This window comes from Drosophila montana, unplaced genomic scaffold (genome assembly GCF_035044405.1).
Source record: "Drosophila montana isolate Dmon_TW-CO22-7 unplaced genomic scaffold, ASM3504440v1 contig_1761_1, whole genome shotgun sequence".
Lineage (NCBI taxonomy): Eukaryota > Metazoa > Arthropoda > Insecta > Diptera > Drosophilidae > Drosophila > Drosophila montana.
This window is the reverse complement of record NW_026996690.1, coordinates 501,687-563,068: the sequence shown is the minus strand read 5'-3', so window position 1 is coordinate 563,068 and position 61,382 is coordinate 501,687. Positions and strand designations below refer to the sequence as shown.

General features: G+C 39.7%; 2 protein-coding genes and 4 non-coding genes across 6 annotated transcripts; all 6 read right to left on the bottom strand.

The window, feature by feature from the left end:
- Positions 1 to 16,089: 16,089 nt before the first annotated feature.
- TRNAK-UUU (transfer RNA lysine (anticodon UUU)) lies at positions 16,090 to 16,162 on the bottom strand. Its single transcript has one exon. It is a non-coding gene; the product is annotated as a tRNA-Lys (tRNA).
- Positions 16,163 to 17,126: 964 nt separating this feature from the next.
- On the bottom strand, positions 17,127 to 17,199 carry TRNAK-UUU (transfer RNA lysine (anticodon UUU)). Its single transcript has one exon. It is a non-coding gene; the product is annotated as a tRNA-Lys (tRNA).
- A 481-nt stretch (positions 17,200 to 17,680) lies between these two features.
- Positions 17,681 to 19,876, bottom strand: LOC135440998 (probable G-protein coupled receptor Mth-like 11). The gene is made up of 7 exons (XM_064700431.1): positions 19,118 to 19,876; positions 18,916 to 19,048; positions 18,645 to 18,851; positions 18,308 to 18,571; positions 18,072 to 18,240; positions 17,888 to 18,015; positions 17,681 to 17,761 (listed from the first exon to the last, which is right to left on the bottom strand). The coding sequence occupies exons 3-7, from the start codon at positions 18,808 to 18,810 to the stop codon at positions 17,727 to 17,729; spliced, it is 762 nt and encodes a 253-aa protein (XP_064556501.1). The 5' UTR covers positions 18,811 to 18,851; positions 18,916 to 19,048; positions 19,118 to 19,876; the 3' UTR covers positions 17,681 to 17,726.
- Positions 19,877 to 22,439: 2,563 nt separating this feature from the next.
- Positions 22,440 to 22,512, bottom strand: TRNAK-UUU (transfer RNA lysine (anticodon UUU)). Its single transcript has one exon. It is a non-coding gene; the product is annotated as a tRNA-Lys (tRNA).
- Positions 22,513 to 22,615: 103 nt separating this feature from the next.
- Positions 22,616 to 56,847, bottom strand: Scr (Sex combs reduced). The gene is made up of 3 exons (XM_064700430.1): positions 56,332 to 56,847; positions 47,119 to 48,119; positions 22,616 to 25,368 (listed from the first exon to the last, which is right to left on the bottom strand). The coding sequence occupies exons 2-3, from the start codon at positions 48,089 to 48,091 to the stop codon at positions 25,061 to 25,063; spliced, it is 1,281 nt and encodes a 426-aa protein (XP_064556500.1). The 5' UTR covers positions 48,092 to 48,119; positions 56,332 to 56,847; the 3' UTR covers positions 22,616 to 25,060.
- On the bottom strand, positions 36,132 to 36,203 carry TRNAM-CAU (transfer RNA methionine (anticodon CAU)). Its single transcript has one exon. It is a non-coding gene; the product is annotated as a tRNA-Met (tRNA).
- Positions 56,848 to 61,382: the final 4,535 nt, after the last annotated feature.

The following is a 61,382-nucleotide window of genomic DNA, read 5'->3' as shown; positions in this document are numbered from 1 at the left end:
TACCTGCATATTGATTGCCTTTTAGTTCAAATTTCATATTACAACTGTTATTTTAGCACCTAGTATTTCCAGATAAAAAGTTTAGGGACTTCAAATGGAAGGCATACCCAGTCTTTTTTTATTTTTAAATTTTTAAAATTCAATGCCCTGAAAAATATCTATAGTTCCTTAGGAGTTGTTCTCAGGAATGGCAAAATATATTTTGAACATTTCGACTTTTTGTATTTCAGTCCCATATTCTTGGCAAATATTTTATCTTCAAGCTGCTTTTTAAGTAATTTAAGCTACAAATAGGCTATACTCAAAATTATTGCTAAGGTACTTTAACTATTTTCTTAATTTCGTAAAATTTTCTTTCCAATTTACAATAAAATATATAATATTTTGAAGAATAAAAAAATTGTTTGAAATTATATAAAAAATGAGTTTTAGTGCAATTTTCTAAAAAATTGTGTTGAGGGTAACTCTATGCATATTTTTTGAAGTTTTTGATACAAATAAAGCTTGGTTTGTGTCGATAAGTTTATACTGCATTCAATTTGAGTTTTAATTAGGATATTAAGAAATAAATTAAGAAGCTTTACACTTTATTAGATCAAAACATTGCTTTATTACAATTTATATTGAACATAAATATTTTAAAAAATGATGTATGACTTCTTTTAGGTTAACCAACTTATATAAATATATAAACAGCTTAAAAAGAAGGTTACTTAAGGTTTTCAAGAACCGCACATTAATTCTATTAAAGATTAGAGAAAGATCCGTCATGTATCGAACTAAGGTAGTTAGCTTTCTTTTTATAGCCCCTTGAGTCGGGCATTTGAAGTAATTAGGGGAAGTTGTAGTTAACCGAGCCCAACCCTCCGTCAAGTGCACTTTGACTTATCAAATGGAATCCATTAAACGAAAACAAATGCTTACTGGCAAGCACGACTCATGAATAAAAGAACAGTAGAAAAGTAATTATCATTGGCCATTTCACACGTGGCATCCGCGCTGCCTCCTTCCAAAGGCAATGACAATTAAAACCAGGACGAGAACTTGTGGGTGCGACACGCATTGGGACTCACACCCACACCTTGATGGGACAGGCAGGCACTTTGACAAAGTGTTGATATGTACCGAAGTAATTAAACGGGATACAAAGCTGACTAATTTCAGCACGAGTTGAGTTTTGACCAATGTCCATTCGTTATTAGCGCTTAAGCAGTTGCTGAGAGCACGCAAGTTCGCCGGACAGCAGCCGAACCCGGCGAGGGGCTGGCCATGTGGGTTGAAGTTGGAGTTGGACTTGGAGCAGGGCTTCAGATGAGGGTTGCCTTTGAGTTAGGGGGGAGGACTGAACGACGTGACATATGTCGACACTGAACTGGACGCGCAAATCACATTCACATTCACATTCGCATTCCAGGAGCCAGCAGTGACCACTTTGGGCTCAAACAACAGGCATGCCTGCCGCTTCCTTCGTGGACAGTAGGCTTGAGGGTGCTCCTTCTCGCAGAGATTCGGGGGTGGGCGCTTGGATACTGGGTGTTTAAAGTGTCGAGTTGTGCGGCTTAAAATTAGAAAAATGATTCCGCTATCAGCTCTACCTACTACTACTGTCGCGCCCGTTGCCTGTTTTAAAATGCGTTTAAGCCCGTGAAGCGTAGGTTGGCCCAAAACGGACAGCATGGGCAACAGCAACACGAACAAGCCGGGTAACAACAACAGCAACACGAAATGAGCCGAAAACATTTAAAAGGCGAAATGCGTTCGAAACCTTCATCAAATTTGACTGACAGGTTTTCAAGATGTTCGCACTAGCAACCAACTGTTTCTCTCCTCTCCTCTCCGCTCCTCTCCTCTCCTCTTCCCATCCCAACTCAACTCCATTTCTTTTGGATGCTGCCAGCCAAAATGGCCAACGTCACTCGCAGAGTCTTCCAAGACAACGCATTTTGTCGGCTAGGTTGGCTTTATATTAAAGATATGAGCTATAGACCGAAAAGTAAAGTTAACCTATTTATACAGCCAACTTTTTATGCTGTTTTAAGCATTCGTTTTTGTGTACATAGATATTTGGAAACAAAAAAAAGCTGTTACCAATATGCATTTATTAAATATAATATTTATAATGAATCCATATCCGATTCTAAGCCAATATACCTTCAAGAATTATAATATTATATTGCATTTATCTGTTTTCTTTACATTATTATAGCTTAAATTGACACAGATTTTCATGCTTAACATCGGACAGCTGGTATTACGATTCCTTGAAGGATATTCAAAAAAATATATATAACATATATTTAATATATATTATTTAATAATTTTAATCATTTCTAATATACATATATTTTCTTTTAAGAACATTTGTAACTGCATTGGCAAATTCAAGGTTTTTTTAGCTTAAAGTACATTTTTACACGCAAAGTTGACTATAATAATATACCATTTGTGGCGCCATCTGTTGTCCAATAGCAATGGGGTACATATTATCCACAGCACACAGCATGGACAACAACCATAAGCACAAGTATAGCTGCACTGCTTATATACATATATTCGTCTCTTTCTTGCTTATCGATTATCCAGTCTACGTTTTTATCGATAAGTGCGAACTTCTGTTGAAATTAACAGCGACATGTTATGAAATATGTATTTGTTGTTGGGTAACCCAAGCAATCCATTTTTATTATTATTATTACTTTTGTTATTATATGTATTATTATTGTAAATTAAGCCTTTGTATTATACAAGTCCACAAATAATTGGACTTTTATAAGTGCCATTGCAAGCAGGTCTAAAATATGTTTCCCTGTTTATATTTCTATGTGTTTATATTTTAGCTCGTCAGCAATATTTAATCAACTTATAAAATTGTTTTAATTTAATTAATTAATTTAAGCAGAAAGCAAAGAAGAAGATCATATTGATTTGCTTTAAATATTGCTTATAATAATAAAAACTGAGAAGGCAAATAAATTTTATCAACATTTGTAATTTGTAAGTAATTTTATTTAAATCTCAAAGCTCATAGCTCTTAAAGCAAAAGAAAATGGGAATTAAAATGTATATATGAAATCAAAACTATGCAAATTTGAGTATTACTTTTATAATTTTATATTGTTAAGCCCCCCTCCCAATCGCAGCTGATAGAATAAGATAGTTCGGTTGATCTGGGCCCCATGTTTAGAAAGGGGAATCGCTTGCGGGAAATAGCCAATTAGCAGTTGAATGTTAATCAAATTAGCCTAATTTAAATTATATGGCAGCATGTGAAGCGAGAATTTCGAAATTAAAATTATCATATCAGCATTTAAATATAACCAACTATTTGTTTTTGTAATTAGAGCCAAAGCATATAGTATAATAATATAATAGAGTGTAATATAATATAGTATTTGCGTCATAATCGAGGTGACAAACGGCACTTAAAATCTTCATTCACATCTATGTGATAGCCTGTAATAGATGAAAATCAAATAAATATGCTTTAATTAGCATTTTGAGAATGGAATCAACTTCAATTCAAAGTCTAATTGCCTTTTTTTATATTCTTCAACACGCAATTTCAGGTGCTTTGTTGCCATGTGCAGGGTTTTTGTTTTTATATTATAAAAAAATATTACACACTTTTTTTTATCATGTTGGTCATTATCAAAAGTGGACAAAAAGATTATTTATATCAAATAATTATGAACTATTTGTGTGTCATGGAAACAGAGGCTCATCATTTAAGTTCGCTATCTACAATTAATAATACGAGAGCTCCTTCGATATCTAAATTACTTGACTAACACCTTTGTTCCACGCTCAGGTAACATGTGTACAGTCACCGAAACGAACCGAAAAACAAGTGTATTCGAATGTGAAAATCTGTAATTGGTTGAAACGCGTGGATTCCCTAGATAAGTGTCTTATGCCTGCGACTCGACCAATTTTGAGCTGACAGTCCGCAGTCGACAGTCGTCGTTGACGGGGCAGATGGTACCGGTCCCTCGCCGGGTGTGCTTTTGGACGGCATATGCAAATGACAGTAAGTGCACGGCCATTTGCACAAGCTCAGCAAAAATCCAAAACGAGCTATCGGCAGACGATTGACCCAAATGCCGAGCACGGGTACTCACTCCTCGCCAGCTCCTGCCAAACGAATCGTAATGGCAATTTGTATGCAAAATTTGATATGTAAATTCAAGCGGCACAGCGAATAAATTGCAGTCAGCAAAAGAGCTGAAAAAAAAACTGACTGCAAGACACTCGACAAAAATGTGATATTTGTGTGTTCGATGCAACACTTTTTGTGGGAATCAGCATAGTTATTTATATAGAAATATATTTTATAATTTCAATATAGCTCAAATAATTTGGAACTAGGTAACTGCGTCTTATCTCGAGCATTTTTTATAAACAATATTCTTCAATAAATTGTAAATTTTATTCATTTCTATGAGAAGATAACACAGCTAAAAAGGTAATACAAGATAGTTTATACATTATTTATACTAGAAATGGTAATAAATAAATAAAACTTGAATCACAGTTTATGTCAAGTTTTTCGGCTGTGATAAGATATTTAGCTTATTCTCGTTTAGAAATAAGATTTATATAAATAATATAATAAATAATATAGACCTTAGCAATATACAAAAATAATTGTAATACATTTAATTTTTATTTGAATAATATAGTATATGATTCAGTTTATATCTTCTATTGAATAACCATTTTACTTCTTATCTATAGATTTAGACCTCGAACCGACAAACCACAATTTATTATAAGTAAAAAACGTCAGCAAATCAGAACAGTTATCTTAAGATCGTACAAAGAGATATATACAATATAGCTAACCAATCAGTTGGGCCTTTTAATTGTTAAAGTTTGAGTCTTACGAATAGAGAACACTTATTGATACACTTAATTCGATGCACTAGTCACGTATTCACTATTCACTATTCACTATTCACAAATTCACTATTCACATATTCGCTGGACAGTGAGCCACAGAAACCTCTCTAGAACCGAATTTGTCCTTAAATCTAGTGTACAACAAATTCGGATCTACAGGGTGGACGTGGAACAAAGTGAAACCTAGACGCGTCGCCATATATATATATATATATATTTATATACACACAGGTGTAACTTGTAAAAAGTGAGTTGTAATTTGCAGGAACAATTTGAATAGAGCTGCGTCTATAATTTGTGTGTCGTGCCACACGTGATGCCAAATTATGAAATGACCCATAAAAATGATTACAATGCTCACAGGATGTGTGTGTGTGTGTGCTTGTCGCTAATTATATTGAAGCACGTTGCAAGCTCCGAGTCGCCGCAGTGGGGCGCAGTCACGAACCCCAACGGCAGCAGCAGCCACAGCAGCGAGTGAGTCCTTGGAGCAGTCACATGCACTGTGTGCTGTGTCCTGGCTGGCGGCGTGTTGTCTTCAGCTGCGTAGCGGGGCAGCAACTGAAGGCGTTCCGTTGCCAGTGCCGGCCAGGTGGAGGCGCAAGATTAGGCGGCCCGGCCCCAAAGAATCTACTTGCCAATGCTCGATAAGATAACGCTGTCTTCCAATGTCTTGTGCATGTTCTTAGCGCTTCATGTATCTAATTGATTGTGCACGGATTAGAGGCACTTTCTACATATCGATATCGAGTCCGGGCACATCGGAGACATTTGCCCCTATTGTTGTTGTCAGCGTCTGTGATAAGAAAGAAACACATTAAATGAATGATAGATAGATATTAGGTGTGTGTGCCTGTGCGTGTGTGTGTGAGTGTGCGTGTGAGTGTGTGTGAGCGTGTTATTTGTATTGGGGCCACGAATCAATCAGGTAATTTCAGAACTGCCATGCGTCCAGCTTAGGGGAAGCTCTGCCAATTCCAGTTACAGCCAAATTTGTGTGCATTCTAAAGACGCCAGCGTCGATTAGGCCAGTCGGCGACGATGTTGGCGCCATGTGGCTAAGCCTTTGGTAAGCCCCACAGCGCCACTTGCCACCGCCACCGCCACTGCTGCCCCTCACCCCCTCGCCTGGTCTGTCAGTGATGATTCAGCATAAGCATTCGCAATACTGCTGAATAATGAAGGAGGAGGAGGAGGAGGAGGAGGAGGAGGGCAGCTGCAGGACGAGCGACTGAAATATGGAACAAATCATTGCCATTGTGCAAGGTCGTTGGGTATTGTAATATATATGTAGATAGTAATCCAGTGTGTGTGTGTGTGTGTGCGTGTCCTGTGAAGCAAAGCGATTTCCAGTCAATTAATTAATGAGTTTTTAACGTTATTCATTAGCACTAATCGCCTAGGACTAAACTTAAATAAGCCGCCCCTAAGCTGCAGCAAGGGGCGCGCCCCTCTGGGCCCAAAGTCAAGCCAGCAAAGTCAAAAACCTTTCCTAGGCTGTAGGCAGCAACTGAGACCCCGGATTAGGTCCTGTAATGGCAACAAATCTTGCGTAAACAAAGGCAAGCGAACGACTTCTAACACCCCTCGCACACACGCTCTCTCTCTCTCTCTCTTTCTGTCTCGCTCACTCGCACACACACACACGCAAACACATTCATTGACTGCGCTGCTTCTTTGTCTGTTTCTGGTGGTTGCCTTTGTCCTTTTTGCAGCCTCAATGGCTGCGTTCTCTTTGTCCCTCCCTCCCTCTCTAACACGCTCTTCTTTTTAATCTCTCTCTCTCTCTCTTTGCCTCTCCAAACTGTATACACACAATCCACAAAAGCAGGCCAAAGAAAGAGATGGAGAGGGTGAGAGAGAGAGAGAGAGAGAGAGGGAGAGAGATACGGAAGAGGGTGTGTAGCAGCTGGTTGTATGAACAGGGGCTGCTGCCATTGCCCTTCGTCCTGCACTGCTCCCGGTGGTTGCTTTCCGAGCCGCACATTAGGATAAACGAGAACGATTCGTATCGCTGGCCACTGGCTACTGGCGCAGTGCTCTAAATACTAATAATTAACTAACCTTGGGAAATTAACGCATCTTCGCCAAATTGAAGTTTGCGAAAATGCATTACATCATCCCCAGCCGCACGGAACCCGAACCGCCCGAACCGATCCATAGACCGCAGACCGACCGACCGACCGACCGACCGACCGACCGCAGGCCCATTGCCATTTAATATGCTAATTGATTTCACGTGGAACGCGTTGTTAGCACCATTCGGATCTGGCTAATACTGGCAATTGCGATTCCCATTTCTGACGGTCAATCGAAATGTTGTCGACGGCTTTTTTGTGCAAACTATAATCGACTAATCAAACAGTGAAATTACCAATAGCACTCAGAAATGATTCATTTCTCGAACGAAATATTTAATTCAAGAACTACTTTCAGGGAAATATCAATATAATTTCTTAAAATGTGAATATGATTTTGCGTTAATCTAGTTTAAACTCTTCAAACTAATTATTCCCAGTAAAATGCATGACTTAATATACTCTTTACGTCACAATATGCTCTGTTCCTGTTTTTTATGAAGCTGTTAATTTATGTTTTGCGTAATCTGAACGCCAAAATTAAACAGTCACATTTTGTTAAAACCAAAAAATTAAATAGAAAACGTAAAAAGTAGCGCACGTAAAGATTTAGATGTGTATTAAATAAGCTATATTTCCTACTCCAGTTTGAAAAACTATGATTTGGTATTTAAAATTAAACTGAAATCTTGATATTTCCTAATTTTTAAAACTTGACGCCAAAAAAACAATATTATTATAATTAATATAAGCTCCGTATGTCTGTTACATTTCTAGTGAATTAGTTTTCATTTAACATCATTTATGAATACAGTGTGGTGTTTTAAAAGAAAATCAAATTTACACTATTATATGCATGAATTGCGAGATATCTGATATCTAAACTCGATTCATTGTTAAACCATTATATTTCTCATAGCTGAACTTTTTCAACTCAATTCTCTCTTGTACACCATAGAAAATGTTAAAATGATGTATTTAAAATTTTAATTTTAATAAGTACACACAACCAATCCACTGATTGATAGCGAAAAACGTAATGTAAACGTAATAACAGTGATTACTTCGTATATACCATGAAATTTCAGCATATACCCAATGTTATTGTATATTCTTAGCTTACGATAAACATGATGAATAGAAGAGAATTAAATTTTGAGAGCCATTAAATTGAAGGTGGAATTAACGTGGCAATGTTGCGTTGATAATTATTAATTTTATCAGTGACTCACAAATGCACGAGCATTTATCATACATAAATACAAACACACATGCATATACATATGAATTTACACAGTACAGACTAAGTAAATAGGCTGTGTGATATGGGAATGTGTGCTTCTCATTGTACAAATCTCACTTTTTTCTCGTTGAATGCATTTACAGTAAAGCCGAACGGAAGTGCACAAAAGGTAAGTCAAAAATGCGCCCTTCCCCTCGCAAAAAAAAAAAAAACAAAAACGGGGCAATGACTGGCGAATTAAACGACACACAGAGAGAAGACAACTTCGCACATAAATCAAAAACGGGGAAAGGGAATCATTTATACAACGGCCGACAGGCGACAGTGTCCCTCAGCTAAAGAATCGCTCTCAAAGTGTCAACTAATGCACATTTTCAAATGGTTTGCTTCACTGTGCTTAGCTGCGAATTGCAGGCTTCCCACCACATTTGTTTGTTTGCATCTCGACGATTGGATCTGAAAGCCAGCGAGAGGAGAGAGAGAGAGAGGGAGAGAGAGAGAGCTTAGGGCCAAGGTTGTTGCTGTTGTTGTCGTGTCTTGTCTTGTTTTTGTTGTTACCGTTTCGATTTTCGGTTTCTGTTTCAGAGCGCGAAATATTTCACTGATGTTGTTCTCGTTATTGTTGTTGTTGTTCGCGAGAAGTGGACAAAAATGGGTGCAGGTAGAAGTTAAAGAGAAATAAAAGAACATCAAAACGGTTCACCTCACCTTTAGCCGCGAGCCCGTGAGCCGTATTTGCAGTTGAATTTGTTCTGTATTTGTATTGTATTTTCAACCTGCAAGTTGCGGCATTTTGTATCTGTATCTGTATCTGTGCAGCGTATCTGTATCTGTGTTTGTACGCCGTGTAGCCTCATACCGGTTGCTGCTGCTGATGATGTCGTTGGTCGTGGCGGTGCCTTTGCCAAAGTTCCTGTTTGTTGTTTACAAAATACGCGCCTGCCTTTCTATATTATCTTTGGGCTACTAATGAAAATGAGCGCTCGCAACGCTTTAGCCCGCGCACTGGGAGGCCAGAAAAACCCATGTCGCGACTCCGAACAAGCTCTCCCGAGCAGCTGCAGTTCCGACACACGAAATTTGCATGAAATTCAAATAAATATGTCAGTGCAGTCTGCCAGGAATTTAACCAAAGTGCAACCGAAAGGCAGTTCCCACTGTTCTGAAGGGGCTAAAAAATTCAGTGGTTCATTTACCCCCCGAGTAGGGATGCGATTCTCACTGCATGGCAGTCGATAACTTTCAATATGGTTCTCAAATGTTTCCATTTAGTTTTTCATACACTGCAGCAAAAAGATGGATACATCTGCGACCCTGTTAAGCATATTTGTATATATATTCTTGATAAACATCCCTGAATAGGAATGCGATTCTCATTGCAAAAAGATGGGGAAATCTGCGACCCTGTTAAACATATATGTATATATATTCTTGATAAAAATCCCTGAATACGGATGCGATTCTCACTCCATTACAGTCGATAACTTTCAATATGGTTTTCAAATGTTTCCATTTAGTTTTTCATACACTGCAGCAAAAAGATGGATACATCTGCGACCCTGTTAAGCATATTTGTATATATATTCTTGATAAACATTCCTAAATAGGAATGCGATTCTCATTGCATGGCATTCGATAATATGGGTTTCAAATATATTCTTGTGGTTTTTTATACACTGTCGCAAAAAGATGGGGAAATCTGCGACCCTGTTAAACATATATGTATATATATTCTTGATAAAAATCCCTGAATACGGATGCGATTCTCACTCCATTACAGTCGATAACTTTCAATGTGATTTTCTAATGTTTAATTGTGGTTTTTCATACACTCTACTTAAAAGATGGAGACATCTGCGACCCTGTTAAGCTTATATGTATATATATTCTTGATTGGCATAGTCAATCTTGACTGTACTATTTATAAACCTAGTATCCGATTTGTTTAAATTATTAAATTGTATTTTATAATGGGGCTACCATAAATATAAAGCTTTTGAAAAGTATCGTATAGTTGAGCATTCTTACACGTTGCTGTAATTATTTCTTAAAGTTTTCAGTCTTCTCACATAACCTTTCAAATGTGCATTGTGGAGGAGTTAATCCTTAAATAGGTTTTTTTTTGACATTCATTTATTTTGTACTTTGTTTTGAAAGTTTTTAAGTAACCTTTCTTTTTTAAACATCTTGAGTGCTGATAACTTTTACTAAGCAAAATCTAACACACTTACGAAGCCTGACATATCCAGTATCTACACTACTGTCTGCTCTATCTGCAATATTTATTTAAAAAGTGATAAAGAAAGATAAATAAATTTGTTTACAACGGAGCCCTCATAGAATTGTTCACAGTTTTAGCCGCTGTCAACAGCTAAAGAAATAAAGAAATCCTCCCCATACAAAATACGTATGAAATGTGCTTTCAGGAACACCTGACAACATGTTAATGGGTTGTTTTGCTTTTGGAATGATTCCTCTTGGCATTAATACGCATTATAATGTGTTAATTATCATAAATAATTTGATTACTTTTTTAGTCAAGCGAAAACAAACCGATTATATAAGTAATAAATTTAAAAATAAAATCATTTTATCATTTCATTTGTTAAAATAAACGAGCTGTTCTCTTAAATCTTTTCCCCCATCATCGTGTGACTCATGAATAGGGGATACAGTTGAAGAATTTTAGAAATTTCACATACAGTATGCCCTTGCATGAGAAGGTCCAATAAAAAAGGCACATGCTGTACGATATGTTTTTGTATTTTTAATAGGCTCACAGAATTCAGGCCATATCCATAGGAATTGCATGCATTTTGTGGTCTATGTAAATATTTGAATAACCAACAACGATAAAAACATACTCATAACTTTGTGTGTGAATACACACACACACAATTCAGGTCAACAAACAGAGTCAGTTAGGCAGGTGGGGTGTAGGAGGAGGAGGAGGAAGCGGACCTCGAATCTTTAGCCGGCAACGAGTTGGCGTCAAGACAAAATTTGTCATAAAATACTCGTAAAGCCAAAGAGTTCAATAATTAGATGAGCGAATGCATAAAATAACCATAAAAGCGATTGGCCCAGTGGCAAACTTAATTGTTTAGATGCTGGGGTTTATCTTCTTCTTCTTTTTTTTTTCTTTTTGTTGGTGTTGTTGGTCAATTTGAATAACGCAAAAAAGCGCCACAATTCAGTTGGCAGCATTGTCGGGCTGTCTGAGCGTTGCCAGAAACTGGATAATTTTCCACACATTAAGCTGATGGCTTGGAAAGCTGGGAGCACAAAAGGCGCCGTTTAGCCAAGTGCCTCGTAATTGGTGTAGATGCACACGCGGACAAGGCGCCCAGATTGCCACGCACACAGAAACACACACACACACACACACACACGGGCAGAGAGTCAGAGAAGGAGTCCAAGTGCTGGCAGCTGCAGCAAATGCGACTCTTTAGCCGTTGCCCCGAGTCCTGTGACCTTAGTCAAATGTGGGTTTCAGGCTTTGCGCCATATTGTGCGCACACATACACACATACATACGCACCTTACGCACACACACACACACAGACACACATTAAATGCAGCCGTTGCCAGCGCAGGGTTGCAATTTCGGGTTGGGTCATCGTCATCTCTGCAACTCTACTTTGACTGCGTCCAAGCTTAACACTTGCCCTGCTGCCTTCTTCGAGCGGGTCGTCGTGTGGGTGAGTGGGTGTATGGTGCGGGGTGTGGGGTGTGGGGTGTTGGCAGCTGTCGCCGCTTGGCAATTGCCGATTGCCACTAATATTTCGGTATACTACTTAACCCATGCTTTAAATGGCGGGACAAGTGTTTTATAGCGCGAATAGAACCAGGCTGGGGGTGGCTGCCTCAAGTGGTTGTTGTTGTTGCTGCTGCTGCTGCTGCTGCTGCTGATAATAGCGCGACAACGAAGCTGAAACTGCGGCGGGGTGCGGAGCTGGGCGTGCGGGTGGGGGTGGGAGTGGTGCTCTTTCTGCGCAAATGAAAAGTGGATGAAAGGCGCTGGCGTTGGCTGCTTTGCACATTTCCGGGCGCGCGCAACACACACACACACACACACAGCCGACGAGTCAAAATGAGGACAGACGCAGTCTGTCCAAGGTTTGGAGTCGGGGAGCGGCGGCGCCAGCAGCACCACGACTGAGCCCCAATTCTGGCACATGCGTACAAACAAATGGCGAGCATCGCATTGGCCCAAACGAAAAATTGGGCTCCTGTTCTTATATGTTCTCGTTTTTTTTTTCGTGTGTTTTAGTTGCACTCGAGCAATTTAATAAAGCACTCACCTGCGGCCATTAGAGCCGTTTACCTGGTCGCGATGCAAATACAAAAAGCGCCAGCTGACCATCCGAGCCATTGTTTTTGGCCGCCTTTTGGCATGCTGACTGTGTCCACGACAAGCTCGTCAATTCGATTTAACGTTAACAGTTTGCGCTTTGTTGAAGTTTGAGTCTCAAACGCGCTGCCAGCATCCTGGGCAGACGCTGGCTGCAGGATATGCTTGTAACGACGACAGCGGCAGCGGCGACGGCGGCGCTGACGGTGACAGCGACGGCGACAGCGATAGCGGCAGCGAGAATGGCCGCGCTCTCGTTTTCAGCGAACTGCTGCGCTCGGCGTCAAATTTCAAACTAAAGTCAGTTGGCCTGGCATGGCCGCAGCTAAAACCCAGTGAGAATGCGACCCTCCAAGTCTCAGTTACCCTGCTGGAAATTTTGGGCATGTGGTGTGAAACGGGTGCGCGCTCTGTATCTGCCTCTAGAGGGGCACTTCTCTAAAGCAAAAACTGTAGAAATTATAAAGAAAAAGCATGCACATGAGATTTTAGCGGTATAAAAACATAAAGTGCATGAGTTTTCAGCAGATTGTAAGTGTAAATATCAGTATCGCGTTTGCAATAGGCATAATAAATGTACTTCAGATGCGTTTAACCCCACCTTGATTTTATGTTGCCGTTTTTTATCAAATTTCTTGCACTTTGAATAACAATTTAATGTTAACTCCCTTTTGATGGCTTGTATTTCGCATTTTATGCATTCAACAAATATAATATTCGAAAAAAAAACTACTACTAAGCAGGTTACAAACTATGTGCCTTTCTGTGCATTTTATCATGCTTGAATTTCTTGCTGGGTGCGCGCGGTATTCGACAGCAAGAACAACAACAACAACAGCAACAACAGCAGGCAAACGGTGCTTTTGCTAAAGTTGATAACAGCCATGTTGCTGCCTTTGTGTGCGTGCATGTGAGCTGATGTGTATGTGTGTGTGTGTGTGAGTCTGTGTGTGAGTAACACAACCACCTAGCACCTAGCGTTAAAGAGCGAGTGCGAGAGGGAGAGCGCGAGAATGAATACACTCAGAAAAAATGCATATGAACAGATTAACGTATTTCAGCATGTGGAAACATTGTGAAACTATTAAAAAAAATAAAATACTAAAAGCAGTTTTATTATAGAAGAAAAAAATCTAAAGCTTTTATAGGGCCCGAATCATCCACGATTCATATAAAGAATATTCGCGAAATGGATTTATCCACCAGAACTTAATGCAGCAAAAGGGTAACTTTTTAAATTCAATTTGGCTTATCCTCCGCTAGAATCGATTTCTTCTGATATCTACCAAGCGAGTTGACTATGAAAATATATAACAATGCTTTGCAGCTTAAAAGGTTTTTAGATTGGAGAGGTATTTGCAATGATGGGATTCTTACAATGATTCAGGATATAGCTAAATACGGAATTGATACTGGGATTTAAAAAAGACGCCTCTTTTGTGGGCTCGTCTTTAAATTAATATTGAATTTGAATTATTAAAATAATAGTTTAATGATTTAAATGAATACATATACATAGCTTGATTATATGTACATGGGAAAGTCTAACTTATTTCTCACGGTGTATATAAATTCATTCAATTTCCAGGACATGCCTCCTTGTACATGTATGTGTATGCATGTGCACATAAGTATTTGTGTGTGTTTGAGCGTGTGTCTGTGAGCCTGGGAGAGGAGAGCACCCAGAGCAGCAATGGATGAGTGTAGACTTTGTGGATTTTGTTTCCAAATTGAATTGTCCAATACATTTGCGTGTGCGTGCGCTGCAAGGACTCTCGCCGAGCAGAAAGGCAATGGGAGCGGGAGAATTTACGAGGCCGCGTATCCCAGTAGCCGTCGGTGCACGCTCACCAAAACTGGAGTCAATGGAACTTCTTTGTTGCACGCTCCGCGTCTTTCAAAATGAAATCAAAGTGGGATATTTAAAGCCTCATTAATCAGGCTGCTGCTATCCACAAGTAAACCCCAGCTCGGCAGCGCTACCAGACGAGGTGTCGAGTGGCCCACAACTCGAGGCTCTCAACTTGAGAGCGTTAATGCGCTCATTAAGTTCGAATTTGTTTCATTGATAATTACATGATGCTAATAACGATGGAACACTTTAAGATTGCATATATTTACATATCCCAAAAGCAAGCACATATGTATGTAAGTAACAGATACTGACTTCTAATGCGCGTTAGGACCCGCTCCCTCTAGATACTTTTGTAATTTATACATATATATACATTTATACTTATTTTCGATATTTGGCATTACAAATAAATTTAAATAATTTGCCTAGAATATTATATAATATATGTACATATGTATAATCCGTCTAACTGCCAATTTTTCGCAGCCTTGAGAACATGCTGGAAACCATTTGCGATTCTCGGTAAAATACAAGAACAAGAAAGCAGCAGCAAGCTGTTCCGAGCACGAGAAATATTTGAACCATTGTTAATAAATTTTTTAATTTATGGCCCATATTTCCTGCAATTTTTTTTTTTTTTTGGTAATTCTACCTGAAGCATTGCTGCAATTACCAAAGACCCGCAGAGAGCACGGCGTTTCTTCATTATATCTTTTATTTTTGGAAAATTAGACGTAGCCTTGATATACTGTGTGTACAGTCAGAGAAATGAAACTGGTCGATTTCTCTTTTCTCGTCTAGTGGCAACGTCATGGAACAGTTTTGGAAAACCTTTGGCTCTGGTTTATCATACAAATATTTGCGTTTATTTTTTAGATTAACGCGAACGTATTGTACAGTAACTAGTTCGGTCTGTTGGCTGTAGCCGTCGTTGGGTTTATTGTTGCAACGCTTCAGCTGAGTCAATTTGATGATTTGTCGTAATGAATGCTAATTAAACGCATTCGTTTTCTAGTTCAGTTGGCACCCAACAGCTAGGCAGCATCCATATTGGGCCAGGGCATCTAATTCTTCTACTTCTAACATTTGCTGCTTTCTATGTATTCGTTCAACTTGAATGTGTTCTCGTATGCCACATGGCCAGGGCAACAAAGTGTGTCAAAATTCTTAGGCGTATCCATGAACAAAACCTTGCTCACATGCCCAGCCGAGCTGTGTGGCTGTGACTGGCTATGTGCCGTAGTTTAGCAAATAGACACAGATACACACATGCATACAAATAGCTGAGTATATAGAAAACATAGATACAGATAGCGATATGCAGGCCTCAGCTACAGACACAGATAGCGATGTTCGAGTATGTTTCACACAATTTGGGTATATCCACGACGGGAGCGTAAGTGGAAAAGCAAATAAAAGGTGCTAATTTCATGAGGGTTCAATTAGACGTTAGGCTGCTGTACGATTTCTTTTTGAATTTAAGTTTTTATTGTCGGTCGCGGGTCTAGTTAAAACAAAAACACATAAAGTTCCAGACGTTTTCCTACCCGCGAAAATTCTTTCATTCTTTCTACGCGATTACGAGGGCACTTACATATATTATAATCAAACAGACATTGTAAGAGAATAAAATATAAAAATGAAACCAAAATAATGCGTTCGCCCGAGCAGGGACTTGAACCCTGGACCCTTGGATTAAAAGTCCAATGCTCTACCGACTGAGCTACCCGGGCAGTTGATTCGTTCTTGCCAAAACCCCTTTAAATTGCAACTGAAACAAAAAGCTTTAAACGATAAATTTAATAGGAAAAGCTTTGAGAATAAATGCGGTAAAAAGCTCAACTGCTCTGCTAAGTAGAGGGTATCATTATTGTAAAATGCATTATGTGACTCATTGGAGAATAAGAACACGATAAAGATGAAATTCCAAATATTGCCAAACACAATAACAAAAGGAATAAAAACAAGTCGTTTTATCTGTTCCCTATATATTTATTCCAAATAATATATTTAAAAAATAGTTTAAAAAATATTTTGTGTAGTAAAAAAGATTGTGGTCCAACAATTGGCAAGGCTGATAGTGGCAGTCCACTCCGGTACGCTATCCCACTACTGCTTACCACGGGAACTCTTGGCTGCTGGTTTTCACCCCTGGCCCGGTTCATCCCTCCTTAGCCAACCTGAATGCCGTGGACTCCTCCGCGGCACCCATATTGATGGCAAGCTTAGTGCGGACGTTCCGTCAACATGGCTGGTCCACTACACAGTGATCCCCAGCCTCAGGCCATCCCACAATCAGACCTCACAGAAGCGTGATTACAGAAGCTGCCAACCTTCCAGTCGAAATTCGGAAGTCTAAACAAGCATTATATGTCTACGTTTAGCAAAGTAGTTTGGCTTGGGTTACTGCTTTATCGATGAACTGCTTTCACGTATATTGAACCACAGTAATATGGTGGCCCTGCTTAGTTTACGTGCACTGCTTCAACGTAGTAAAACTGCTTTGTTTCAACTGCTTTATTAACATACTGTGAATATAGCGTGCCCCGAAGACACAGCAAATTGGCACTGTCATTAAAAATAATAATAAATACAAAATAAATAGCTATTAGTTGATTTATTGATTATTCAAAGACAACATATATAAAATCTCTTTACCCAGCCTTAAATAAAAAGATATACTAAAAAAGTTGAGCTCGCCCGAGCAGGGACTTGAACCCTGGACCCTTGGATTAAAAGTCCAATGCTCTACCGACTGAGCTACCCGGGCACGTGTTTTACTCTTGTCAAGACTCAATCAAAAGCATATTCTTCTTGGAAATATTACAAGAATAATATTAATGCTGATTTATTGGAATACAATGCATCTAAAAGGAAAATAAGATACAACTTTAATTTAGATTTCGAACACAGAATTAGTTGATTTTCGGTATAATAGGATCATAATGAAGCTCATATTCGATGAGTTAGATTAGAATATATTGGAAAAAAACTATTTAAAAAACTCAATTTGTGTAAGAAACATTAGTCCAATGTTGCTTATAGCAGGGTAACATTCATCAAAGTTTATTGAAGTGTACTCACTTAAAACAGGTCAAAATAAATATACTTTTGTCAAAGAATTAGTGACAGTAAAAATGTACTTAGAATATGCGTTTACCTGGACTAGCCTGTTCGGGTATATAAGTAGGTCATTGGCATATAAATTTAGGATAGTGTTACATAAAAAAGTATATCTATTTGTATCCTATATAAACAAATCGGTTTAGGAGCCAACATTTGCACTCGTGCGGGTACTCATAATTGGGTTTCCGCCTTTTCGTTTTTCCATCCTAGGAGAAAAATGTCGCATTAATCAAGATAGGTGTGCATGAGTATAAAGTATTAGGCACCATACCGATCATAAAAAGCCTTTATCACTTCCTTCTTGAAGACTGATACAAAAAACAAAAGTATACCTTGAGAAGAGGTTATTATGTCAAGATTCTCGATTCCTTGTAATTGGTTGATTGAACATAAATAGGCAATTATCTCCAGAAGCCATGCCACGCCTGTTATGGCGAATAGGCGGAAGAAAAATTTGAAACTAAATGAAAATAATTTGTAAATCTGTATACATGCAAATCTATTAAAATCACTTGCTTGGCTTGATGGGCTAGTTTACTGCTACTGTCGGCGTCACTCCACACGCGGCAATTATTCTGGTCCTCCTTATATATTTTCATTGCCGTTACAATAGAAAGCCATATGTTGATAAGTATGGCCAACAATATGGGACCATAATAGTAGATCATTGCCGAATAATCCTGTGCTGTAAGCGAGAAAATTGATCACATTAAATATATATTCAATATAAATATCAGCAATGATCTTCTCACTATCGATCCAACAGAAATAATATCCAAATGTGGGCTGCAATTGACTTGTATTATTCTCGTCAAAAGATTCGTCCATTTCAAATAGATACGAAACCAAAAGTGTGATCCCAAGTAATCCAGCAGCTACGCTCCAAACGAAGATATTATATTTCTTAAAGTTCGACCTAAACTTAATGCCAAGGTTTTTCACACTCTTCCACAGCGTAAAGTTGATCATCAAGAGCCAAAGGAATGTGGCCATAACAGTGTAATACCCAATGTAAGCTGAGGGAAATATAAAAATGAGCTATTATTATTATAAAAATGTTTAATATTATATTATCTTATGCATTCATACCAATTGAATTGCAAAACAATTTAGAAGTAATATTGTCACGATAGAGCGATTCGAGCCACAGCAACAAAAAGCTAACGGCTAGGCAAAGAAAGTAACATATGCAACATTTGTCGTACACTTTACGAAATTGGGGCAAGTACAGAAACGTCGCAACGGTAATAATCATACAGAATATTGAAATAACTCGCAATGCATCAGGTAGAGTAACTGGAAGAAAGTTATTCATACATCAAATTGACTTGACTTGACCTGGACTCTATCAATAACTAACTCGTGCTTTTTATCGGATCGTCCAAAAAGTGTGCACCAAATTTGTAGACATCATCGTTGACCGCAAGCGGCACCAGGCAATAGTTCTGTTTATATATGTTGCGGTTATTGGCATGCTTGAACAGTATGCCATCCTATATGTATATAGAGCGAAGAATTAATTAATTAATTCCAATGAAATCTTAATCATGCTCCCATCAAACCTCAAACAAAGTCCACTGATAGTCCAGGCTGTCTTTCACAGCAACTAAGTCGCACGATTGCTGATAGCCTGGCTGTACGAGAAAGTCGTTGCGTAGATTTATCTGGGTCTCTGTGCCGTTGAGCAAGGTTATGTTCAAGAGGGCGTCAACAAGGAACTCGTGTGGGTCACAGCAAAAAAGTACGCACGATTTGACCTGACAGACACAACCCCTCGTATAGGATTTGGTGGTCGATTGCGTCTTGCCTTCGAACGATATTGTGTAGTCTTATATTCCGGTTTTCTCTTTCGGTATTATAACGTTTCTATATCGATACGATCCATTCTCAAGTCGTTCGCTGGCTTTAAGCTCGACGGTATCAAAATAGTCGCAGCCGGGAATGTCTGCTGTGCTCTGGACCAAGAAAACGCTGAGTATGAGTAGAGCCCAGCTTAAGCTCCCCATTGCGTGGATAAAATAAAATTAAATTATTTCCGATAACTATATAATTCAGTTTTGCCGCTTTTCTAGCGCTCCGTGATGTGCTTTCTTCGGTGGTTCAATGTAAACTGAACGACTATTATTTATTCATTTGTCATAAATATATATGGATAAAATATAAATATTGATAAATTAAACCACATAGGGGCTACGCGAAGGTATTTTTAGGAACACATGAACTGAGAGAGAAAGCTTAGTCATTAATAATACATTAGTAGTTGGTATTTTTTCGATCGGTCTTGCCAGGTCCAAGTTTTGTGCTTCAAACTTAGACCTTAGACATTCATATTCCCCCATTTTCCACCTGCGGGTAATTTAAGTTTACTATATTAAACTCCACAATATATATTATATTATGCATAGGTATTTCAAAATGAGTTGAAAGCCTATCGAAATGTCCGCTCATTTTAGCCCCGTGGTACGAGCCACATTTTCCATCCTAGAGCTGTGGATTTTGCGAGAAGTGCGAAGAGCGCATCAAGTGAGTTGTCAGAAAGTTCTTTTGAAATGTCTTGGCACCAGAAACTTCAGACCCCAAATCTGTGATACCTATTTTCTGAAATGCATTAAGCACCTCTCAATTGAATTTAAACAAAGATCTGTGAAAACGTTTTAGAAGTCAATTGGATGGTAAACCAAAAAGTCTTATGAAACGGCCCCTTTCAGCCCTTTCAGCCGGCTCCGACATACATATGTACTGACTGCAACAGAAAGAAGTACGAATACAAAATTTCAAGACGTTAGTTTTAAAACTGAGAGATTAGTTCGCACAGAAACAGACAGACGAACAGACGGACATGGCTATATCAATTCGGCTGTTAATACTAATCAAGAATATATGTATATACTTTATGGTGTCGGAGATGTCTCCTTCTATGCGTTACACATTTCGAGACCAAATTAGTTCACCAATCAGTCAGTTATAAGGTGAGTAGGTCAGTCTGTCAATCAGGACAAACAGTTTTATATATAAAGAAGTCAATTCAGGTCTGGTGCTTGTGGATCTATTGATTTGAAAGGTCTCAATGCAAAAAATACAAAAATATTGTTTTAGGATGGAAAAACTGCAATAAGCATTTCGAACGACTCTTTTGATCAGGATTGGCAGGCTTGACATTGGAGATTGTATTGTATGCTATACTAATAGATGTGATCAATAAAATCGATATGTAGTGCAGACAAACATTTAGTGATATACAACTAATGTACCTCGGTTGCAGCCTCTACCCAGTTTTAACATACTCTTTCCAATTGCTAAATAAATATTTTGAGTCTTATAATTGGCCGAGCTCAATAGAAATATCCGTCAGCCTTATATTTGTTGCGCTGATTCCAGAGGACAGACTAACATATTTATTATAGTGAATGCTGTAGTACAGTATATACCAATTTCGATTGAACTGAGGTCCGACTTATCTGTAGGATTATCAAGTAATCTATACACATAGTATATAAGTGAGCTTAAGCCAGGCGGCGAGTCAAACTGCGGTTTCAGTTTCTGTCTGGGCTCAATGTGTTATAGTATAGCAACACTCGCGCTAAGTCGATTCTCAAGATGATTGGACCTATCGCTGTCGGACTTCTTATACTCTTTATGTGGACATTTGCCATACCTACAATAGACAAGTGCTTCTTATATGCGATGCCGATCGAAATAGCTAGCATCGTCTGTGGCCGTCCCAAATGTACCAAAAGCTCGGCTGAATGTGTACAAATGAAATGGGTAACAAAACCTTTCAAATTTTTATTAAGTTCAAGTGTCTTACAGTCGTTGGAATATATAAATGGCATTAGAAGTAATTAATAAATAATGTCAAAATAAATAAATAAAATAGCAAATGTAAATTGGCAATCAAATGTATATAAATGGATTCTCAAAGTTGTTGCATTTTGAAAATACATAGTTGCCAAGAAGCTTCTCTTGCTCTCACACTATTAATTCAATATAAATATATTAAATACTATATATAGAGAATATACCCATAAGTAAGACTTTGGGTAATCAGTGGAATGAGTCATTCCGAGTGAAATGATTCACGGGGTTTTGAGTGATTTGATTTGATTCGGGCATTTTTAACAAAGTATACAAATGGTTAAGTACGCAATTACATAATAAAAACAGATTGTTATCTCTTATATAAATAAAATTAATTTAAAAAAATATTTTGTGCAGCATAAAAGATTGTGGTCCAACAATTGGCAAGGCTGATAGTGGCAGTCCACTCCGGTACGCTATCCCACTACTGCTTACCACGGGAACTCTTGGCTGCTGGTTTTCACCCCTGGCCCGGTTCATCCCTCCTTAGCCAACCTGAATGCCGTGGACTCCTCCGCGGCACCCATATTGATGGCAAGCTTAGTGCGGACGTTCCGTCAACATGGCTGGTCCACTACACAGTGATCCCCAGCCTCAGGCCATCCCACAATCAGACCTCACAGAAGCGTGATTACAGAAGCTGCCAACCTTCCAGTCGAAATTCGGTAGTCTAAACAAGCATTATATGTCTACGTTTAGCAACGTAGTTTGGCTTTGGTTACTGCTTTAACGATAAACTGCTTTCACTTATATTGAACCACAGTAATATGGTGGCCCTGCTTAGTTTACAAGTCGTTTGCGTGCACTGCTTCAACGTAGTAAAACTGCTTTGTTTCAACTGCTTTATTAACATACTGTGAATATAGCGTGCCCCGAAGACACAGCAAATTTGCACTGTCATTAAAAATAATAATAAATGAAAAATAAAAAGCTATTAGTTGATTTATTAATTATTCTAAGACAACACATATAAAATCTTTCTACCTAGCAATAAACAAAAAGATATAAAAAGAAAAAGAATAAGCTCGCCCGAGCAGGGACTTGAACCCTGGACCCTTGGATTAAAAGTCCAATGCTCTACCGACTGAGCTACCCGGGCACACATTTATCGTATGTCAAGGAACCGTGCTGATAAAGTCGGAAGAAACAGGATCACGAATGTGACCATAAATTATCTAAGAAAAACAAAAGAAAATCATAAATTGTACATTTTAAAATAGTTTTATTTTTATGTCATATTCATACATGTTTACATATGTTTTCATTTGATTTGATTTATTTATATTTGTATGGTTTTGTGGTTTTACGCAATTGAACCCATATCATTATATAAGTACGGATCTCATTTAAAATTAGTTATGTAATTTATTTTTACATGGAATGCAGTTAAACTCTTTGCGCTGGCGCACATTGTGCGCCCCTATCCCGAAAACGACAAACGTTGTATTGCATTTTGATTGAAAAATCATATCGTTTGGACAAATTGCAAAACTATTTATAGGTTAAACAAAAAACAATTAATTAATTAATTTGTGCTAAGTATTTTTCTTTTCTTATTTGCGTTTGCTTGCTATTATTTTGTTTTCATTTTTCGTTTTGTTTTTTTTTTCTTCTCTTAATGCGCTGGTTTTTTGTTGTAATTTTACTTTTTACTAAAATTTGTCTTGCTAATTCGATACATATAATTTAGGCTTAGGAGCTAGGTTCACATAGACTACCGATAGGTTCTAGAATGCACTAACCTTAGCTTAGCAAAAAGTACAGCATAAATAATTACATTACATTTACGTATAGGTTGTGTTTTAATGTTTTTGTTGTTATTTTATATTTTTTTAATTTTCTTAAATTTTGTATTATTTTTAGATTTTAACAATTTGCGCATTGCTCAATATTTTGAAATTTTAATGCACACTTACGCTAAGAGACAATATGTATTTGTATTTGTAATAGGATTTTGATTTACAGACACAAAAGTTCTTGATACGACTCAAAATAATAACATTGAGAGAGCATCTGGTGTCGGGCACCAGCCATAAATAATTCTCAGTGGCTTTGCTGTAGAAATTGTGCTAAATGGTTGCAATTGGGCCACAAGATTCCTGTTTATCCTCCGAATTTGTTCATCATTGTGGGGGTTGAGGTGGGGGGTGCAAATAAAACAAGTTTGTATTTAGTATGTATTAATTTTGAATAAAATTAGTAAAGCATTTGCCAAGCTGCTAAAGCACTTTCAACAACACAAATCTATATTAAAATAAAACTGAACATTTCGGCTCACAGTTTGTTAAGTAGCTCTCGAGCAAAACAATTTATATTTAAAATGAAACACAAACATAATAAGGCGCCGTATGAGAGTGGGGCGCTCTGCTATATACAAACTAAACAAAGCCTTATATGGGTAGCTATGCATACATATACATATACACACATATGTACATAGTATGTATGACTGTTAGGTTTTAAGTACAGATTTGAGAATGCGAATTATCCCCGGGGACATTCGACTTAGAATTAATTATAATACGAAAACTAATTTTAATAGAAATCACTTTGAAATTATTGCAAATATTACGTTCGATTTGAATTGTTTTTTGTTTTTGTTTTTGTTTTTCAATTTTGTTCGTCTGTGCGGACTTAGGCCTAAAATTTATGCTACACTTAAAACTAATAGCTTTTCGAATACTGCTTAGAGAAAGAGGTTTATCATACTGGACGTCCAATGGCAACGGCTTCGTAAGAAGCTATCATATGCGAACTCCAGATGCCCTGCCCAGGTCCGAGCCCAAGGCTCGAACTGTGTTCATGTGATGCATGTGTGTGCGAGTGTGTGTGTGCTTGTGTGTGTATGTGTGTGTTTCTGTGTGTCTGTGCGGGTGGTGGCGTCTGCGGGAAGGCTCTGGAAGAACTAGACGAACGCGCACAGTTCCACCTCCAGTATCATAAACCCAAACGAGCCGCGCTCCAGCAACGGCTCATTTCTCAGCTTAACACGAATCAGTTGCAAACAAGAAGCATCGTCTTTGATGTTGGTTGATCGACAGCGGCGGCGGCGGTTGCGATTGCGGTTGCGGTTACGGTTGCGGTTGCGGATGTGGTTGCGGATGCGTATGCGGAGCAGGGCAAGGCAAGGCAGTGGCAATGGCGCAGGCGCAGGCGCAGGCACCGGCACCGGAACCGGCTCAGCAGCAGAACAAATTGCAGCCGACAATATCCGCTTTGTACTCCAGCTCGAGCTCCAGGCCCAGCTCCGACTCGGGCTCACAGTCCGAGTCCAGCAGCTGGTCGAGTGGCTGCTGTTGTTGCTGCGACTGCGACTGCTGCTGCTGCTGCTGCTGCTGCTGCTGCTGCCTGATGATAACCTGAGATCAGAACTCTTGAGGATATTTGATGCAGTCGGCATTGGTATTGCTGGCATTGGCCACCGCCGCGGCGGAGCTGAACAGCGAGTTGGGTCCGTTTCCGGCGCCAATGTTGCTGCCAGCTCCGCCGCCGACGCTGGCGGTGCCTAGCACCGACGCCGCCGCGGTAGCATCCTGAGAGCCCTGTGACTGATAGCCGCCGGCCACGCTGGCCGCTGCCGCCGCCTGATATGGTTCCTGATACAACTGATTGAGTCTCTAACCAGTACCCGAAAAGTGCCACGCGTCCTATGCGCTCAGATGCGCGAACTGTGACGGATGGATATCGAACTGGTGATAGGGATGGCCATAGGGGCCCATGTGATAGGGCACAATGTTCATTGACGCCATCTTGTGCTCCTTCTTCCACTTCATGCGCCGGTTCTGGAACCAGATCTTGATCTGTCGCTCCGTCAGGCAGAGCGCGTGCGCGATCTCAATGCGTCGCCGGCGCGTCAGGTAGCGATTGAAATGGAATTCCTTCTCTAGTTCCAGTGTCTGATAGCGGGTATATGAGGTCCGTTGTCGTTTCGTCTCGCCATTGGCATTCACAGTGCCTGCAAAAGTCGAAAGAACAGGATACCATTAGTGAGCTGTGGCATTAAATGTGATTGGAGACCGTTTGCTAATAAGGCTAACTTCGGCACGCCGAACATCAAATACCCTTGTAGGGCTTTTGTACCAAAGATCTGATATAGTATACCCATTTAATGATGGGCGAACACTACAGCTCGTAAATGCTGCAGTTGGTCATATCTTAAAATGCAGAAGAATTTTCAATTTTTTCTTAATACTTTTTAAGGGTTCTTAATTTGTAAAATATAGCTTTCATATATCTGGCATTTCAATGCTGATAAAAATTCAGCTTATGTTGGGAGTATGAGAGGCTCGTAAACAAAAATATATTATTCTCATTTTATACTCATTTTTTTAAAATAAATGAATTCGTACTTGAATCTACATTAATCTACATATTTGTGTTGACGAATTTCAATTTAGTTAATTAAAAGCTCTTTTTTTAAAGCCCATGAAAGCTGCCACAAAGCTTAACGCATCGCACAATTCTTCTCTTGCTCTGACCAATTGACTTACTCGCCAGATTAAATTAAAGCTTTGTTGACAATTTTGGTTAAAAGAAGTACTTTGTAAACGAAAGTTATATCAATAATCCATAATTTTCCATCTGGTCTCGGACTTAAACAGCTAAAATAATGTTTATAGGAGATATTTTTTATTAATCCATAGCTATTCTTTGCTTTAAATGCCAATAAAATTCGAAATGGCAAAAGTATATCTTTAATTTATGCGATAGTTTTAAATGGCATTTGCACTGTCAAATGACAGCAAGCTCTATCTGAGTGCTTATGACTTCCTTTAGTATCTAAAAGTTTCTCTAATAGTCTGTCTATTTAATTCAAATCTTAACACTTTCATTGAAGGCGTTTCTAGGCAATCGACAAACGTTGAAGTGGACCGTTGAGCTTTTCTCTGCGCAGGAATAGTTAATTTTCATGTTTATTTTCTGATTTTCTGCAACGTTGCGCATTTCATAAATATGACGTGTCAAGCTGCAATTTCGCTGTTCACCGTCGAAAAGATATTCCATTTGTTATTGTTGTTAGCCAAAAAAAAAAAAAACCACAAAGGCCAAGGGGTTGAGGGCTTGTCGGGGCTGTACGTGAAGTCTCAATCTCTAGACTCTAGACCCTAGACAGCTGTCGCTGCTCGATTTCGCTGTCTTCCTCCCACTGCCGATGGCCAAAGATAATGACAATTTGCCCATTCCCCAACCGATGCGCCGACCAGCCCCCTCCCGAAACTATTGTCATCTTTTGGGCTGGCGCGAGGGCGTTCGTAACGCGTCGTTCATAATGAGGGGGCGGACTGTGGCAAAGTAGACTTTTAAAAGCCATTTACCGTGGCGTGTTATTATGGCCAAGTCAATTGGCTCGCCCGGTATTCAACAAAATAAAAAAAAGAGAATCAGACAATGTCTCACAAACACACAAACACACACACACGCACACACACACACACATGCGCGAAGTCGGCCCGTGAAATGTGTGGCAGTCAGTCAATGTGATAGACAGGCCAAGTGAGGAGCGCCCCTGTCAGCACTTTGGGAAAGCCGACAAATGTTCCATCTTGGACCCCTTGGTCGCCACAATCTGCAGCGCTCCACTGCGCGTATATGGGTCATGGCCCATTGCTAAACGGCAATTGGAACTACAAAGTTGCTGCCGCTTTTCCTCCATTTGCATTGCTCGGATGCAAATGTTTTTCAAAGATGGAGCACATTGGTACCAAATATTGTGCGAGATGCGTAAATGTTGCTTATTTATTTAATTATTGGCTTAGACTATTTGAGTTTACTTAACTCCAAAAGTTGACAATCAATTTGGACTAAAAAAAACTAAACTTTATTGATGAAATAAATACTAGGCTTAAATTTAGATTTCTATAAATAGGAATTATTCAAGGAAAAGTTGTGGCAGATTTTCTTCTGGAAAATTACTCAAGTTGTGCATAATGTGCATTTAAATGGAAATTTGATTAAAAGCATTCTATAAAAAATTATAATAAAATAATCTTTTTGTAGTCCTCAATTCATTTTAGGTGTCGGCTCTGACATTTTGTTCTTTAGAGAAATTCTTTTAGTAAAATTATAAATAAAAATCTACTTTTATATGTTATCTAAGGATTTTATAAAATAAATAAATAACACTTTAAAAAAGCTTTGCTGGCAAAATGCAGCTCGTGCTTCTGTTCAGATTTAAATGTTCAATAAACTAAAGTTGCGCTCGTATTTCTTTCTCTCTTTCTGTTTCCCGTCTCTGTCTGTCTCGAGGATGCGCGACACGAAAGTTTGTTTGGTTTTTAGTCGGATTTTGTTGGTTTAGTGGTCGACGTGACGTAGTCGGAAGATGTCGGGTCACATCAATCAGTAGGAAATCTAAATGGAATTTCTGATTAAACTTGAAATTAATTACCACTCATTTAATTAAAGTGAATTTGAGTGTGGCAAATGCCGCAGCGCCGTTCGCCAAAAACCCACACACACACACGCAGGGACACACACACACACACACACATATGTTAGAACTCAAAAGCACTTTTGCCCTGTGCACACTCACGTTAAAAAGTCTACGTCCCTGTGCGCTTAGTGAGCCCCGCTTGCTGTAGCTGGTTGTCTTTTGGCCATCCTGAAACGGGCTAAAACTTATGACCACGTAACCAGCAGAGCAGACAGTAACCAGACAAAGACATCAGCTTCATCCGTCATCAGACAGAGAGAGAGACAGTGAGAGAGAGAGAGAGAGCGACAGTTTGGTGGCAAAAATGGAATTGGCCAAATCCTTAAGCTCGCGAATCCTGACCCATTTCGGTCAGTTAGCAGCGCTGTCAGTCAGCTTATCAACTATCAAATTGAATTCGAAAACTAATATCTCTCGCAAGCCATTAGAGCATGCCGGAAAGGTGCAGGCTGTCGGGTCAAAGTTTGCAGACGGCTTCATGCAACATTCAGTGGCATTTGATGCATGAAGTGCAGACGCAACTTCAGGTTGCACTTATTGTTCGTCATATTTTTCTGACCTTGCTGCCAGCATCTGGCACTGTGCATGGAAAATCAATATGCATTGTTGCGGGGCAGTTGGCGGACATTTTCTTGGCTGCTGCACTTTGTGTTTCTTAAAGTTCTGGGGCAGGGCGAACAGCTCTTGTGCCGCCGTCGACCATTTACAATTGTCAAAGGCTGCTGTCATTTGGTGTTGCAATTTGTTTACACATGCAACACGCTCACAGCTGCAGCCGCAGACGCCGTCGCAGTCGCAGTCGCAGCGGCAACGGGTATTAAGAGTATCTGTGAGAATGCGTGCATGTAGCTAAAGTATCTGGGGGATTGGCGATTGCCCTGAGCAGCACAAGGGACTTCCTGGGAAATATTTCACAATTGTAATATTAGAGAAAATGGAAACACAATGCTTGTTAGTTTAACTATTACAAATTAAGTTTTAAATTCGTTTTTGTCATAATTTAAAAGTTAACAAATTATGTAAAACAATTGATTGCTGATTATTGCTGGTTCACATCGTTTGTATATTTTTCCCACGAACATAGCTGAAAATGTCTATACATATTTTTTGATTATATTTTACTTCTATAAAAAATAAAACTATAGTCGATTGATTACCACAGTGGGATTCAAACACCCGTGAAAACGGAAGACAAAATAAAATATATAACTGCATAATTTTTAATATTTAATATCCTATTGATAATATTGTAATTTTATCGGATACCGGATTGGATAATATCGTCTCTTCTTCTCTTTGATCTCAGCTAGATATCGCAATCTCATTTTGGAGTCGAGTATGTTCCATTTAACGAACAAATAGTATTATTTATGTCTCAATCAGCCGAGAGTGGGCAACATTTGTTGCTGCACCGTTGCTGGCATGATTTCCAGCTAAAGATCAACACACATCTAAACCAAATACGAGCCGAACTGATCCGATTGCCCGGCAACCCGTTGAGGGCTCCGCTAAATGTCATCACTGGGCACGGGCATGGGCATGGTTGTGGGGCGGTGATAGGGGAACGGGGAACGGAGAACGGGCGTGTGACTGGGACTAACTACATAGCTACATAAGTGGCGCATCGTTGTCGCTTGTCGTCATGGCCAGGCGCAAAGCCCCATGAGTTGACAGCAGTTTGGCTGAGGCACTGCCACTGCCACTGGCACTGGCACTGGCACCTGGCATGTCATATCACTTATCGTCGGGGCATGGGCATGGGCATGGGCATGGGGCATGGGGCATGGGCATGTCGACTCTTGACAGCGCCAATGAGCGAACATCCGAGGCGTTTTACAACTTTGTGCCCATTTCGCGCTCCGTCTCGCCAGATCGTGAAATACTATATAGACATATTGGATTCTGCATACATATTCCTATATATATATGTATTTTTTTTACTCGTGCTTATATTTGAAAAGCGACGCGCTGTGAATGAGGAATTTAGTATGTGTCCGTGTGTGTGTGTGTGTGTGTGTTGACTTTTTGTTTGGTCTTTTGTTTTGATCTTTTGCATTTCATTTTCATGTAAGATGACGTCAAAGTCAAACGCTGACAGCCGCTTAACATATCAGTTGAAAATTTGAAATTTGGTGCATGCAAAAATCTGCAACAGAATTTATTAAGTGACACAGCAGAAACTGGCTGCGGCTCCTGCTGAACGCATCCACATTCGATTCGTGGCAATTCTGCAATTCAAATTGCCATTGTCTGCGGCAACGTTTTGCATACTCCGACCAGGGGCTTTGTGGGGCAGCTGATCATGTTGTGATTGACGCGAGATTAGCATACGTTCAGGTTCAGGTTCAGGATCAGGTTCAAAGTTAAGCTCAAAACCCTTGGCCTAGGTCAGCAGACAGAAGGCGCAGCTGGTGCTCAGCTTCGAGTTGGCATTGCAATCCGGTTCAAAGTTTAATTGTTTTTCGCCGCGTCTTCTGCTTCGGCTGCAACATCTTCGGCTCGAGGCGCAAATAGAAAGAAATAAAAAAAAAAAACGCTTGCGGCTTGTCACAAACACTTGTACTGGTCATTTGTCAACGGCCGGCGTCTGCCCCGCACTGGAGACGGTTGTAGTAAAAAAAAATACAAAAAACTCAAATAAAAAACAAGAAAAAAAGTGAACATCGTCATCGTAATCAGCCGCGCAACGTGTGCGGCACGAAACTCACCGGTGCCCAGTCACCGTCAGCCGCACAGAAGACGTTCCATCTTGCATCTGGCGGCTCGGATTCGATCTTATCGGCCAAATAAAACAACAACAACAACAACAACAGCAGCAGCATTGTAAGCTGACTTGTTGCTCTTGTTGCTGTTACGGCGAAATGCGACAACAACAACAACAACAAAGGAATTGCAGCATCAGCAATTTGCGCTCGAGATCGCAACTAAAACTTCATAAATCAACGCACTTCCGATTACGCAAGATCACAAGTGGCCAACGGCCAGTGGCCAGTGATTAGTGGCTCAGTGGTGCAGTGGTTGGGGGTTGGTGTTGCCACAACTGCGACTTGCTGCGTCGGCTACTTAGCGGGCAGCTAATGAGTCGTTTACCAAAAACCATTATCAGTGTCAAAATGCAGCCAAATGATCATTTGTCATAAGCGAGCGCTGGAAAGGGTATCGAGTGTGGTCGCTGCGGGGCAACAGAAATGCTCTTCAAAGTGTTAGAAATGCTGTCATAATAAAAACCTTTATCTATTTCATTTATAACAGTTTGTTAGCTATTAGAAGCTTGCTAGGATCAGGATCTCTCATAAGAAAAAAAAACACTTGGCAAAAAAACATTATTCATAAAATAATTGTTTGACTATTATTCAAATAATCAAATAACTTTTTAACTTTTTTGTTTTTAATTTTTAGTTAAATAGTGAAAATGTTGATCTAATTTATTTTATAATATAATTATAAGATATATCTATTTATTTATTTAACAATTCTTTTAGCAGATAGAAAATATTTGGAACCGGTTATATTGGATTTTTATTTCTAGTTATTAGAATCTCATTAAGAAAAATATAAAAGATCGAGAAAAAACAAAAAAACAACAATTATTAAATTGTTTCGAATATTTTTGTCTTTTATATTTTTTTTTATTTAGTTAAAAGACAAAAATATTCGAAATAATTTAATAATAAAATCAAATATCTATATAATTCATAACAGTTTGTTAGCTTATGGGAACTACCTAGAAAATAATCTTATTTGGTATTTTGCAATTTTTTTGCTTTTATAATGTCAAGGTGAAGAAAACTAATTTAAAACAAAGCACAGAAAAGTTCTAGGTAAATTCTTAGAAGAAAAAGTTGGTCGAAAAAGCATTTTTGTAAAATGTTGTTCATCAATTGGAATATTACATAATTATAAATATGTATTTATCTCTTTTATAAAATAGTTTAAACATGGATAAGGAAGGATCTCATAGTGTAATAGTCAAAATAACAACAAAGCACACAGGAATTTCCTCTTAAAATTATTTGGAAAAATAAACGGCACAAAAACATTTTTTGAAATACTTTTTAAGCTACTGCGATATTATAAACATTATTTTAAATATTTTTTTATTTTTAGATACAGCAACGAGTTGAGAACTTAAAAAAACCAAATAAATAAACTGCTTGAAATTTCAAGGGAAACAGAATATTTGAAAAGTAATATGAAAAGCTTTACAAATTTACACAGAGAGTTCGCCATTCGCTTTTAAACAATTTTGGATTCTTTCAATATGCAATGGCATTCTAGTAAATCCCATAAGGATGCCTGAACTACACTTCTATTTAAATTTAAGGTATAGTTTTCAGTCAATCTAAAATGGAATTAAACTTTTCAAAAATGTTTGATTGAAAGAAATCTATAAATAAATCAAGAAGCGACGTGCGAGACGGCGACAAGGCGACGGACAATAACTGCGAGACAGAGCCGTGGAATGGGCAACGGGGAGCGGGGGGATTGGCTTGGAAGACGAGGACGTGAGCGGCAACAGGGGGCATGTTGGCCATGCTCGAGCTATGCTGGAAGAGATAAATCTTGAGGACGGCGGTCGGCAGCGATCGAGGGGCGCGTCAAAGGGGCCGCTTGGGGTCGACATGTGCAGCGGGTTAATTTCTTTCGGAAAAGGAAAATTAATCAAATATGCCCGCTATTATGGAGCGTATGTGTGTGCGTGTGTGAGTATGTGTGTGTGTGTGTGTGTCGCATTCCTTTGGTGATAAATGATGAGCGGGCAGTTTTGTGCAATGCGACAAATGATGTGACATTTGTGATAATGAAAGTGTTGCAGCAGCACGAGCTACAAATAGATACGACTGAGTGATAGATGGAGCGAGAAAAAGAGAGACAGACCGATCCAGAGAGAGAGAGAGAGAGAGAGAGAGCGAGGGAGAGCGCGTGTGTGTGATTGTGTGTTAATACAACAGGTGTTTCGCTCTTATCGCTGCTGGAGGATAATTCGTTGTTCGCACACACCATTAAAATGCTATTAAATCGTAGTTACAATTGTCAGGCGACAGCCCGAAGCATCTGTATTTGTATCTATTGCTCTTGCTATAGCTGTAGCTGTAGCTGTATCTGTTGCCGTGTGAGAGTATCTCGTCTCTGGCCCATCATTAATCACAGCCCAAATAAAGCGAGACGCTGCCGTCAGACGGTGGTCAGCAGCATAAAAAATGGTCAATATATTAAAAAGGAGAAACACTTTTCTGAAACGGTAGCAATTGCTGTAGCCTCACCCCCTCCAGCCTTGCTCTGCATTTGCCTATTTGCCCTCAAAAAATTGTTCGAGCTGCATGTTGTTTGGGCCACGTTTTTATGTGCGAATTGTGCGTGCCGTCATTGGCTTTATTGTTGTTGTTGTTGTTGTTGTTGTAGTTGTTGTTGTTGTGTTTGTTCATCGGCGTCTTTTCGCATTTTCTCTCGCTCGCGTGGCTGCCTTTGGTTTCGTGAAAAATGGAAATTATGTCAAGAAGTAAATTGATTATTTCGCTTTAAAGCATTTCTCAATTTATATTCCGTGTTCGTTGTCAACACGAACACATTCAGTTTCGTCAGCTACAACAACAGCTTCTACAACATTAACAATAGTTGCTTGCCTTTTGCATGGCGGTTGTTTTCATTTTTTGTTTCTGTTTTCTTTTTCTTTTTTTTTTTTTTCGGTTTTTCAAAAGCCACTCAACTGAAATGACATCATGTGCTTCGAACTTCTCGCCCAGCGCAAACAGCTGATGCCAAAGCAAATTAAACGATCTGAACCCTCAGAGCCGCAGCCAATTGGCAGCATATGGTTTCCGGTGCCGAGCAATTGGTCCAAATGCCTGCAGGAGCATGAAGTCAGTTGCTGGCTTCAGCAGGATTCAGATTTCGGGCATAAAGTGTGTGAGAAAGCAGCTAAATCAATTGCGGTTATTTTAAAGCTCACGCCTGGGGTCGCCTGTGCTCATAAATGGACAAATAATCATGGAAAATTGAGAAGCTTTCAGCTGCTGTTGAGGTTTAAATTATATGTATTAATAGCAATGATTCGTTAAACAAATGAAAATACTACGTTAAAAGCTTTCACATATTTTAAGCTAAATACTAAGCTAATTTAGTCAAACAATTTAATGAACATTTCTAAATGCCATAAATTTCATTTGCTGTAAATTTGAAAAATTATTTAATAAGCCATTTTCAAAATTTTTTAAGCTATTTATAGACCCCGTTGCCACGTTGTCACAATTAAAATTCAATTCCCCAGGTCGAGCTCAACAGGTTGATTTGGCACTTGAAACTTAAGTACTTTGTGTTTTTTTGGAGGCTTACACAGCCGACAGCTCCCCAAGAGACACGTGTCTGGGCTGGCTCCCACACCCGCGGGTTGTCGGGCCGCATGGAAACCACCCTTAAAGAGCTGAACTTGGAAGCAGCAATAATTGTTTTCGATTCGAAACAGTTGGCAGCTCTTCTTGGTCCTGGCCCAATCCCAGGCCAGGCATAATGAGCTGGGTAACAAATTGTGGCACTGCCTGGCATTGTGTTGAAATTATAATAAATGAATTATCTGCTTAATTAATGAGCTTTTAATTTTTAATGGCGCGACGCTCGCAGCGCCAACTGCAAACAGACGAATGCCACAGAAAGTTTGTTTAACTCTTGTACTCGTTATTCTTTGGCCGAGTGCGGACCCAACAGACAAGCTGTGTGTTGGACATGGCCAGAGCTTGATGTGGTGTGTGGTTGTTATCAAGCGATGCGTATCTTTTAGATACAATTTTAATGTGGCTTCTTGCAAATTATTTATGCGCGCATTTTCGCGCAGATAATTATCGTTTATCTTTGATTTAAGGAGAGGACCTCTCAGAAGCGCGTTCGCTGATTGTTTCGGCAGATGCTGTCTCGCTCTGTGTCCCTTCGTGTGAGTGCGTGTGTGTGAGCATGTTCGAATTCAAAATGACTACCTCAGTTAATTATGGGGCTCCCGAGTAGGGAGCGAGCGTCGCGCATGCGCACATAAATTAGCTGACGCGCCAGTAAAACCAGTTCTACAGATATGCCCTCTCTGCTGCTACAGAACTCCGCCCGTGCCCCGCCAGCTGGGCCATGTAAAGAGCGGTTAAAGAGTCGTCTGGCCCACCGAGTCGAGTACCTGTGCACCCATTTTTAATGAGTGTCCTGTCGTCTGCAGTTGAATGAACGCCGCCGTCGTCTGGGCTTCTGGACTTATTTTCGCCATGTCCATGATTAAGTGCGAGGTCTTTGACTGGCGCTGAACAGCAAGAAAAAAAATGAAAAGAACCAGAAACCCAGGGCCCAGCAGACAGCGCCCAGAAGCCGGCAGCAGGCAGCAGCCAGCTAGCAGCAAGCAGCGTGTAATCAATCAAAAGCACGAAACAGAATTTTAAAAAGAATTCATTGACTTTCCATTAATAATTTCCTTTGTAAATTGCATCCTGTGGCAATTGTTGTAATTGTGATGAATTCTTTATTAATGCGCACACACACACACACACACACGCTCGCAGATAACTGCCGGGCTTTGCCGGCATTTGCCAGCTACTGTCCACTCAACGTCAGCGTCAATGGCGTTAGCTTCAATTATGTATCTTGCAGATAGCCACATCGCAGCTCCCCCTCCCCACGCTCCCCACACACTCACAATCCATTTGCGATCCATCAAACACAGTCTTGGCTCGGAGTCTGCTCAATTGGCGCTTGACCGATGCTCTTTAATTTGCCAGCTTATACGATTTTGATGATGCATTTAAATGAAATTATCTCTAAGGCCAATGAGAATATATTGCATAATTAGTATATTAGCCGGGCCTGCCAACTAAAGCTAAACTAAAGCGCGACGTAGCCGTACAATAACTAAAATCAATCTCCGTTCTATGTTACGTTCATTAGCTAATTATGTTGACAATTAGCAATATTAATGATAATTTAATTGCACCTGTTTGAAATCTGCACAGGACCATTCTTATGTGTATTGAATAATTGTGAATAAAATTATAAAACCGAAATCATTTAAATAGTTCATCATAAATATTAATTCAAATAATGAAATACAAATAAAAGATGTTTTGGATTATTAAAATTGGGTTGTTTTGCATTTAAAAATTTTAAAAATTGGAATTTCACTTACAGATAAAAATTTAATAAACATATCTTTTTACTCAAATTGCACATATTTTATTTATAAATGAATAATAAATATTTTTTCCAATATTTAAAAATATAAAAAAAGAGGCATTCCGAATATCTCCTATACAAGCACATAGCAGAGCAAGGTTTCGATCCTCGGACCTCTGGGTTATGGGCCCAGCACGCTTCCACTGCGCCACTCTGCTTGTTTTTTGCCACGTGACTAAAACTATATAGCAATTCGGTGGACGCAGGGAAGTTTCACTACGGCAATGACAAGCATGAAGATTGACTTGTTATTTTTTTTTCCGATAAAAATATTTGTTACTGCTATTTACAGAATAATTAAAGAATTTAAAAGTGGACATTTTGTTTATCACTTAATATGTTAATTTAGCTAGTCTACCGAAATTTTACCGGTTTTTTCTGCCTAACCCACTCGCATTTAAATCAAAACATTTAAATAGAAACAAATAAAAATAAATACACAACTACTACAGATACAGCTACAGTACATGTGGAGAATTGTTTTGGGTGCCAGCAACAACAACAACAACAAAAACAACAGCGCAATCAAAATTAACTTGAAATTTAACTTAAAAACGTTTGCAGCGACTTTTTAAAAACAAAAGTATTCAACATGGCTGCCAGCCAAACATCTACAAGCACAAAAACAAAAAAAAAACCCAACTGGCAAAAATAACAACAACGAAAACTGAGAGACAGAGGAGCTGAAGAGCTAAGGCTGAGGCTGAGGCTGCGGTTGCGGCGCTGATGAAGATGAAGATGGTGAAGTCAGGCGCGGAACAAGTTTTAAACTTGCTACAAAGGTGTCTTAAAAAATCTTTTAATTTCAACTTTTTGCTCGCACCGCATCGTTTTGTTGCCGAGCTGCAAATTTGCTATCGTCAGCAAGTGGTGTCTGGAGGGGGGTGGCTGGAGTCGCAGGGGGCTGCTGCTGCTGCTGCTGTTGGTTGCATCCGCCCGCCTTTTAATGAAGCGCGAAGTGCAGCGAATGCGAAAGAGGGCAAAATTGAAAGTAAAGTAAGCCAAATGCATCCCACTCCACGGCACCAGTTCCAGTTGCTCCACTGCAGCCCTGCTCTGGCCCAAGGGCAGGCTGCGAACAAATTGCAATTGTTGCCATTGCATTGGCGCTGTCATTTGTGGCCAGACCCAGGCACGGCATCACACACACACACATACACACACACACACCCAACCTCAACACATATGCTTGGTGTTTCTCTTTCGGTTTGGCGGCTTAGTTTTTATATGCGGTGTGGCCTCGTGGCTGCATGTCTTCATTGCAGTTTTTAGTTTTTGACCCCCTGAACTCTGGCTCGTTTAACACACCATAAACAGCAACAACAACAAAAGCCACAACAATCCTTTCATTTCATATGCAAGCCATTGCTAATTCCCTGCACAGAGAAAACAAGCAAAGACTGCGAAAAATTATGGCCAGGAAAAGCAAAGTGGAAATGCCAGACATTTAAATCGAATTGGCTTGAGGTGGCAGCGCCTCTCTGTGTGTGTGTGTGTGTGTTGTGTGTGTGTAGTTTTAATCTGCAAAATGTAAGCCCGTGCTGCACGTACAGCAGTCAGATACAAATACTTGCCAAAGTATCTGCCAGATACATGTTGCCACACTTAAGCGGGGGCAGCACACACACACACACTCACACATAGACGACTGGAGGCCACGCGTGTAACTCAATTTTCAATGGTGGACAAGCAGCTCGACAAAGTGCAAGGGGGAAGGGGCGGCGCAGGCAGCTCACGTACTGGGCGAAATGGGAACGGGTCGTGGGTTTGTCTACTCAGTCAAATAGTTTGCCGCCTGCATTAATAATTCACAATTTCATCTGGAATTGTATGCGATTTGTGATGGTTTTCGCTTAGGTAACTTCACTTTGGCTCTGGCCGAGCTAAGATGATTCCCCGAGCGCTCCATTGCGTTGCCGCCTGTTGCTGTTTTCGGTTTTTCTTTTTAATCTTTATTTTTTTGCACCTTTTTTTTATAGAAACCAACTATGGTACAGTGGAGTCTGCGAGCATAAATTGTACACAAAATATTTAAGTAAGTAAGTAAGGCTTAGCTGGTAGATGGATCAGAATTAAAAGCTTTTTGTAAGTATTTCAGCTAGTCAACGACTAAACTCATAATCTGCTACTGATTTCTTTTAACCACTCACAAACAAGCAATAATATAATATGAGATTTTGATTTTATTTAATTTTAAGGAAATTTATTCTATATTTATAGAATAAATTTAAGAAAAAAAAGTTGAACAGTTTGTATATATATAAATAGAAAAAAAAAAATTTCGTTTTTATTGTTTTAAATAACGACATAAAAAATAAATATTTATGGAATAAATTTAAAACAGAATAATGTTGGATTTAGTTACCGAGTCTGAGCATACAGAGGCAAAATAGAACCAAACTTTATTTTTTTGCAAAATTAAATGGGAATTGAAATCCTATTCTTGTGCTTTACACAAAATAATGTATATGTGTTATGTATATGTATATATACATTACCCTTTTCCTTTTTTTTTTGACAACTTAAGCCATCGACTGAGTCGATTAAGCACACGTCATTTGTTTTCCAGTAAATCATTTCTGCTTAAAACATTACGTTACTCAACACTTCTGTTTCATTCGAATTTTTCTAAAATAATTTAAAGCAACAGCTTTCACCTTGGGTTTTGGCCCACTGTGCGCATTGCGTTTATCTCGATTGCGTCATTTCGTTTTAGTTAATGCGCCACGAGATTAATATTCTATGCGTATCTCGGCGATATCAGATGGGTGTCGGGGAGCAACCAGAGGGGAAATCGGCAGCTGAGCGGCGACTGGGCAACCGGGCAACCGGGCAGTGCCAATTTGCAGATGTGCGCCAATTTGCGCCTGAATTTGATAAATTCGCATGCAGTGGCTGCGTGACATTCAGTTGAATTTATGGCTCGCACTTTTTCACCATTCAAATCGCAATTACTTTGCTTTATTCGCAATTTAATTTCCCCCCCACACGCGCGCAGGCTGCAATCGTCGTATCTGAGAGATACAAAAAGGAATCACTGCACCGCTGGAGCTGTTTGCTCTCTAAACAATAGCGAAATAAACAAAGTCGATGCTCAGGAGGCGTCCCATTAGAATCTCATCGACATGGTGAACTAATGAACTGATGTACACAGTTTTGCGTATTTGTAGAGCTGCACGCAGCTAAAACTTATATATCCGTATCTATAGCTATCTGTTGCTGTATCGGTGGCTGGGTATATGTGCAAGACGCGCTGCATTTGCATCTATCAGCGCTGGCACATCATCAGTCATTAGTGGCGCCATTGTTGTTGTTGTGTTTGATTCCTTTTTATATTTCTTGTTGGCTTTCTTTTGGCTGGCCATTGTTAGTGTCTCCCGCTTTTTATGCGCTTTTATTAACTTTGGCCAAAATGCGGCTGCAGCCACTTGAAGACATCATCATCAGCGGCATCAAAGTTTTGGGCTGCTTTATAAGCATAAACAATTCGACTGCGCTTCGGGTAATCATTCATCTTTTTGTACAATAGCTTTTGGCATTTGGTAGCACAAAGTTTACAAAATGGGTTACAGAATCGAATTGTAATAGTGTGTGCTGTTGATTTGGGCAATATGATGAGTGATATTTCTCAAAGTGCAGCCGATTTTAAATGGGTATTACCGCCAACTGGAGCCCAAGCAATGGGGAATAATAATCGAAATTTTAATTAATAGAAAAGCAAATTTTCAAAATGCAGATACGATAATTATATAACCTCTTAATAATATAATAAATATATTAAAAGAAACAAAAATTAAAAATAAAAGCTTTAATTTTTCCCAATTCATGCATACCCCTAATGCGCTGCATTCGCAGCAAATGAATTTGAATTCAAGCAAAGTGATGAGTTTCACATCCGACACAATTCACTTCATGCTCTGCGAGCCACAGGAATGAATGAGACCAGAATTCATTAAGAACAATCAGATGTGACAAGAAAGCAGCTCACAAAGTCTCTACAGGCACATATATATGTATATGCATATACTATATGGCATATATATGTTTATATATACTCGTATATACATATATTTCATTGTCTGCTGCCAAAAGTTGTACGCTTTGTTAGAAATACTTGAGATGCTTGAGCTGCGATCCCTTGCATAAGAGATACTTCTTATACATATTTATAGCTACATTTTATGTACTCCAATAACTGGTAACTGGCCATGCAAACAACACCTTGTGCCGGAAAATTAATTTATATTCCACCACGTTTTCAGCACCTTGCGCTGAGTTTATGCATTACCCCTCGCTGAGGTGTGTTTTATAAAATTGAAGGCGAGTGGAATGGAAAACGTAGGGGGGGCGGCTTAGAAAGTAGTTGGATCGGGCACCAAAATAATAACAATCATTATGATTAAACGCAGCTATTTGAAAAGTCGTGTCCCAAGTTAATGAAAATGTAATTGACCAGCGAATGCAACTGGGTCTGCTCCGGCACTTGGCACTCGGTTGTCTCTAGGGGCCCGGTCTCTGGGGTCTAGTCTCTGGTCTCTGGTATCTGGTGTTGCTGCATGGGCCTCGCGTGGAGGCGATCGCGAGCAGGAGCAGCCCCAGAGTAGACGAGTAGCGTTGGGCCATTCAGGCAGGGTAAAGGGACAGAAGCAGGAGTAGAAACGGCAGCAGACACTAAGATCCATAGCCAGACCCAGAACAGACTCACGGCAAGAGACCAAACATTGTTGTTGTTGTTGCTGCTGCTGTTGTTGCCTTGCAGCCATCGTTGCCATATCTTGTACATATCTGGCATTCAACTCGTTTGCGAACTATTAATTTTGTATAGCATCCTGCATCTCAATGTGGCCTTCGGGTTGAACGGCACAAACAAGTTAAACGAAACTTCAAATGGCTTTTTGAGTTGGCAATTGCAATTTTGTTTAACATTTTGAATATAATAACTGAAATACCGTAAGCTAGTTGAATTACTTGTATTACGAGTCCAACTGAAGGGCTAATCCGTTTAACCGAGACCAAGTTTTGGTGAGTTAAATAATCCTTCTGTTGATACCTCTAAGACATTAATTTTCTTAAATAATACAAATCTTTTGTAACTTGCTTAGATACATTTAATATATGTAGAATATTTATTTATTCGATTCGATTCGATTATTTTAACTTTAAATATTTATCTTTAATAAGTCAACATAAGTACAACAAAGTGCGGCGAGCTGCAAATAAAATCTATGAATATATATTTTATAATTTAGTTCCTCGAATTTTAATTATTTGAAAATATTTCTTTGTCGTTCAAGCTTCAGGCTTTTTCTTTTCATAAAATTCCAATGTTTGGGAATAAGAAGAGAAAGCTTAAAATCGAATGGAAGTCTTTAGAATGGAACTTTTAATATATACCAGAAAATATCAAAAGGAAATTCCTGAATTTATTTTAAATGCAATTGGTTTTTTTTTCAAAGAATTTTTGAGCGCAAATGTACAACCTTTCGTATTTACATTCATTTCATACTAACTAGATATATGGAAATCAAAAACCCAAAATTAATATAATTGAAATATTTGAAATTTCATTTCATTTTATTTTCCGCCCTGGTATACTCTGCCTTTGTTAGTTCAAATGTGCATAATTGCTTAAATTTTTGATTATTTAAATTTTATAAATAAAGCCCCGCTAATTAGGGTGCAGTCGGGCGACTGCGATTGTCCCTCGACCGCCTGCATTTGCGGCGCGCTTCACAAATTTATTAAATTGACAATTTGTAGCAATAGAGTCTGGTGGGAGGGGGAGGGGGGGGGCAGTGGGGTGCGGCCAGTTGCATCTAATAAGCATTTGACATTTCGTAGGCTTGCAGACGGCAGGCAGGTATGCACATTTGTGTATCTCATAGATGCGTTCGGCTTTCAATTTGTGGGCGGACGATGAAGCGCAAAGACCTTTGATGATCTGCTACGAAATTGCTTGGAAAGTCGCCAGCTTTGGTCTTGTCAATTAGAGAAATGCAGACAACAACTTCACAAGATTGCATGCGATATTTAAACGTATCTGCATTTGCAGTTGTATCTGTATCTTTATTCGCTTTGTAGGTGTATCCATAGCTGCAGCTACTGTTGGCGTGCGGCTCCGTTATGAGCTCATTTAAGCCAAAACATTTTTTAACTAGATGCAAAATGCAAATGCCCAAACTCAGGCTCAGGCTCAGACTCAGTCTCAATCTGCGTCGTAGGCTGAGAAAGGGGGCAGCAGGGGTGTTCGCTGCGGAAGGTGTTTCGCAGAATTCTCTCATTCTCGCCTGACGATCTCTCTCGTGCTGCGCCTAATTGAGGCGCGTCTCGAAGATGGCGTTTAACTTTATTTTAATATGGTGGCCACAGAGAAAAAAATACTTGACGTGATTATATGCCATCAACGTGTTGTAGTTGTAGCTCTTGTTGTTGTTGCCACTCGTCGCAACATGCACACAAATTTGCATAATTGTTAACATGCTGTTGTTGTAATTGTCGTGCTGCCGCTTGTTGTTGTTGCTGCTGGATTTTAATCAGGGCCTGTTCTGGCCGCCAGAACATGCAGTTGCAGCTAGTACCCCGCTGTCGCCACACTCCAGTATTTGCTCTGCCTGGCACCTGGAGCTATTTTAATAATATTTCGCTAATACCAGTTCTGCTTTTTTAGTGGGCTGAATTGGGTGGGTTTGTTGTTTTAATGTGACCACTCAAATTGTAATACGCCAGAACCCGGCGCATTGGCATTTAATGAAGACATTTGCCATCGAAAATTAAGTTGTACACGAGAGTGAAACAGCGCCAAGCGATAAGAAACATTAGAGAAACTGATTTTAATTGGCCACCAGGTTGGTTAGTCGCAAAAGGTTATTGACTCTGCGCGTTTGAACAATGATATAGGTGCATACACACATAAATATATAAAACACTCTTTGATCGACCTAAGTGTAGGCCATTTAAGCTCATAATATAATTATAGTCTTGATTCTGCCTATTGAGTGCTGTAAATGCTGCGATATCTTTTATAATGTTGAACTCAAGGCAATCAAAGAAATGCTGCTAAAGCAAGTTTTGCTTATGAAATCTCCAGCTATTTTATAATCCCAATTATCTGTTTATACTTATGAGTGTGCTAAGGGCGACTCTTAAAAGCATTGCTTAAAATAACTGCTTAAGAATATACCTAAAATAGTTGCGTAGCAACTGAAAATCCATCAATATGAGATATTTTCAAAAAATTGTAATTTACTTTCGTTAAATTATTTCAGTTTTTAGCTCCCTTTTAAAAACCTATTTTATAAATGCATAATATTGAATAAAATATTGAATATTTAACTATAAGACAAAAATTCTGTTTACAATAATTGCTCAAAAATTAAATTTAATTTTTGTTTAACCCATCAAAGATGGGTAAAAAGGGTATATTGGTTTGAGCTTCGATTTAGTCATGTCCGTCCGTCTGCCCGTTGAGCTATAGACAGACATCTCGTATAGCATACTCAGATCAATATCCCGATATCTCGTCTTATTTTTATGACAGTTAACAACTCGAGTATTATAATAGCTAGATACACAAAACTTTGGTGCTCGTATAGTATGAAAAGATTGTACATTTTGGATACTCCCCCCATACCACTAAAAACTGAAAGAACTCATTTTTAAAGTTAGTCACACTTTTGGGTGTTATATTTAAGCCCTGAAACTTTCATAAAGATCCGACTATGAAAGCCGAAGTCAGTCGGCGTGGGTATATATATGTATGTAAATATATATACAGATTTATAGGCTAAATTGATAACATCGGCAAGTCAGCGCTGGGTTTAGGGAATCTTCTAGTCTTGCACACCCGACCAAAGCAATCCTACTTGTTTTCTTTATAACTTAATTAATGTTTGCTTCATTCGTACTTTTAAAGTTAGTCACACTTTTGGGTGTTCTATTTAAGCCCTGAAACTTTCATAAAGATCCGACTATGAAAGCCGAAGTCAGTCGGCGTGGGTATATATATGTATGTAAATATATATACAGATTTATAGGCTAAATTGATTACATCGGCAAGTCGGCGCTGGGTTTAGGGAATCTTCTAGTCGGGCACACCCGACCAAAGCACTCCAACTTGTTTTCTTTATAACTTAATTAATGTTTGCTTCATATTTAACATAACACTGGTCATACCCATTCACATAGGCGCACTCGATTTCCAGAGTAAACATGGGTTATACTTGCTGCAGAGGGTTGGCAGCTAATTACCAGTGGCAACGCGGCTATTCATGAATACACTCGTACGAGTACTCACGCATACACATGCTCATAGCTGAGTGAGCTTCACATTGCCCTCAACAGCAGATGATAGAATGTAATTAAACCTCATCGATGCATAAAAACAGATACATAAAATAGATGCTTGCATGTACATACTAGTATATATAATTCACATTCATGCCCAAGATCGTATGCAAATGTATCTGAGTGTTTGTCGATGCTAAAAATGGCAGACGGCGTGTGCATTTAGTTGGCTTCATTCATGTTCTTCAATTACCAGATACGAGTAATACGCATCTTGGCAATTCGCTTTACTTTTCTGCGCTATAATTATTTTTTGCACTTGTTCTCCAGGTTCCCCTCATTGTTGTTGCTGTTGTAGCTGTTGGCTGCCATGAGTTACAGATACATAAATAATAATAACAATATGCCCCATTGATTGGACTTGGACGGCATGAAACGAGTTTTTGTACAAATGGAAAATCGCAAAACGTTTTTTCTGCTGCTTAATCAATATGTATTTACTAATGTTGTTGTTGTTTTGGTTTTTGTTGCTGTTGCTCTTGTTGGCTTGTGTATTTATGCATGCAAATGCATTTCTTGGCGCTTTTCAACGACTCTTTAATTGGCTGACATGTTGTGATTTTGGGTTGTCAAGTTTTGCCTCCGCAAATGCAATTTTCAGCCGGCAACTGGCAATTATCGATGCCAATTTGTGTTACGAACGCTTCGCTGGTTATATAAAGTCATTAGAGACTTAAGGCTAAATAAATGCCGATCAAGTGGAATATAATAAGAATATCAAGGCTACAAGCCAAAAAAAGGTTTACGCTGGTTTGGTTGAGGGTTCAAATCCGCGCGTTGGTTCAAATCTTTTTTAATACGTGGTTTATTCTTTAACCAACTAATCCGGTTTAAGGATCGGTTCATGGCTAGTATAAAATTGGAATTCCGTGCATGAAACCGGTTCGATTCCAAACTGGTTTGCAGCCTTTAAAAATAAACTGTGTTTAAGTTTTCAGTTAATTGTTTATTAATGCCAAAGCTGAAACAAAAGCGAAAGAGGGGTGGGTCTGGGCCTGCCAACTAGTTGCAATTAGCCAGTTCTGCCAACTGGCTGCAATCAGCTATGAACCGAGTCGGGCGACGACGACAGGTCTTCGATGGGTATTAATAAAAGTTTATGGAAATTATAGAAATTGTTAATTGATTTTAGCCAAGCAAAAGAGCCGCACGACGCATACCGCTGACTGAGATTGATTCAAACACCGCGACCCACTGGACCCCATGCACCTGATACTCTGGCAGCAGTTTGTGGCTGCAGTCAATAAATTCGATGATGCCTCAGCCCAGCAATAATTTCGTCGTGAGTTTCCCCGCCAAGAGGTCAGCAAAGCCGGTTGGTGGCGGGGCAGGGCTGGGGAGTGTTGGGGTGTTAAAGAAAAATCGGTGTGCGCGCCATTGACATGATGAAATATCGCTCAACAATTTTTCGTCTCACAATTTTGTTGTGCAGAGAGCACAGTGTATCTATAGAATGCACAGTCTCTAGCACCAGGCAGCATTAGGCGTAACAATTTTTCATGAAATTTGGGAAATTTAAATATAAACGGAGCGAGAGGTGCGAGATTCATATCAACAGTATCTCGGCCTGTATCTGTGCTCCGCTCCAGCCGTATCTGTATCTGTATCTGTATCTGTATCTGCATTAGGTATTCGGTATTATGAGTTATTGTGGGAGTCTGTCGGCATTAGCCGCGGGTGCCGGCTGTCCGTGTCCGGGGAGCTCGTTCTGCTCGGGGTGGGACAGGCGGCATACGTTTGTTTACAATTTCACGCGCTGCGATTTTCGCGGTCGAGTTTTCACGCAGCGCCGCAAGAAAAATGGGCAAGTGTTAGTGTGAGGGAAATCTTTTGTTATTGTTTATGTATTTTGACAAGCTGCCCCGCGCGCTCAGTTTGCCAGACAATTTGGTGCTGGAGATACTCCGAGTAGCCCCTGCTGCCCCCCGCTTCCAGTCATGTGACTCGCTTACAAAACGCATGCGAATGAGTGCGGCAAGGCGGGCGCAGGTACTCGTAATTGTTCAAACACACTCATTTGAATGAGTTATTAAGTCAAGTAACTCAGCAATTATTTAAGTTTTGCTCTTCGATCTGTCAACAGTCAGTCAGCGGAAATTTAAATATAATATTCAGTTCAAGCCAAGTCAAGCGCTCGTGTTTGTAAGATTTCAATTTGTAATCCTGTTTGGTTAATATATGCACAAATATGTTATGAATATAAAAAGGGAAGTACACACTGGAATTGAGGAAAAAAATATTCAAAAAATCTAAAAACAAATGAATCGAAACAAAAATCTGACTTAAAATGTTGCATTGTAATAAACTTTTAAGAGTCTGTCCATAGATCTAAACATTAATAATCCTTTATATCAGTGTGACCAAATCAAAAAATTAAAAAAAAAAAATGATTAAAATTGTGATTATATATATATATATATACATATATAGATGTATACATAAATATACTTAATAAATAAATAATTTAGCCAATCGCTTTAAGCCTTTCGGTTATAACAACATAGAGAATTTTCCATTTACATTTATTATCCTTAAAATCATGGTCACACTGATATGTATATGAAACTTAATAAAATCTACCAGACCAATTATTGTGAAAAATGTTTTTCAAAAAATCCATTAAAAAACAAAACTTTCAACAAAAAAAATTAAATGCTTGTGTTTTATATTATGTTGAAAGTAAAAATTTTAAAAATAAATATTTAATTTAAATCAATTTCTTTGACTTACTCTGTCCGAGATGTACTCGCTTCATCCATGGATAGATCTGTGGCGGATTTTTCTTGCCGTTGCCGCTGTTCTGACTGCTGCCCGCCTCGTTGCCGCTGTCGCTCTCCGAGTCCGAGTCGCCGCCGCCCGGACTGTGCATGGGCACGTTCACGTTCACATTGACGGGTCCGGGGCCACCGCCACCGCCGCCGCCCCCACCACCGCCGCTGCCACCGCTGTGGTTGTTGTTAAGACTCACGGCGGCGGCGGCGGCGGCCAAGCTGCCGCCGAGCACGCCTTTGTTGAGGGAACGGGCTACGCTCTCCACCACGGAGCTGGGCGATAGCTTCGGTGAGATGTCGCGCGTGGAGAGATCCTGCGGACTGGCCAGCGACTGGTTGTTGTTGTTGCTGTTGGCGCTGTTGTTATTGTTGTTGTTGTTGTTGCTGCCAACAGGCGTCGACGGATCGTTGGCGTATTTACAGCTAATGCTCGCCTGTTGTTGCTGTTGTTGTTGCGGGAGTTGTTGCTGCTGTTGCGGCAACTGTTGCTGTTGCTGCTGCTGTTGCTGTTGCTGGGCGACAACGGCGGCCGTCGCATGTGCGTGCTGCTGCTGCTGTTGCTGCTGCTGCAACAGCAATCGTTGCGGCTGCAGCTGTGTATAGTCCACCATATCGGGATTGGCCTGTCCACCGCCCGGCGCCCCGCCTCCGCCGCCCAGGCCATAGGCCGCCTGGTTCGCATAGTGGGCCTGCGGTGTGTTCGGATACAAGTTGGGCGTGTATGCGGCCGCCGCTGGGAAGTAGTCGTTGCCGCTCGGCGTCGCCGCGCCCGAGTTGCCCTGCCCGCCGTTCGCGCCGCCCGCGCCACCGCTGTTGCCAGTGCTGCCATTGGCGCCCGGATGACTCTGCTGCGGGTTCATCTGCTGCGGATAGCAGGAGGCCAGCGAGTTGACAAACTGGTACGAGGACATGGCAAAGCAGTCGGGATCCATTTTGTGGCCGCTACGCTAAGATTTCTATCTGAAATGAAATGCAGTCGTTAGAGCAACAGTTTCAGTGCCAACTCGAGCTCAGGGGCGGCCAGATGCACACTACAGATTGCAAATGGCTTTAGGTGTAGTCTACTAATCCCCGCCCAATGCAGATCCCACTTCCCGATTAACTCTGCTGCTCAAAGAGCTTCTGTGCCCTCGCAATATTTGCATTAGTTGCAGATAAGTGTAGAATTAAGACCTAGCATAAACTTAAAATAATCTTACTCTGCATTTAATAACAAAGTGTGTATTTCTTGCAGGCACCGTGGTTCAATGTGTATTTTCGGAAAACAAAACGTGAGCTCAATCGATATTCAGCTTTGTATAGATTTTCTTAATAGTCTCTTTTTAAAATTAAATTAACTAATTATAGAAATAAATTCATTAAAATTTGTATTTAAAATATAAAAGTAGTCCAAAAACTAATTTCTTAGCTTTTTATTTGAAATAAAGACTTGTATTCGAAAATTGTTACCTTAATTATAGATTGTAATAAGTATTCTGCTTTGGGCTCGTAATTTCAATGGAGCTGCTATTTCCTACTGAGCATCATTATTACAATTATTTTCGAAGCGGCTAAGAACCCAATTTCCCTTGGCCAAAACAACTGGGTGCTGCCCGCTTCCGGAGTGGGGGAGTCGCGGGGCGAAACTGTTTGGATTTCACTTGAGCTGATGGGCAGGCGCGGATATGCCTAAGCATTGGCATTACGTGCATGCAATTTTGGTGTGGCACAGCTCGGCCCAGGCCAGGAATGCCTGACCCGCCCACTCTCGTTGCTTGGACACTTGCGCGAACTTGCGGCTGCACTTGTGTCCGAGCCTGGGCGCAAACAAAGACCCGCTCCGAGTTGGACACCATCGCTGATACAGCGGACTGGCCGGTCTGGCTGGCTGGCTGGCTGACTGGCTGACTGGCAGAGTGTTTGTTTGAATGGAGAAAAACTTGTATTTCGGCCCGCTGCAGCGGAGATAGCCACAAAAGCGGCCGCGATTGCAACGTTTTGTTTGGGCCAAAAATCGAAACAACAGCTTGGCCCAAAATAGCCCCAAAGCCGAAAAGTGCAAAACGCAATGGCAAAGACCAGGCCAAGTGTTGGACCAGGCCAGCAGCAGGCAGCGAGGAAGCCAATGCCAATGCACGGAGCACATGAACATGGCCGAAAAAGAGAAGAGGAAGAAGATACCATTGCCCAAAAACAATGCAACGACCTTTGCAAGCTAATATTTTGCTCTCTTGAGTCTCTTCTTCTTCTTGTTATTCTCTACTCTGCTTCTTCTTCTTCTTCTGCTGCTTCTCCTTCATGTTGGGCGCTTCGTATGAAACCAATAATTTTGATTCAGTGGGCAATTTAACCCTTTAGCATGTTGTCCAAATGAAAGGAGTTGAAGCTTTAAATTAAATCGCCGTACGGGCCTCGACTTGAGCTCTGGCCCAGGCCCTATACCTGTCCCAGGCCTGGCCCGGCCTGGCCTGGCTTGGCCTGGCGGGTTCTCAGATAAAACTGGCCACAACTGGGCAACCGGTGGCCTGGGCCAATGCTCGACAGAGATTTATTTGATGAGCAGCGTTCCCGAAAACGTTGTAAATTCGCATTCGGCCCTGGGTATTTGACGATTATGGAGTTTAAAGCAATTGTAACGGCATTTCGCTTAAGTTTCGATTTTCGATTAGGCCACGGGCAGCAGCACAAGCTGTTTAGCCCAACGACATACAAACAATTTGATTATCCAAATTATATGCTTAGATAAGCAACTGCTTTGACCCTACGACTTGTAGACATTGCTCCAAGGAATGGGGCTAAAGATCAAATCGAACCAAGAACTGGAAGGCAACATATTAAATGTTATGAAATCGAAGGCATCAAAATAGGAATTACATGAGTAATCTTTAAGAAATTAAATGGAAATATTGTAAGTGAGAAAGTGAGGACTTAGTTACAATTTATCAACCTTACTTTTTCTGCAAATCTGCTTGCTGAGACCTTCATCATATTTTATCACAAGCTACCTAAATAATCAATCTGAAATGATCTTCGATTAGGCTGCGAAATATCGAACCTCTTCTATTAGCAATATAATGGATAATGGAAGTTCCATCTTTAATCTACAATTAATTGAATGCGTGTTGACCCAACTGGCGGCGCCGGTTGTTTATTTTTTTCGATCACTTAACGGCAAATTAAAAATTCCGAATAAATAAAGGCCATAAATTATACGAGTTTGGAAATTATTTTCCAAAGACTCGAGCGACAAGCGGTTCAATTGGTGTTAATTAAATCCATGAATAATGAAAACGCAAACCGAATTTGCGGGTTCTCTCCGCGCTTTCCAAAAATAAAAAAAAATATCATACATATGGATATGTACTGTATATAGAGAGTGGATACATTGATTGGCGCTGGTCTGGCTCATTCGTCGGTCGCTGGGCTGATTGTCGCCTCATAAGAAAGCCATAAATTATGGCAATTCTTTCGGGCAGCGACATTTTTGAGACGAGGGAGCGAACAAGCCCGGCCAAACTGAGCGACTTTCCTTTGTCTCGGCGTCTGCATGACGGTTGGGCATTTTCCTTTATGCCCATGCCCTGCCCCGGGGCCACCTTTGTATAAACATTTTTAATATGCCTACGAAACGGGAGTGAAATTCTTGTACGGATACTTAAACCGCAGAACGAATTTCCCTTTCCAAATGTTGGCCCGACATCGGCACAGGTAAATGCTGCTGCATTCATGAAGAAGAAGAAGAAGAAGAAGAAGAAGCGGAAGGTACGAGTAAATAAACAGCAATTGAGTTGCACATGCGCAGCTCTAGAGGTTCCCCCAGATCGACTCTATGTCACCATAAATCAATTTGTGCCCAATGCGACAGCTGAAAAGGGTTTCTTCTTTTGGGAACTATTCGTGAAAACTCCAGGACAATGGCAGACGTTTTGAGGTGCCGATCTTATGATCGGGGGTTGTCCATTGTAATTAAGATGATTAACTTTTGCATAATCGATGTTAAATATAGAAAGGAGAGATATAAAAAGATACTGTTAACATTTTTATATACGCATATTTATTTTTTGTGAATAGAGCATTTTCTTCTTTAGTTTTGGGATTTATTAAACTTGATTGACGTTTGCTTAATCGACCTATCCATATTTACTCATCTAGGCAAGGAATGAATTAAAATAAATCAATTTGAGTTTTTATAAGAATGCACTATCTGAAGTTTGATCATTTATCAATCAAATCTAACAATCATATCTTATCTCTAGTTTAGGCAAATGATTTGTTGTATCTAAAATATACTATTCTAGCTATTTAACTATTGTCTTAGAGTACTTTTTTTCATATATTTATATTGGAAAAAAGTGTATTTAATTTCACGCTAATATTCACCTGAAGTGAAGGAATTTATGGAATAAATCGTACTATCTAAAATATACTATTTCAACTATTCCAACTATATATAGAGTATGTTTTGCATTTTTTTCTTATATATTGTAAAAAAAAAGTATAATGTAAGCTGTCAAAACCAGTCTGTTGCGTACTTCATCTTTCTTTTGAATCTAACACAGTTCGTACACGCCACTCTATATGAATTATTAGATTGTCATCCATTTCTAGGCACTTTGCAGGCGTTGGCAAGTACATCATCATCATCGTCATCATCCCGGCCAGGCCATATCCCAGCCATCTCTTAATTATGAAACGAACAAAACCCTAAGCAGTTATTTCTTTTACAAATGTCGCCCGTTGTCGTCGCCCAACGTCGTCACCATTACAGATTTCGAGCGCGCCTTGTTTGGTTGTTGTTTGTGGGCCGGGGTACTCTGGTACCCGGCCGGGCCTGGTCTGGTCATAAATCATAATTTTTAATATTTGTTGTCAACATGGGCGTAGCTCGTGTATATGTAAACATGCCGCTTCTAAAAACTGCCACAGGCCAGCGCTCGAGCAGGGACCCAAGAGACGGGACGAGACGAGGCGAGACGGGACGAGGTCGCAGTCGCAGTCGCACAATTCTAAAAGGTATTTGCGCACGCGCAGTCACACTCATTGGCATGCCTCGAACTCAGTCTGCCTCTCTCTCTCTGTCTCTCTTTCATTCGTTCTCAATGGCCCAGCAATAACAATGAGCCAAAAAGGAACGACAAACGCACACGAATGCAAGTGGGCCCATTAAAAACTCATAAAAATTTGTAAGCACCTCATAAAAGTAGTCATAAATATTATTATTTGTTTTTTCTCGCTCACTTCTATCCATCTCTTTTTCTCTCAGTCAGACATGTTCTGTTGTTGTTTTTGTTATTGTTATTGTAACAGTTTCTCGCCTCAACCCTCGTCTGTGTTTTGTTTTGCGGTTGCGGCTCTCATAATTTTTATGAGTTGTTTTTGATTTGTTTTTCGAGCTGTCTCGATCCTCGCTGCAAGCGGCCATTGTTGACCTTTTGACACGTACTCAAAAGTGCTGGTCGCCTCCCATGTTTGCGGTTTGCCTTTTGTGTCCTTGCACTCAACGTTTTACACATCATTTACGATCGGTTATGTAATTGTTGTATCTTAAACAAAACATTGACCTCTATCCGAGAGCCAAGGACAACCCAATTGTGCAACGTGGTTTGGCTACTGTTTATAACTTATTGGAACTAGGTGATCAGGATTGTACAATAATAGTGAGAGTTTTTAGAAGAGGAAAACAAATGGCCAGCACTTAAATTAATCTCGTACATTATTTCAAAAGCTTTTATAGTAAAAGCGAGATATGAAAGCTCATTAAAGCTTCTAATTATATTGCTCGCTGTCATTTAATCTCAATGCAAGCTTAAAACTCAACAATTAGGCTTATATATGACCCTTTCGGCTCTCACTATAACTAATCCTTATGATTACTAAAGCTTCAGCAATATTCTTAAGCTTTTATTTATGAATGATATATTATGCAGATCATACACTTTTGTCGGGAATAAAAGATGAGTGGCGTGCAATTGAAGAGTGGAAACTATCAATATTCAAGAGGTATTTAAATCCTAAAACAATACATACTTTTTTTTCCCTTTTAGAGGGTACTAACTTTTGTCGTTAAATGTTTAACGTATAGTAGGAGACATTTCCGACCCTAGAAAGTATATATATCTACTAGTCCAGTTTCAACCGCCAAATATAGTCTTGTCCGTCTGTCTCTTTCCACGCAGACTAGTCTCCCATGAAGCTTTATTGGCCTGTCTTTATGTCTCTTTCTAGGCGGAACGTATGTGGGAACCGGCTTGATCGGAACATCTTATCATATGGCCGAAATAGGAAATATCAGTTTTTGTTTACCTTTCTGTTTTTAAGGAAATCTTCAACAAACTCTAGATTTATCTGCAAAGCCGTGTCAACAAGGGTATTTAATCTGCGTTCCTTTCATTCGTGTTTTATTTTTGAACTGGAGCTTATCTTTACAAATCATTATATATATCTAGGTTCGCTAGCCAGCTAATCTAATCTAGGTAAATCTTAGTTTTCCTTTTCAAGTGTTGCTTGATATTAAACTATTGCTTTCAGAACTTCAACATTTCATATTAGATAAACAAATTTCATCGCTTTGAGAATACATAAAAAGAAGAAGAAGTAAATCACAAATTTGTTATCAAGGTGCACGGCATAGAAATCAGCCAGGATGAAAAGTTGGCGTCTCCTTCTGCCGTTTGCCGGAGTCGTCGAAAATAAATGTGTCCCGGCACTTATTGTACCTACACATCCAAATACAAAGTTGAGCAAATGGCTGCCGTCGCCCCAATAGATCAACGACTCCCCAACAACAGCAACAACTATGCAGGCATTGTTGTTGCTGTTGTTGTTGTTGTTTTGGCTGTTGTCGCGGCAAAGTTTGCGTGTTTCATACATTTATTTTTTGTCGGTATTTTGATTTATAAATATAAATAGGTAAAGCTGAAATATCATCATGACATTTTAGCCCGCTGTTGGGTCTTGGCCCAGTCCCAGTCCCAGTCGCCGACCAGTACCGTGATGAATGTGGGCTCCAGGCGCAGGCCAAATGCGAATGATGATGGCATAAATTCAAGCGCTGACAAGCCAAACAAAAACTGCAGACAAATTCAGACTTGGACCTGGACCCAGTGTGTGTGTGTGTGTGTGAGTGTGAGTGTGTGCACAACTAGGCAGCCAATTAGCTCGCCGGGCAGCAGCAGCAGAAGCAGCAGCAGGCTTTGTGTTGTGTCCACATTATGCAACAGCCCATTGAGGGCACTTTGATCTGGCTCGACCACCCTCTGGGAGAGGGCATGCAAATGAAAGTGACCTACATCAAGTGGCAATACGATTCACCCATTCTCACTGGCCAGCTACCATGTGTGAGGGATCAGGGCAGGGATCGGAGCGATTAAAAGAAGTGCACATGCAGCGAAATTGGGCTAGGCGCACCATGGGCGCCCGGTGGGCACCCTCGATGGGCCTCTGTTAGCGTTCCATATCAATGCGTCTAGTAAGAGGAAGACGTGTTCTTGGGCGCAGCTCAGAGTCACATTTTAACATAATTCGAGTTTCGGTCTGGTCAGCATGACTTCCCGGCCATGTGATGGCTGGGCACGCAATTCCTATGTACAACGGCTGTGGTTTCCCAAAAACTATTTACATTTCAGATACATACGTCTATATACATCATGTTTTATATAGCTAAATATATATATATATATATGTATATGTGTTAGGCATAGTAGGTAGTTTGTGGCTGCTTGTTAGGCATTTTTCATTCGCTGTGACATTTCGCCTTTGTGGCTCTTAATTATTTCAAAAACGGCTGCATTCGTTTTAATGAAGTGAAAATTCTTTGCGTTGATATCGCGCACGCAACCCAAAACAAAAATGGAACAGAACAACAGCAAATTGGATAAGCCCAAGAACTGAGGAGTTCTGTTTGGGCTTCCAGCATAATTTAATTGAAGGTTGCCACTGTATGCCATTTAATATATCAATTCGATTTGAAGATTCAATTCAGTTCGTATAAGAACGCGATATTAACAAATATTTTCACTAGTTCTAATTGTTCGAAGATAATTGATTACAAGATGCGACTCGATTCGATAGTAAGGCACAGCTAAATGCTGCTATTCATTTATAAATTTTCTTGTATCAAATATATCATTTAAATATGACTGCTAAGGAAAGCTATAAGCTGTAAAATTTCTAATTCAAAAGAATATTCAGCAAAATATAAATTTAGAATAACAGAAGAAATGACTGTCGCACAAAATAAAGATATTTGTCAAATTATGTGATTCTTTTTTTTTCTGAAGAAGAAAAAGTTGATTCTAATAAAATATTTAATTTATGAAGAGTCTATATATAGTTTTGTTGTTAACAAATAAACTTTACATTAGGAATAGATAGAATACATTCGATATTTTAATTCGCATACTTTTGCACCTTTCTATATTGTAATAAATAATATTTTACTTTTTACATTCAACTAGCAAATTTTAAACGACAGTCATTAAAAGTAGTCGAAAACCACTAAGGTAAAAAATATGCATTCCTTCTTTTAATTCGAAGAACTATGCACAAATCAAATATATACACATTATATTTTTTAATATTTTTTCAAGTCTCATTTTATTTTAAGTGTTCAATATCTGTAAAAATAAGCGTCTACCTCTCAAAGAATTGTTAGAGTTTGATCATATTTTTGCTTAAAAAATCAATATATAATCTTTGAGTTCTGCTTCAGCTATCAATTAAAATATTTTATATTTATTGTTAAACTGTTTTTTATGAAAGACCTTAGGCAGATTTTTTAGTGATAGCTCTGGGCAAATCTACTACTATACACATATTTCAAAAATAATAAAACTGCCTGATACAAATTATAAAGTATTCATATTCAAACCCTTGGAAGTGAATTTTACCTTTGCTTTCTTAAGAATTTAGAATCAATTTTAGTCTCATAAAGTGCATTCACTTCAATAATTTTTAGCCGACGGCGTTTGGCATTTAGTGTGGAAAAAGTGTTAGCAATTTTTATTTTTATGTTATTCACATCACAAATTGAGAAAAACTGTTAACAATTTTTGTGATTTACTGCAGTTGAGGGCGGAAACAGTTCCGTGTTCGATCACTTTTGGCCTTTAGCTAATTGCCAAATACCGATTAAGCCCGCATCGTTTCAGGTTAATCCGTTTGCATACCGAGGTTTAGCGGGGTTTTAATTTACCTGCTGTTAGTTTTGTGAGTTTATTTTTGCACTTGTTTGGTTTGGCGGATTTTAAAACCGTAATTAGCCGCAGCGGGCAGGCACGTAATTTGTCACAGTTCTAGTTGGGCTGCGGCTGGTTGAAGAGCGTAGTTGAATCTCATTAAGATGCGCCGATTCGCAGTGTATCTGCGAGTAGTTCACGCCGAATTTATGGTATCCATCAGCGCGAATGTATTTTAAACGTCATCGATGAAAACACTGGCACTGAAAACACTTAGCTGCCCATCCATCTTCCGTTATTATCGCTCAAAGTCAGCGCTGCGCGTCGTGCAATGTATCTGTATCTGCGACTGTTGTTGTATCCAACGGATGCGCGTCTCTGTTATCGTATTATGCTAGGCAGAGAGCCGCACAATTCGCGGAGCGAGCGAATGCTTTGACGGATTGACGGATTGTTTAGCCACGGCCAAAAGTTTTCGGTTTCTGTTTCTGTTTCTATTTCGATGAATGTATCCGCGAATACGTGCTCGAAGCGCCAATGTCTCACTTTGACTGCTCGGGCATAATTCAAATATCTGAGCATCAATAAAAAACTCATGCAACGCGCAGCGCCAGCGCCGCCAATTGTAGCTGCGAGTACGAGCAAGTAGAGGCGCACACAATCACACACACACACACACACACACACAGTTACTGCTATGCCATGGCTGTGGCAAACACACATTCATTCGAGTGCATTCATTAAACAGTCGCGTAAAAAAAAATTCGACTGCTAGAGCAGTCAGACAGCATTAAATGCGGTTGCTGCTGTCTCATTCGCACACATTGCTGCTGCTCTGCTGTTGTTACCTTTGCGGACGCAGAAATGTGTAGCCGCAAACAAGAGTGAGAGCGCGCGTGTGTGTGTGAGTTCGAAAGAGAGCCGGTTCGAATTTATTAACGCTCTTCGAGTGCGAAAGCATTCTATTTCGACTTCGCTCACGAACATTCTTATTGATCTCACGTACACTGTACGTGTGTCTCACGTACAAGAAGGGATCGCTTGAATATTCGAACTTCGAATTCGGCAACAAGGCTAGTGTGTGTGTGTGTGTGTGTAGCCGAAAAAGTTTGATAACAGCCGAGAAAGTTAAAGTTCATTTCAACTTTAAGTAGCCAAACAAAGCTATGTATTTTAAAGGTGCTAAAGGACAATTTGAATCATTTCTCAGGGCTTTTTGAGAAACAAACATAAACAGGTCAGCTCATTCAGATTCGCAGAATAAACTGTTTGTTTATTGTTTTTGTTAATATTTTTCCAAAGAATTTTATTGAGTAACGCCCCCGCATTTATGTACCTTATTCTTGATGAATTTCAGAATTCGTATTCTATTTAGCCAATCTATTGCTGCAGTTGCTATTGTTTTCCCCATACCAGTTGTTATATATTGGGACAGTTGCTTACCTATTAGTTGATAGTTTTGAAATCCAATCGGTAGTTTTGTTGCTTCGAGAACTTAACTTTATTAAGCACTTCACTTAATGTATGTATTGTATTTTCTTTTTTTGTAGTACACTCAAAAATATTTATGTATTGAATACATTAAAACACTTGACTTCTTTAGTCTACGCAATTGTCGTGACATTCTCCAATTTTATTGGCATTTTTAAAGATTATTACAACTTTTCACTTGTATAAGAACTATGGAAATTCCAAAATTAGGATTTCTGATATTGCATATATCCTCAGGCCTGAGTTCCTTTTAGTTATCCCTTAGATTCACTGTGATTTAAGCGAAATATTCCATTGAAAGCATAAGTTGTGTGCAATTTTGCCGTCGCCTATAAAAGCTACGTGGGGCTGACAGTCAATCACCAACCCAGTTGGACGTGTAGTACTTCGCGACTAATAATACGACTATTTCCAGTGTGTAAATGAAAGTTTGATTAAATTTAACCGGGTACCGAGCGCGCAGCTGGCGTACTTGAGTGCGCCACGTTCGATTCACGTTTGACAGAGCCTTGCGGTGTATGCCGGAGTGGAGTCCGAGTCCCAGTGAGCGTGCGACTGTATGAGTATTCGAAAACTGTAAATCATTTAGCTTGCGCACGGCGAGTGCGAGCGAGCTGCACACAGTGTGCGCATGTTCGAAAATCAGTCGCGCTCGCTCGCACTCAGCTAAGCCACGCCTCTCGCTTTGATTTATGCTACAGGGGTGCCGCATGGCCTGGACCAACGGCCTATGGCGGAGCAGCGACGACGGCGGCTCCACGCCAGCCACAGCTGGCAAACAGAAACGGCACAGAAACAGGTAGTTGGACGCTGGACGAGGCAGATGATTGCCTGCCACTCAACGTCAACGTCAACGTTAACGTCAGCTACCCCGCGCGCGCCCCTTCAACTCGACCGCTCTCTTTGAGCTCGGCAGCAGCTTTGTTGTTTTTTGCTCCAGATTAGGCTGAAATCATCCTAGATTAGTGCGTCCCGCTACCCCAAAAGTGGCCATCCCTATGCCCTGCATTAGCGCCCAGCTCCTCCTCCGCGTCCAGGCACTTTATTTGTATTCAATCGTGGCGCTGTTCCGCTAAATCACCGTCACATTATTATTTCGCATTATTATTTTATAAACGTTTCGTTCTGTGCGCCATCATTTCCATTTTTATTGGCTGCGTTCAAAATTTTACAGCGCTCCTCTGCAAACAAAAAGTTTCAGAAAAAAAAAACTAAAAAAAAAAACAAGCGACAAATGAGTTTTTTATTTTTTACCTTGCTCAAAGTTTTGGTTTGTTTGCATCTCTTTAAAATGAGCTCGTTTGCACTCGAGTTTTGAATCTGATTTGGAATCGGAATTTAAATTTATTGGCCACATTGTCTGGCGACGTCTTGGGGTTCTTATGATTCATTCGGTTTCGGGTTACGAGCTTTTGGGCTGGGTCTGGCTCTGGCATCGAGTTTGGTTAAATGCCTTAATTAAAAATCAATTTCGGACCTGCTACCAAATTCCAAGCGAGCAGAACAAGAAATACACAAACGAGTATATATTTATTTTTTGTGAGTGATTTGCATTTGAATCCGTTAAGATAAATTGTTAATGTCAAGTGAAAAACTTAATACTTCCATATGCAAGTTTATTCAAGAAACTTTCTGACATAACTCTAATTATGACCATATTCTATTCGTTATTAATTAACATATTTTCAAAATGGGTATATTCAATGTTTTCGTTAATAAATTCCAAGAAATATGCAACTATTGTTTGTGTAGATGAATCTAAAAAAGTTTAAGCAATATTTTGTCGAAATTATATTTTAATTAATTTGTCTAAAAATTAATTACCTGAAAATATGCCTAGATACATGTATTTTATGATTTTCAAGAATTATTGTGTAAGTTTTTTAGGCAATTTCATACACACCGAAAAAAGTATTTCTGTAAATTGCTCAATCTTGGCTATGATTGATTTTTTACCTAAAATAATGATGTTGCAATCTTTAAAACAAAAAATTGTTGTCTATGTCTATATACACAAGAAATTGTATATGACTTGAAAAGGACATGTTTTTTTAGACCCAGCTTAAAACATGCTGTGAGAAACATTGATGTTTGACAAAATTGTTTATTCAAAATAGTAAATTTATTAAAAATATATTAATAGACGCACAAAATAAGATTCTTTAAAGTAAAAGCGCACTTGTATAAATAAATTGATTTTTCGTAAAATGTATTGCATAATATTCACATTTCATTGTGATTACCAACATTTATGAGTTGAATCGAAATTCCCCTTGTGTTGATATTTATCAATTTCCAAACTTGTTGTAAACATTTTTTACATGTATCTGCATTCATTGGCTGCGTTGTCATTGCCTGCACTTGGTTTCCAGATGGTTAACAATTCCATAACGACATGCAACCGTTTCGTTTGGTTTTCTACTCTTCTTTTCTAGCCCGCACGACATGAGGGAAACCATATTAAAAATGTAAAAAAAGGAGAAGAAAACTAGGAATCATAAAAGAGACGCCTGCGTGTACTTCTGTAATTGGAGTTGATGTCGGAGCTGCCAGCGGGCAGTAAAAATGTTCAGCCTGAGATGGGAGCCGCATAGCCGCATAGCCTCTGCCTCAGCCCCAGCCTCTGCCTCAGCGTCAGCCTTACGGGCCGGCAGCTCAGCCCAGCAGCATCCAACATGTTGCTGGCGATTTTTCATCATCGCTCGCATGTTGTTAATATTTTTGTTGTTGTTGTTGCTGCTGCTGCTGCTGTTACACACACGCTTTTAATATGAAACAATCAGCAGCGTTTGTAGTTTTGTTTTTGGCTGCTGCACAGCAACAAAAAAGTAGAGGAATTTTCAAATTAAATGTGGGCATAGAACTTGTGCAACTGTGCTACATGCAACATGCAACTGTGCAACACGCTTCAACGGAACTGCAGCAGTTTTCAATTAAATACAGTGCCATCGACCCAAGAAAAATGTTCAATACCAATGCCACAAGAGTGCCACAAGCGGGGCGTGGCGTGGCGTGGTGGGTTGGGGCGGGCGGGGGTTTCAACTCACGACAATTCGTTAATACCCTGCCATTTGAGTTCTTCACGCAGTGCAGCTAAAAACCAGCTTAGTGAATGGTCAGCAGGCTGCAGAGGGTAGGGAGCTGAAGGGGAGGAGGGGGGAGTTGTAGCTGCTTCTGGCAGTTGATAAATAAGCGCCATTTAAGACAAACACACGCACAGCGCAAAAGTTGCAGCTACTTAGAGAGCCAACGATGATAACTGCAAAAAGACAAATCTGGAGCACATACTCCAAGGAGGAGCTGCCTCAGCCGCTGCTGCTGCTACTGCTGTGCTGCTGCTGCATTGAGGAATGCATTTACATCAAAAGGCAATTTAAATTAATTTCCGACCTTTTTGTCGCAGTCAGAGTCGGAGTCGGAGTCGCAGTCAGTGTCAGTGTCACTGCCTGCGCCACAGAGTCCATCCACATTTGATTATGATAAACGCGTCTCAGCTGTCAGGCGATGAGCTACTTAGCCGCCAAGATGGCGCTCCACGAGCTGGAGTTGTAGCTAAAATTGGGAGGCCATTAGGCGT

What these genes read in the sequence shown, in the direction of transcription:
- LOC135440998 (XM_064700431.1), bottom strand. Translation starts at nt 18,810, where the DNA reads ATGATTATTACCGTTGCGACGTTTCTGTACTTGCCCCAATTTCGTAAA. An exon ending in ATTGTTTTGCAATTCAATTG is followed by an intron (nt 18,572 to 18,644) that starts GTATGAATGCAT and finishes TATTTCCCTCAG; the next exon opens with CTTACATTGGGTATTACACT. An exon ending in AAACTAGCCCATCAAGCCAA is followed by an intron (nt 18,016 to 18,071) that starts GCAAGTGATTTT and finishes ATTTTCATTTAG; the next exon opens with TTTCAAATTTTTCTTCCGCC.
- Scr (XM_064700430.1), bottom strand. Translation starts at nt 48,091, where the DNA reads ATGGATCCCGACTGCTTTGCCATGTCCTCGTACCAGTTTGTCAACTCG. An exon ending in GCGAGTACATCTCGGACAGA is followed by an intron (nt 25,369 to 47,118) that starts GTAAGTCAAAGA and finishes CGACTTTTGCAG; the next exon opens with GCACTGTGAATGCCAATGGC.